We start from the raw sequence: 71,780 nt of genomic DNA, 5'->3' as shown, positions 1-71,780 counted from the left end.
GCCCTGCGCAGTTCTATGCACTCCTACCTAAGAGTAAGTCCTATTGAACACAATCAAACTTTTTCCTAAGTACACATGCATAGAATTGTCCTGTAAGGCTACAAACCTATACACACTTACCTAGGAGTAAATGCCATTGAATACAGTGGTACTTACTTCTAAGTAGTCATGTATAGATGCCACCCTGAGATCTTAATGATATAAGGTGGGATACAAATGTTTTAGATAAGTAAGTATAGAGTTGTGCGCCGGAAGATGAGCCCCTCAGGTCGGAAGGTGTCCAATATGCTACTGGGGAAGAGCAGAGGGTATTTCCAAGTAGCGCCAGAAAGAGTGAAGCGGCTGGGCCAAAGCCGAAAGGACACTCAGCTGTGGATGTGTCTGGTGGTGAAAAGAAAATCCGATGCTGTAAAGAACAATATTGTTTAGGAACCTGGAATGTCAGATCAATGAATCAAGGTAAGCTGGAGGTGGTCAAACATGAGATGGCAAGATTGAACATCGACATCTTGGGAATCAGCGAACTAAAATGGACAGGCATGGGCGAATTTAATTCAGGTGACTATCATATCTACTATTGTGGGCAAGAATCCCTTAGAAGAAATGGAGTAGCACTCATAGTCAACAAAAGGGTGGGAAAAGCAGTACTGGGGTACAATCTTAAAAATGATAGAATGATCTCAGTACGAATCCAAGGCAAACCATTCAACATCACAGTAATTCAAGTCTATGCCCCAACCACTGAGGCCGAAGAAGCTGAGGTTGATCGGTTCTATGAAGACCTACAACACCTTCTAGAACTAACACCAAAAAAAGATGTCCTCTTCATTATAGGGGATTGGAATGCTAAAGTAGGAAGTCAAGAAATCACCGGGATAACAGGCAGGCATGGCCTTGGTGTACAAAATGAAGCAGGACAAAAGCTAATAGAGTTTTGCCAAGAGAACATGCTGATCATAGCAAACACTCTTTTCCAACAGCACAAGAGGCGACTCTACACATGGACATCACCAGATGGTCAATATCGAAATCAGATTGATTATGTCCTTTGCAGCCAAAGATGGAGAAGCTCCATACAGTCAGTCAAAACAAGACCTGGAGCTGACTGTGGCTCAGATCATGAGCTGCTTCTTGCAAAATTTCGGCTTAAATTGAAGAACGTCGGGAAAACCACTAAACCGTTCAGGTATGACCTAAATCATATCCCTGATGAATATACAGTGGAGGTGAGGAATAGATTTCAGGGATTAGACCTGATAGACAGAGTGCCTGAGGAACTATGGACGGAGGTCCGTAACATTGTTCAGGAGGCAGCAACGAAATCCATCCCAAAGAAAAAGAAATGCAAGAAAGCAAAGTGGCTGTCTGATGAGGCTTTACAAGTAGCTCACGAAAGAAGGGAAGCAAAAAGCAAGGGAGAAAGGGGAAGATATACCCAACTGAATGCAGAGTTCCAGAGAATAGCAAGGAGAGACAAGAAGGCCTTCTTAAATGAACAATGCAAAGAAATCGAGGAAAACAACAGAATGGGAAAGACTAGAGATCTCTTCAAGAAAATTGGAGATCTCAAGGGAATGTTTTGTGCAAAGACGGGCATGATAAAGGACAAAGAAGGCAGGGACCTAACGGAAGCAGATGAGATTAAGAAGAGGTGGCAAGAATACACAGAAGAACTATACAGGAAAGATCTGAATGTCCCTGATAGCCATGATAGTGCGGTCACTGAACTTGAGCCGGACATCCTCGAGAGTGAAGTCAAGTGGGCCTTAGGAAGCATTAGTAACAACAAAGCTAGCGGAGATGACAGTATTCCAGCCGAGCTATTTAAAATCCTAAAAGATGATGCTGTTAAAGTGCTGCATTCAATATGCCAACAAATCTGGAACACTCAACAGTGGCCACAAGACTGGAAAAGGTCAGTTTACATTCCAATTCCAAAGAAGGGCAACGCCAAAGAGTGTTCAAACTACCGCACAATTGCGCTCATTTCACATGCCAGCAAGGTGATGCTCAAAATCCTACAAGCTAGGCTTCAGCAGTATGCGAACCGAGAACTACCGGAAGTACAAGCTGGGTTTCGAAGAGGCAGAGGAACTAGAGATCAAATCGCCAACATTCGCTGCATCATGGAGAAAGCAAGAGAATTCCAGAAAAACGTCTATTTCTGCTTCATTGACTACGCTAAAGCCTTTGATTGTGTGGATCACAACAAACTGTGGCAAATTCTTAAAGGGATGGGAGTACCAGACCACCTTACCTGTCTCCTGAGAAACCTGTACAAGGGTCAAGAAGCAACAGTAAGAACCAGACATGGAACAACCGATTGGTTCAAAATTGGGGAAGGAGTACGACAAGGCTGCATATTGTCACCCTGCTTATTTAACTTATATGCAGAGTACATCATGAGAAATGCCGGGTTGGATGAATCAGAGGTCGGAATTAAGATTGCTGGGAGAATTATCAACAACCTCCGATATGCAGACGATACCACCCTAATGGCAGAAAGCGAAGAGGATCTAAAGAGCCTCTTGTTGAGGGTGAAAGAGGAGAGTGCAAAAGCTGGTTTGAAACTCAACATTAAAAAAACTAAGATCATGGCATCTGGCCCCATCACTTCCTGGCATATAGAAGGGGAAGAAATGGAAGCAGTGACAGATTTTACTTTCTTGGGTTCCAAGATCACCGCAGACGGTGACTGTAGCCATGAAATTAAAAGACGCTTGCTCCTTGGGAGGAAAGCTATGGCCAACCTAGACAGCATAGTAAGAAGCAGAGACATCACCTTGCCGACAAAGGTCCGTCTAATCAAAGCTGTGGTTTTCCCAGTAGTAATGTATGGCTGTGAGAGCTGGACTATAAGGAAGGCTGAGCGCCGAAGAATTGATGCTTTCGAACTGTGGTGCTGGAGAAGACTCTTACGAGTCCCCTGGACTGCAAGGAGGTCAAATCAGTCCATCCTAAAGGAAATCAACCCTGAGTGCTCATTGGAAGGACAGATACTGAAGCTGAAGCTCCAATATTTTGGCCACCTAATGCGAAGAGAAAACTCCCTGGAAAAGACCCTGATGCTGGGAAAGACTGAAGGCAAAAGGAGAAGGGGACGGCAGAGGATGAGATGGCTAGATAGCATCACGGATGCAATGAATATGAACTTGAGCACGCTCCGGGAGAGAGCGCAGGACAGGAAGGCCTGGCGTGCTATGGTCCATGGGGTCACGAAGAGTCGGACACGACTGAACGACTGAACAACAACAAGAGTTGTGCTATTCATGAAGTTTCTTTGAGCTGATGCTCGTAGAGATGATGAAAGCATATGGGTGAGACATATGAGAAACTAGATGATGTTTTTTCCTAATTTTGAATGTTTGATATGAGTCAGTTTTCAGGCACCCTCCTGAATTTCCAAGTGGAGTACAGAATGTTTCTCATCTCTAGTTCACATGCATGTAAATATGTGCACACAGTAATGCAATGCACAGATGTCCATTTTACATGCTAGGAAGGTTTATTATGAAAAAAGTGTTAGACAGTTACGCTTTTCTGTTATTATATTTATATCCCACCTTTTTCCCAATACTGGGACTCAAGGCAGCTTTACAACATTAAAAACTTTTACAGTTAAAACATAGAAATAGAAATATACAAAAGTTAAAAATATAATTAAATCAAGAATACTATTAAAACTGTATAAAAGATCAAAATTTTAAAAGACAGCAACAACACAAACAATAGTATCAATCCATCATATTCTCACAGGTCCAGACTATCTATCCCCAAAGGCCTGCCAGAACAAAAAAGTTTTTGCCTGCCTGCGGAAACATACCTACTTTTATATACTTTTCTAGCATATAATTATTTACTTTTTTTATTACATTTATGTTCTGCCTTTACTCCAGGAGCTAAATATCTCCCAACACTCCTGTGAGTTAGGTTATGCCCAGTGAGGAGAGGTGACTGGGCAAAAATCATGCAATGAAAAATGGGAGGCATTTGCTGGTCTTCCACAGGCAGCAAAATGCTTTGCGCCAGCTGTGTGCGTGCGTGTGCATGCACGCTGTTTGGCTCTTATGTGTCTGAAGGAGACAGTGAGTTGCTGTTGTGAGTCACTTCAATGTGTCTTTATGTTTTCTGTGTCTGTGTGTTCTATACTGCAAAGGGAGAAGCTTGTGTTTACATTTGAGTATCATGGATTATTAGTCTTTTGCCTTCAGAAAAGCATGGAAGCCAGTTTCTGCTAAAATATGTAGTAAAAATGTTTTCTTGCTATTGTTGTACATAAAATAGCTTTCTGACTGTGTGGATGTGTATTGATTACATTTCTCTACCACCCAATATCTCAAGCTCTCTGGGCAATTTACAACAAATAAAACCATAAAATTTATTGTTTATTCGTTCAGTCGCTTCCGACTCTTTGTGACTTCATGGACCAGCCCACGCCAGAGCTTCCTGTCGGCCGTTGCCACCCCCAGCTCCCCCAAGGTCGAGTCCGTCACCTCCAGAATATCATCCATCCATCTTGCCCTTGGTCAGCCCCTCTTCCTTTTGCTTTCCATTTACAATAAAAAAGTTTAAAACGGCAGTCTAAAATAAAAAAGAACCAAAATAAAACCCAGCAGCAATGCAAAGATTAAAAATGCAGTGACATATTTAGAACAGAAACGTGTACACACAAATGTTGTGTGTGAATTCAACATCTGAGGCAGAGCAGCAGGGCCACGAGAGATGGCTAAACCCAGGACCTACCAGGGCCTTGATCTGGCTCTGAAAAGGTGTGGTGAGGGTGACCCAAGGGGCCTGGACAAGCCATGGAGAACAGTGAAGGGAAAGATTCACATAACCATGGCTCAAAGGTGGGTGGTTACTGTCTTACCCTCCCACCCTGAAATCAAGTATGAACAGGAACACCTCTGTAGGAAGGATGGAATGTGTCTTTTCAATCAGGGCAGTTACATTTTTCTGGAGTATTGAGGACTTCCCTCATGGACCCAGTGGGGGAAGGAACTAAGCAGAAGATTGTTGCTTTATCATGAAAGGGCACTGGAGGAACTACGCTAAGTAAGTCATCATTGTTCAGTTCCCAAAGGTGCATTTATGGTGAGAGGGGTTTTCCAAGAATTGTCTTTTGAAGCTGTGAGACCCAGGGAACAGAGAAGGGATCCCTTTGGACCCTCATCCAGAAAACACACGTCATGGGAGGAGGGGCTAGTGAGTCAGGATGGCCTCCCTCAAACTGGAGGGGTCAGCAGGAAAGTGTAAAATTCAGTTTATGCCAAGCTCAGGAGTAAGCTCAACATTAAAAATGCAGGGGGGAGGGGGAGTTCACACCACCCCTGCCTCAACTGACTTCTATGCAGCTACTCAGCTTGCTACAGAATTCCTTTGTCAAATTAAATGTTGTGGCCCTCCTTTACCCAGCACGTATAACCAACTCTTTATTCCAGGTGTGTGCAAGATAGGATGTTCCTCTTCATTCTGTGGCTGAAAAGCATTTAACAATAAAATGAAAACCATTCCACATCTAGAGTTGCCCGACGTTATGGGCTTGGCCAACTTTATGGTGCATCAACATCTAGGTTCTCCTTACAAACCCATCTGTAAAGTTCTTGGCAGTTGACGTCATTCCAGTTATGTCCACTAGATGACATGGGCTTTATAGAAGTGCAGTCGTTGTCCATTTCTCCATAGTTGTAGCCCTCTGAGTGGCTGGGATTGCCAAGCGCCCAGAACCTGCCGGGGCGGGGGGGGGGAAGGAAAGCTCCCATTACACAGAAAAGATATATTAGCTCAACACCTGCAGCAAAATGAGGAGGGAGTGAGAGGTGGTGAGGCCTTAGGGGATAGACTAGTTTATACCACTTTGGGCTGTAGGTAGAGAGAAGGTCACATTATACATAAACACACACACACACACATCTCTGCACAGAAATACAGGAGGACAGGCTTTTTAGCCCCATCAAGAGCATCTGGGTTAAAATAAATGCAACAAAGAATAAAAGGAACATGGTGGTCAGAGTCTACTACCGGCCACCCAATCAAGGAGAAGACAAGGATGAAACTTTTGAAAAGCATATTGCCAATGTTTCAAGGAAGCATGATGTGGTAGCAACGGGGGACTTCAATTTCCCTGATATTCGTTGGGAGACAAATTCTGCAAACCACGGCCCCTCCGGGAAATTCCTGACTTGTATTGCTGATAACTTCCTCCTACAGAAAATGGAGGAAGGAACTAGAGGATCGGCTATCCTTGACTTCATCCTAACCAACAGAGATGACTTTGTGGATAAAGTAGCAGTTATGGGAACTCTCTGGGAAAGTGACCATGTTACACCTGAAATCTTGGTTCTAAAGGAAGCAAAAGCTGAGTGTAGCCAAACATGTACCCTGGATTTTAGGAAAGCTGATTTTAATAAACTCAGAACAATGATCAGTAAGGTCCCATGGCAAGCGACTCTAACAAGAAAAGGAGTCCAAGATGGGTGAGAGCTTTTAAAAAAGGAAATTCTCAAGGCACAATTACAAACAATTCCAACAAGAAGAAAAGGTGGAAGACAACAGAAGAAGCCAATGTGGCTTCACAAAAAGCTTAGAGATGACCTGAAAACAAAAAAGGACACATATAGGAAATGGAAAGAAGGCCAAGCAACAAAGGAAGAGTACAGGCTGGTAGCACAGAATTGCAGGGATGGTGTCAGGAAGGCTAAAGCTGAGAATGAGCTGAGGTTAGCAAGGGATGCTAAAAGCAACAAAAAGGCTTTCTTCAGCTACGTGCATAGTAAAAGACAGGGGAAAGAAATGGTGGTTCAGCTATTAAATAAGGATGGCAAAATGATAACAGATGACAAGGAAAAGGCAGAAGTGCTCAATTCCTACTTTGCCTCAATCTTCTCCCGAAAGAGGGTTTATGACCCCCCTGGCAAAGGCGAAGTACAGGCTGAAGGGGCAGGATTGCAGCTTGAGATTGAGAGGCATATGATCAAGGAACACCTAATTACTTTGAATGAGTTCAAATCTCCAGGGCCAGAGTAATAAAGGAACTGGCAGAAGAACTCTCAGAACCACTGGCTATTATCTTTGAGAAATCATGGAGGATGGGTGAAGTGCCAGATGACTGGAGGAGGGCTAATGTTGTCCCTATCTTCAAAAAGGGTAAAAAGAAGGAACCTGGGAACTACAGACCAGTCAGTCAGACATCAATCCCTGGGAAAAGTCTGGAGCAGATTATAAAGCAATCCATCTGGAAGCACCTTGAAAACAATGCAGTGATTACTTGAAGCCGACATGGATTTGTCAAGAACAAATCCTGCCAGACGAATCTGATCTCATTTTTGGATCAAGTCACCTCCCTTGTGGACTGTGGGAATGCTGTGGACATAATATACCTCACCTTCAGCAAAGCTTTTGACAAAGTGCCCCATGATATCCAGATTAGGAAAGTAGCTCAAAATGGGCTAGATGAAACAACTATCAGGTAGATCCACAGCTGGCTACAGAATCGGATTCAAAGAGTGCTTATCAATGGGATCTTCTCAAACTGGAGAGAGGTAATGAATGGCGTACCACAGGGCTCAGTCCTGGGCCTAATGCTCTGCAACAGTTTTATTAATGACTTGGATGAGGAGGTGCAGGGAATGCTGATCAGATTTGCAGATGACATAAAATTGGGTGGAATAGCTAATAACCTGGAAGACAGAAACAAAATTCAAAGTGGGCTGGAGTGCTGGGCAGCGCTGGGCAGAAAACAATAGAATGAAATTTAATAGCGATAAATGCCAAGTTCTGCACCTAGGAAAAAGAAACCGAATGCACAGTAACAAGATGGGCGATACTTGGATCAACAATACTACAAGCGAGAAGGATCTTGGAATTGTGGTAGATCACAAGCTGAATATGAGCCAACAGTGTGTTGTGGCTGCAAAAAAGGCAAATGCTCTTTTGGGCTGCATTAATAGAAGCATAGCTTCCAAATCATGTGAAATTCTAATTCCCCTCTACTCAGCACTGGTTAGGCCTAATCTGGAGCACTGTGTCCAGTTCTGGGCACCACACTTTAAGAAGGATGCAGACAAGCTGGAGAGGGTTCAGAGGAGGGCAACAAAGATGATCAGGGGACTGGAAACAAAGCCCTGTGAAGAGAGACTGAAAGAACTGGACATGTTTAGCCTTGAGAAGAGAAGACTGGGGGGAGATAGGATAGCGCTCTTCGAGTCCTTGAAAGGCTGTCACAGAGAGAAAGGCCAGGATCTCTTCTCGATCATCCCGGAGTGCAGGACATGGAATAATGGGCTCAAGTTACAGGAAGCCAGATTCTGGCTGAACATCAGGAAAAACATCCTGACTGTTAGAGCAATACGACAATGGAACAATACACAAAGCAATACAAGGCTGTCCTACGCTGGAGGCATTCAAGACAAGGCTGGACAGCCGTCTGTCAGGGATGCTCTGACTTTTGAGCAGGGGGTTGGACTCGATGGCCTTGTAGGCCCCTTCCAACCCTACTATGCTATGATTCTATGATATGATTCTATGACCCCTCACACACAAAGCTGAGATAGTTAATATACTGGAAGAAAAATTAACTTCTCTTCATTTCAATAGTGTTTGTGCAGGAGAACCCCCTGAGAGAGTGTGCCCCCCTGGTTCAGGTCTGCCTGCCTGCCTGCCCGCCCACCCCTCTGCTGCCCTAAAGGCACCCCAAATGTTGCCTCATGGTAGAACAGCTTCAGTTTCTCCTGTCCACAGGAAGATGAGAGTCTGCAGCAAGTTCAACCTGCCTCCATCCCTTTCCATGTTTCCCAGCAGTCCACATATTTGGGGGGAAATTGGAGGAGACACACCGTTGGGCAAGTGTGCACATTTTCTCTGCCTGAGCTTTGTCCTCAGTCCTCCCCAGGGAGAAGCCATGTGCACAGCAGAACGGGGCCACAGTGTGGCACACCTTTGAGACTGGATGGGAAGTGCCCAGAGATCTGCTCTGTCCTGTAGCCCAGCCCACCTTGGCCCAGAAATTGTACATGTTGTGTCTGTGGGGCCTTATACCAAATGCTACATGGCAACTTGACTTTTGCTTGAGGAATGGGAACTGGAGGGGTATTTCCCAAAGGGCGGAGATTCTAGGTTCTGCACCAGATTTTGCAAGAAATGACAGAGGCACTGACATTCAGAAGCATCTCCTCCCGGATTACTGCTTTGCAGACTCACTCTGCCAGTAATCTGGAGCCGTCCGTCCATTCCCAGTTGCCTTCCTCGTTTTCATCTGTAAGGCCAATCCAGGCAGGCTCATCAAGCTGAGAGGTGATGTAGTTCTGCAAAAAAGGAGGAACAGCCTCACATGATGGCATGTCAGAGTCACCTCCCTAGGCATGAACATCACATCAGTAGAGAGACGGCAGCATGACAGGGTGTGCAGATCTCCTGTGCTTAAAAATAACAATAAAGAAGTTCATAATGCTTTGGCAAAATAGCCTCCATTGTGTACTAAGAAAACTTGGGTTCTCTGATCTGAATAAATACTGCGCGCACTCATTTCTACCTGCAAGGAGCACTTTCCACACCAAGGTCTCAGCCAAGGAACCCCTTGCATATCAGTCACAGAGCCCCTCTGGATTGCCGAGGAGCCTGTGGCATTTTCCAGGGTATGCATGCCAGATGTAAAGGGTTTCCTGTTCCTGCCCATGACCCTGATCTAGCATGTCCTGGGAATCCCCTTTCACCTAAAAAGTGCCTCCGGGTGCTCACTGATGCTCGCTTTATGAGTGCCCCACTAACGCTGCCTGCCTTGCTATGTCCAATATGATCTTCTTCTACAGCACCAGCACTAAGCGCCCATTCTTCATCTCTCCCTGGCACTACAGTATGGAGTAGGTGAAAAACCTGAGCACCCCCCGCCATGCCAATCTGAGGTCTGGAGGGGAAATGCTTAGTTGGCCCAACAGGGCCATCACCACCCACGCTGCAACTAACCCAGGGAGGGAGGATGGATGCCAGCAAAGTAGCAAATGCAGAGGAGAGCAGGTGGGACTGGTTTGTATGGGCCTCTCAGCACCATCCCGTACATGATCTAGATGTCACAATGTATGTGAGTGCATCACTTGCGCCCCCATGCACCCTTCCCCTCCTCAGGGCCAGCCAGTAATGTCAGCACACAGCCCAGCAGGTCACGCTGTGCCTGGGGGCGGGGGGGGGAGCATTCTGATTCTGATCTTCACAGTAGAGATAATCCCATATGCTTCCAGTTTAAGACAGAATTTGCAAAGCACTGCATTAATACTAATGGGGGTTGTGTTTAGCAATGTGTATTGGGACGACTGCACATTCGGACCATTACTGGTGCTTCCCTCCAAAGTGACCAGATTCTGCACAAGCCTTATTTTGTGATTCCAGCTTTGGAAAAGCAAATGGCATGTCTCCAAAATTAGCTTCTTTTGCATTCCTTTCTCAAAATACTGGGCAGTTGGGGAGTTGAGTGATGGACAGGTCGGTCTTCTAATCATAGGTCCCATTTTTCCAGGGGAATCACTGTACTTTGAAGGAGGGAAAGGATAGAACCATGAGATGGCCATTCCCACCATGCCACCAGGCTTCAGTATGAGGCTGGGTTTTTTTCCCCCAATGAAAGTCAATCAGAGGCACAAAGACTCAGATTTCTGAATCTCGCCTTGGGTGAAGCAGAACTCATCCATTTTCTGACATGCCAAATTGGGGGTCTGCATCAAATATTATGGTCAGTGCACAACTCTAATTGTTTTCCATGCACTGGGTGCAGCCACAGCATAACTTCCAAGAGATCATGAAATATTTACATGGGAAACTAAAAACCAATATGGACAGGAAAGTGATAGCACCCGAGAGAATGGTGCACTTTGCTGAGAAACCCAAAATAATAAGGGAAAGAAGAAAAATGTAAAACCTGCTCTTTATCAGTTAGGACAGAAGCCAAGTGGGCATCTCGGGACATGCAGAAGTTCTCCGCATCATACCAGGTCTTTTTTTCATTTGAAAAGTAGTAGAGACTTTTCTCAAAAAGCAGCCAGCTACCAGTTGACCTCGCACCTTTCTTGAAAAGCGATTCTAAGAAGAAATGAGTGCAAAGTTACCTCAAAAGCCATTTTCATGGAAGGAAGGCCAGGTACAAGAAAAAAATATATAAGCCAATAAATGTATGAGTATAAATGAATGAATGAGGCAAGACTAGGGAAACAAAAGTTTTATTGAAAAATTATGTATTTTTGTTATGTTTTCGAATACTAAAGTATTATGAAACTCTGTTATGAAGGAACATTGTAATGTTATGTAAAGTAAGAATACAGTATAAGCAATTATTAACTGACTTGGATAATATTGTGATTGGCCGTGCAATTGAAATATGTATTAAAAACTGACTCAGGTCAGGAAAAAATGGGGGGAAAGGATGGCTGTGAACCTCACTCAAAAAGGTAAGTGTACATTGTGCAGAAAGGGGGCCTTCTTGGCTAGCAAACCTCCAAACCCAGGTAAGCTTCTACCATACTCAGTAGTGCACAGCCACCTTTCTTGGTGAACACCCAGCACATGACAAGGAGAGACAATGGTTTCCCTATGGCTGCCCAGTTGCTGAGATCTGAATGCAGAGCTTCCCAGTCCATATGTTCTTCTCTTAACTACTGCTGTTCCCCAGCATTTAATATTTATTCAAAATAGTCTTTAATCTTTATAACAGGTGAAGGAATAGCCTTTTCCCTTTCTTCATCTGTAGCATGATGCATTATCTAATTTAAACTCACATATATCTGTTTACCCTCACGTTCATGGCATCATATATAGAAATGTAAATACTTACGGTACTTTCCTTTCCGCTCCTCAAAGGACTGTTCAGATTGTGCTATGTGGCTTGGCAATTGAATTACTTCATCTGCAACCTTTGGGGCTAAAAACATTCCCAGAAATAGAATTAGACCCCACATACATATTTATTTGTTTAAATATTTAGTCCCCACCTTCCCCTCTCACTGAAGGTAGCTGATGAGTCAAATGTAAAAAAAAAAAAAGCATAATATGATCCCCGCAAAAAAGAAACCCATTAAACTAAAACAATCAAGAACCTAAAGCACTATCAGCAACAAAAAATAATAACATAGAAGCCAGAATCAAAATCAGATAGGGGGAATAAATGAGAAACAGACTCAAATGTGTATTTTGGAGGCGAGAGTTCCACAACCTTGTCCTGTGTACCATCTGCACCTCTGCTGGCAGTGCAAAGGAAAAGAAGATCTCATCAGAGACCCAGGTGGGCAAGTAGGGTCACATCTGGGAGAAGGTACTTTAAATATCCACCCCACTCCTTCTCCTGCTATCTTAAATATTTGCACCTCAGTCTTATACACATCTGCTCAGGTGTAAGTCCCATTCAGTTAAATGGTCCTTACTCCCAGGAAAGTAGGTGTAACATTGCAGCCTTAGAGTCCCTGCTTTTTCTCCCAGGTGAATAGGTATACTACAGCTCCCCCTATTTGCAGTACCATTCCCTGGAGAATCACTCCTATTTTTGCCTTGGGGTTCCCTTGTAACATTTATGTTAGTAAAAGCTGCTGGAATCACCATTTTCCAGGGTTCCGCTCTTTCCCCCAGTATATCTAGAGGCTAGATCTCAAAGCTGGAGATGCCTGCATGCTCCACGGATGCCAAGGGACTAAGCACACAGCCTGCCACTTCACACACCGCGGTTCCAGAGTCCATGTTAAACTCGTCACACAACATTTGCCACCCCAAGTCATTGACTGCATGCTCCAGGGTGCTCACCCCAAGGTCACCTGCAGAGTCGCAGAGAAGGCTGGATCCCAGAATACGCACAAGTGCCTCTTTCAAAACACACATTTTGTTCCTCTCAAAATACAGCCACCTCATACCACTGCTGCATGTCGCTCTTGTCTTAGGCAGTTCAGGCCATCTTGCCAGACATGAACAGATTCTGCTACACTGACTCTGTCTTGATGCCTCAGTATCACAGTTACAACACCTCCTCTTGGACCACCCAATCCTGCTTTTGTCCAGCAGCCATCCACCATGAGGAGGGAGCTGAAGAAGCTGGTGGACATCCCAAAGAAGGTGGCTACCTGCACTTGCTTATAACGGGGACGATGAGGCAGTGAGAACTAAAACCTTGAAGTTCAGCACAGGAAGTAGCCAGTGTTAATAAAGAGTTGGGTTCCACAACCGTTTTGATAGAAGGGAATAATACATCCAGCAGAGGCTTTTGGAAATGTAACTAAGATTTCTTGCAGAAGAGAGATGCATCAGTCCTATTATTCCTGCTTTAGCATTTTGCTCTGTGGGTAACAGAGAAGTGTCATAGTTCCCACACAACCTAACTAAGATGCTGTGGCAAGGTTTTATCTACTGTGCCTTCAAGGGACTATCTCATTTTGTCTTCTGTTTTTTATTTTAACGTGTGTGTGTGTGTGTGTGTGTGTGTGTGTATTGGCCCAGGAGCGTAGCCAAATCATTTATACTGTTAATGGAGCCTAGAGTTCCATAATGCTTGCTTAAGTTCATTATTGGTGCAATTCCCTTGTTAGTAAGCCTCTGAGCATGTGCAGATGAGTCAAAAGGCCAATAACAGCCCCAGCGCATTCTATACTAATGAATGCTAGAAGGCCTTATCAGGCCGTGCCTGGGAAGTGAAGCTATGTGTTTATGCTGAGACACAGGTGGCTGAACTGAGAACCTAGTGCTGTTAGTCTATGCTGGGAATGAACACTGGGGGCACTTGCTGCTGTTATGCTGCCTTATTGTATAACACCTATTCTGCCCAATGGCTCTGGGTTCACAGAAGCTGCCTGATCCAACCATTGGGTACACCTATGCGCTGTAAGTTACCCAATAAAGTCTCCTTGTAAGTAAACCTTTGAATTAGATTTATCACTATCTTGGCACCTCTAAATTAATAGTTCAGAGCCTACTGAAGAGGCAATACAGTGTGTGTGCGCACGCACACGTGCACGCACGCACGCACACACACACACACATACGTGGAGGGGAGTCATAGAATTATAGAATAGTAGGGTTGGAAGGGGCCTACAAGGCCATCGAGTCCAACCCCCTGCTCAATGCAGGAATCCAACTCAGAGCATCCCCGACAGATGGCTGTCCAGCCTCGTCTTGAACGCCCCCAGTGTGGGAGAGCTCACCGCCACCCGAGGGAACTGGGTCCATTGTCGTATTGCTCTAACAGTCAGGAAGCTTTTCCTGATGTTCAGCCGGAATCTGGCTTCCTGTAGTCTGTTTCTAAGCTGATTGAAAATAAATAATTCTCTCCCTCCCACTTACGACTTGCATAATTGAACGGTTTATTTCTGAGCCCATCTGCTAAGGTACTCCTCAGTTTTTTCATAGGTTCCTCAAGAGGGTTCTTCGTTTCCATGGACAACTTAATATCTAAAATGATTGAGAAAGGATAGGTGTTAGTAAATGACCCCTCTATAACTGAAGTCTCACCCTCCCCCACCCCCACCCAGCCCATAAACATATGAAGCTGCCTTATAGAGAGTTTGAACACTGGTAATCTAGATGGGACAGTAAGTTCTGACTGACAATGGCTCTTCAGGGGCTCAAGCAGGGACTTGGGTCTGACGTGGAGATGCCTTGTTTGTTTGTTTGTTTGTTTGTACGGCGCATGTGCTGCCCTTCAGTGGAGCTTCTAGGGTGGTTTACAAAAAGAAGGTAAGACATAAACAGAATATAACAAACAGGTTCTTTGCATGCAAAGCCTGTACTGTATGCATTCACACATGCAAAGCATGAGCTGTGCCACGCAGCTGCAGCCTCTCCTCCCAAGTGCCATCCTCTAGACCTGGCATCTACACTGTGGAGTGCATGGGCACCAATGTGCCTGCAGTCACCTCTCTTGATGCCCAACAAGATCCCTGCCCTCCTGGTTCTTATTTCATAAGAACATAGTAATTATTTTTTGAACTGGCATGGTGCAAAGCCAAGTGCTGCCCCCCAGTGCCACCTTTATCTGGTTTCAGAAGAGCGGTTCTGTGTTTTGGAGCTCAGACCCACCTCTGTTTTGCACTTAGCTAAGTACAGCACCACCTAAAGCAGGGCTGGGCAACATGCGGTCTGCAGGCTGAATGTGGTCCCCCTGGACTTTATTGTGGCCCCCACTCAACCCTGATATGCCACTGCTGAATCTGTGGCTGAAACTGGGCAGCATGGGGGCAGAAGGGGTCTGCCCCAGGGCTGTGGGAGGTGGACCCCAAGGCCTTCAAAGCGGTGGCTACACATGATCAGCTACACATGTGTGGCTACTCCATGCAGTTTGGTCCCCCTGTCATGCAGCGGTCCTGATCACACGGAGAACCAACACATGAGCAGCTCTTGATATGTAGCCACCCATTGCCAAACGCCCATGCTACATGGACAGATATGAGGGGGTGAGGCCAGTGGGGCCGTGAAGTCAGGGGCAGGACCAGATATCCAGCCCTGATTCCCTTCTACACATGAGAGGAGGACTGCAGTTGTGAGGGTTAAGGAAAAAATCCCTCATGCATTAAATGGGCATGTGGTTGGATCACAGCGCCATGGAGGCTAGACCTGTCTCTAACTCCTACCACTGTGCATTACAGCCACTCAGCCATTCCAGCTACAAGAGAAAGGGCCCTACGCACATACCGACATAGGCATCTAGACTTCCTCTGCATGACTCAACAGAACACATGGAATGCCTCTTCTCATGGCCACCAAACACACCAGAAAACACATCAGTGTCAGTGGCTGTGGTCAGCAGGCACAACCAATGGCACAGTGGTCAGTTTTGAAGTGCAAGGGCTCATTATGACAGTCCCCATAGCCATGCCCCTAAGGGGAGTCCAAATATTCAGGCAGCTGTGTTGGTCCATATGAAGAAACCACAGGAGAGGTCTTTGGTAAAGCAATGAGCCTTCATTGCCCATTCAAGACTAAGCCACCCTGAGAGACTTTACATTACAACATGGAACGATATATATTGTTCCTGGGAAAATTCGTCCCCCAACCCCCTGCCCTGGCTGCTGTGAGACTGCAGCTAAGCTCAGGAGAAACAGGGAATTTTGAAGGGGGAGGTGGCAGATGATGACAGCATCCCTGCTAATAAAAAAGTGCAGGCACTGAGTCCCTCTGAGCCCTGACTCCACTACAGCAGTTGATGCAAACACACACCCTGGCTGAACATACATAGGCTGTTTGTATCCAGTTAACACACCAGGGCACAGCAGAGAAGGAAGGCCCGCCGTTCAGCTTATTCGATCGTTGCTTTTGGGAAGGTGTGCATTAGTCTGCAGAGCTGAACTTACAGAAAACGAGTGTTATGATGAAGATGATGAAGGATATGACTCCAAGGGATATAAGAAGCATCCATCTGACCTTTGGAGAAATAGCAGCGATTTTGGATGGAGGAGGTGCACTTTCCTTCTTCGGAGGAGGAGGTGCTTTCCCCTTGGGGGCCATGGCTTGAAGGATGAGAAGAAAGAAGAAGTACCCATGAAGATGACATAGCAAGGGACAAAATCCCCACCATCAGACCTCTGTCCTTGGCCATTTCTGGGACTTTGGGCACTGTACCCAAGACCCAATAGACAGCAGCAAGCACAAACATGGGGTGGTTGTTAAGCAACAGCCAATTGCACCCCTTCCACTAGTCATGCTTAATGCTACATCAAATTCTGTGAATGTCCATTAGGATGCAAAGGGGATCGAGATTGCATAAAAGGTGGCAAACCTTATGAGGGAAACCTCTTTAAACTAGAGAATGTTGAGTAGGGGCAGTTTCTAACACCATTTATATAGTTGTAAAAGCTGAAGAATAAAATTGTTCTGGGGGCAGAACAAGTAGGAAACAATTTGAGCCCCAAAACTGGGAGGCCGAGTTTAAATCTTCAGGGATAGCCTACGTCCTCCTATCCCACCGAGGGTGGCCCACTGCAGCACAGGGGGCAGACTGGATGGCCACGGACCGTACCTGCAGCTTGTGACTCCCCTTAGGAGCCCCGGCTACCACTCGAGTGCCTCCCTGGCTCTCCCTCCAGGTCCGTTTCCCTTGGATCCTGCGCTACTTCTCGCCTGTGTCTCCCATTGCCTCTTGCCACTTCCTCCAGCTGCCCCGCTCACTTCCTCTGTCCTCTCAACATGGCGCCTTCAGGAGCCCCGTGTCTCAAGGGCTTGCCGATTGGCTGCCTGCTCCCCTGGCCAGCCAGCGCTCACAATCACCAGCACACCTGTAGCCAAGGGGGGGTGGATTGTGATGCCACATGAGGGGGGCAGCTGCAGGGTTGGCTCCCCACCTCAGACAAAGCAGCAAAGGAGCACCCCCAGGGGCAGTAAAGGAAAAGCTATTGCGGGCTCTGCACTGGCTTCCTGAGCCCAGCTGTCTCCCGCCTTTGCAGTCACGGAGACGGTTTGAGGCTGAGCTGAGGTTGGAACAGCTCCTAGATTGCAGCTCATCCTCTTAGCCACTACACCGTGGTTATTTGTTTATACGTTCACCTTTCAAATCCACTTTTATTTCCAAAGGAACATTTTAAACTGTTCTAGGCACAGTGCCTTCGAACATTTACAACAAGAGTAAGGAACATTTTTTTGGCCAAAGAGCCACATTGCCCTGTGGCTAATTTTCCGGGGGCCATGTGCCACAGGTGGATGGGTTGTCTACAAAAACTGAGCATGATATCTGCAAAGAGAACCCCACACACTCTCTTTCATCCACACACACATACATCCAAACAGATACATGCATGAAAATCTTCCCGTTTGCACCATAGGAGGCTTTTTATTTTATTTTTTATTTATTATTGCATTTATATCCTGCCTTTATTCCTCTTGCAAGGAACCCAAGGCGGCTTACATTATCCTCCTCCTCTCCATTTTATCCTCACAACAACAACCCTGTGAGGTAGGTTGGGCTGAGAGTGTGTGACTGGCCCAAAGTCACCCAGTGAGCTTCCATGGCCGAGTGGGGACTAGAACCCGGATCTCCCAGCTCCCAGTCCAACACTCTCGCCACTACACCACACTGGCTCTCAAGTCTAATTGCAGCCCCAGGGGGTCATGTTTCCTGGACAGGTCACAACTCATGAGGAAGGGGGGTTAATGCTTTCCTCTTCAACTGCACCCCTGCCCACATCACTCACACGCACACTGACACTGCAATTAGGTTAATCAGAGCCTTCCAATTATGACAATGGAAGGCTTTTTCTGAACTTAATTCTTGTGGTAGGTGGGGGGCGGGGGGGGAAAAGAAGTAAAGCACCATAGTCCAGTTGGACTGGACTATCCCATGGGCAAAGATTCTGCACCCCGATTCACAGGGTGGGCCAGTTTGCAAGACACTGCTGTTATCAAAGGTTAATTAACCGAGGATTAGCCCTGGCATGTGTGGGGCACATGCCGCTGCCATGAATATGTGACCTCTGATCAGGACAATTGGGGGTTGCGATATGGTCTGTGAAACCAGCCATCATGGATTAATCAAGGATTAACCAACCCACACTTAACCCAACTACTGATCGAGGGTTACGTTTTACCCTCAATAACTCACGATGGCTGTATTTGCATGACATGCCTCAACCCTCAATCGCCCCAATCAGAAGTTCCATATTCACAACAGTGGCCACATGTGCTTTGCATGTGCCAGGGCTAATCATGGGTTAATTAACCTATGATAACTGGCCATGTCATGTGAATTGGGTTGGTGTTTTCTCTCCCCGCACATCTGGTTAAGGACCATGGCAGAAGGTGAGACCCCAGCAGCCTCCAATTGATCCAACTGATATTTGTTCTACAAAGTGGCTGTAATTGGTCTTTCCTGTCAAAACATGGGATTTTGTCTCTTGGAGAAGCACAGAACAGGGGCATGTTTGCAAATTCAAGGAAGGCCAGAATGAGAACATCCCTCTTTCTACCATTAGACCGAGTGGGTTGCGCTTTTCTCACCATTCTTTCCTGTCATGGTCCCAGGGGTCATGCTGCCACTGGAGTCATCTACAGAAGTAGAGCTAGAACCGTCAGAGCCAATTGGCCCCTCAGAAGACCTCAGAAGACCCCCAGCCAAGATAGTCCAGGACCCTCCAGGTTGATGCTTTCAAACTTGCCTCCTAGAGAGGCAGAGAGCTCAGCTTCCGAGGCAGAGGGGGATGCAGGGCTACCATCTGGCCTCCAAGAATGCCATCACCTTAATGTCAATGATAGCATGGTAGCCAGGCAAAGGAGTGCTTGCTTACGGAAGAGGACTAAACATGAGTTGGGCTCTCCTCATGAGGAGGACATCTGACAAGCCTCTAATGTGATGCAGCTGAGCACTGGGTGGAGGTCTAGGAGCTCCAGCTACATTAGCTCTCACTTGTACCTTGAGAGCTACTGGAAACAATGTTGGGAATTTCAGTGCTGGTTTCTGTATCTTGTTTTCTCCCTGACCTTGCTGTGTGTGTGGACTTCCATGTGGCTAACCTCTGGGTGTTTATATGACTCTGTTTTTGGACTGTGTTTTTACTGGGTCGCCTGGTGTTTGGTCCTGGCTGCACTTCAGATCTTGCTTTGTATAAAAACCAGCAGCTGGTAAAACTCTGCTTGACCATTTGCCTACTAAACTGGCTACTTTATTGCATATTTCCCTGTATTTCCTTAGCAAAGACCCAGGACTCGTTTAGAGCAAGACAATTTCTTTCCAGCACTTTGGATAAAGACTTTTAACACAGGAAGCAATGCTTTTAAAGATCCAGGTGGCCCAGCTGCCTTCTGATATCACTGCGCTCCAGGCTGAGCTGGGTCAGCCACTGACTGCGCACCCACTTTTGTCTCCACCTCCCAGGCGCAAAGGCCCTGTAGCAATGCCTAAAAAAATTGACGGCTTGCCTGAGTGGTTTCCAGCTGTCTTGGCTCAATGTGTCCTGTATATGCAATTGCATCCTGAGGATTTCTGGGGGCATCTCTACACCAGCCTAAAATCCTGCATTTAAAATGGGGCTTTCTGCTTCCATTTTAAATGCAGGATCACAACTCCCCCTTTCCCCATTCTTCCTTTTCCCCCTTCCCCTTTCCCCCTCCTTCTCCCTGTATCTGAGTCTTCCATATCTTTCATTGATCTCGCTCCTCTTCTTGCCGCTTTTCCTCTTTTCATGGAGGAACGGAAGCGGAACACAATGAGGTAATTTGATAGCTCATTATCTGCGATCGATTTAAAAACGGAACAAAGGGATTTCGTGCAGGAGATGCCTTGGAGAGTCACAGCATCATGTAAAGAGCCCACAAACTTCTGTGAAGAAGCCATCTCAATCGCAGGAGGAAAACTCTGTGTGAACAAAGCCTCAGTGACCAGACCTGGGTGGGCATTGTGATATGCTCACTCACAGGCCCTACTGCCAAATGGGTGACTCTTTATGCCTGCAAACAAGCCTGCTCCTCGCAGATTATGTGCAGTTTTTAGAGCAGATGTGCCTCAGTTTTGAGGCCCCCCAGAAATCTGCTAATCATCAAATCCAGCAATTCCACCAAGGAACAGCATTGGTGTTGAGTTATGCCAGCGCCTTCCAACTGTGCACACAGGACCTTGAGTGGAATGGACCAGTTCCAGGAGGGCATGGCAGACCCTACTTGAGGTAAGTTGGCCTGGCAGGACATCCCTACAAGGTCACCTGAACTGATTGATCAATACCTTTGCACTGAGGGTCATCTGGAGTCTAGAAGGAAGGGACATGTCTGATCCAGTGGATTGCCATCCCACCCAAATCCACCCTGGAAACTGAATCTATGCACTTGAGGCCCTCAAAGGGAATGTCTCTACTGCCTGGTAACCTCACTCCCTCTAGATTGGACTTGCTGTGCCCCATGGAGTTTCCAGCATAGACTCTATTGTTGGACTGATCTCTGCCTGTGTGTGTATTCAAGTTACTTGCTTTTGAGCCATATCTTGAATTGCCTGGAATGTTATCTTGCCTGGATTTATCATGACCCTTAACCTTGCCTTGTATTATGAACCATTTGTTGTGGTTGTTGTTCATTCATGTCCAACTCTTCGTGACCCCATGGACCATAGCATGCCAGGCCTTCCTGTCCTGTGCTCTCTCCCGGAGTGTGCTCAAGTCCATATTCATTGTATCGGTGATGCTATCTAGCCATCTCATCCTCTGTCGTCCCCTTCTCCTTTTGCCTTCAGTCTTTCCCAGCATCAGGGTCTTTTCCAGAGAGTTTTCTCTTCGCATTAGGTGGCCAAAATATTTGAGCTTCAGCTTCAGTATCTGTCCTTCCAATGAGAACTCAGGGTTGATTTCCTTTAGGATTGACTGATTGGACCTCCTTGCAGTCCAGGGCACTCGTAAGAGTCTTCTCCAGCACCACAGTTCGAAAGCATCGATTTTTCGGCGGCGTTCAGCCTTCCTTATAGTCCAGCTCTCACAGCCATACGTTACTACTGGAAAAACCATAGCTTTGATTATGCAGACCTTTATCGGCAAGGTGATGTCTCTGTTTCTTACTATGCTGTCTAGGTTTGCCATAGCTTTCCTCCCAAGGAGCAAGCATCTTTTAATTACATGGCTATAGTCACCGTCTGCGGTGATCTTGGAGCCCAAGAAAATAAAATCTGTCACTGCTTCCATTTCTTCCCCTTCTATATACCAGGAAGTGATGGGGCCAGATGCCATGATCTTAGTTTTGTTAATGTTGAGTTTCAAACCAGCTTTTGCACTCTCCACTTTCACCCTCAACAAGAGGCTCTTGAGATCCTCTTCGCTTTCTGCCATTAGGGTGGTATCGTCAGCGTATCTGAGGTTGTTGATAATTCTCCCGGCAATCTTAATTCCGACCTGTGATTCATCCATCCCGGAGTTTCTCACGATGTACTCTGCATATAAATTAAATAAGCAGGGCGACAATATGCAGCCTTGTCATACTCCTTTCCCAATTTTGAACCAATCGGTTGTTCCATGTCCGGTTCTTACTGTTGCTTCTTGACCCTCATACAGGTTTCTCAGGAGACAGGTAAGGTTGTTCTGGTACTCCCATCACTTTAAGAATTTGCCACAGTTTGTTGTGATCCACACAATCAAAGGCTTTAGCGTAGTCAGTGAAGCAGAAATAGATGTTTTTCTGGAATTCTCTTGCTTTCTCCATGATCCAGCGAAAGTTTGCGATTTGATCTCTAGTTCCTCTGCCTCTTCAAAACCCACCTTGTACTTCCGGTAGTTCTCGGTTCACAAACTGCTGAAGCCTAGCTTGTAGGATTTTGAGCATAACCTTTCTGGCATGTGAAATGAGCGCAATTGTATGGTAGTTTGAACACTCTTTGGCATTGCCCTTCTTTGGAATTGGAATGTAAACTGACCTTTTCCAGTCTTGTGGCCACTGTTGAGTGTTCCAAATGTGTTGGCATATTGAGTGCAGCACTTTAACATCATCATCGTTTAGGATCTTAAATAGCTCAGCTGGAATACTGTCATCTCCGCTAGCTTTGTTGTTACTAATGCTTCCTAAGGCCCACTTGACTTCACTCTCTAGGATGTCTGGCTCATGTTCAGTGACCGCACTATCATGGCTATCAGGGACATTCAGATCTTTCCTGTATAGTGCTTCTGTGTATTGTTGCCACCTCTTCTTAATCTCATTTGCTTCTGTTAAGTCCCTGCCTTCTTTGTCCTTTATCATGCCCGTCTTTGCACAAAACGTTCCCTTGGGATCTCCGATTTTCTTGAAGAGATCTCTAGTCTTTCCCATTCTGTTGTTTTCCTCGATTTCTTTGCATTGTTCATTTAAGAAGGCCTTCTTGTCTCTCCTTGCTATTCTCTGGAACTCTGCATTCAGTTGGATATATCTTCCCCTTTCTCCCTTGCTTTTCTCTTCCCTTCTTTCCTCAGCTACTTGTAAAGCCTCATCAGACAGCCACTTTGCTTTCTTGCATTTCTTTTTTTTGGGGATGGATTTCGTTGCTGCCTCCTGAACAATGTTACGGACCTCCGTCCATAGTTCCTCAGGCACTCTATCTATCAGGTCTAATCCCTGAAATCTATTCCTCACCTCCACTGTATATTCATAAGGGATATGATTTTGGTCATACCTGAATGGTTTAGTGGTTTTCCCTATGTTCTTCAATTTAAGCTGAAATTTTGCAAGAAGAAGCTCATGATCTGAGCCACAGTCAGCTCCAGGTCTTGTTTTTACTGACTGTATAGAGCTTCTTCATCTTTGGCTGCAAAGGACATAATCAATCTGATTTCGATATTGACCATCTGGTGATGTCCATGTGTAGAGTCGCCTCTTGTGCTTAGGGATGTCAGAGAATTCCACCACGGATCTCGGTGAGGCCAAATGCCAGTGCATTCGGCCCCCTGATCTCCCTGGCGGAACAGCCTGCCACCCCCCTGCCCCCCCGTGGATCCCCCCTGGTACGAGACTCACCTGGGGTGGATCTTCCGGGCGGCGGCGGCTCCGGCGGCGGCTCCGGCGGCGGCGGCCGGTCTTCCAACCAGCTGCCACCGCCACCATTTCCAGGCTTGTGTAAAAAATAATAATAATAATAAAAAAGACATGATAGGCTACATAAATCTTTACATAGCCTATCATGGTTGGGTGGGTTTAAAAAAAAAAAACCGCGTACGCAAATGGCAGCGGCTACGGCCGCCACCATTTGCATTCCTTCTTTTTACCGTCTTAATCTACGTAAATATTTACATAGACTATGATGGCGAAAATCAAGGGGAACGCAAATAGCGTAGCGGGCACTATTTGCGTCCCCTTTTGATTCGCCATTTTAGCCTACGTAAAGATTTAAGTAGGCTAAAATGGTGAATGAAAAAGGGACGCAAATAGCGCCCACTACGCTATTTGCATTCCCCTTTATTTTCGTCGTCATAGTCTACGTAAATATTTACGTAGATTAAGACAGCCAAAAAGAAGGAACGCAAATGGCGGTGGCCGTAGCCACCGCCATTTGTGTTCACGGTTGTTTTGTTTGTTTGTTTTACCCAGAGCCCTCTGCGGCCGGAAATCTGGCTGCGGACAGCTCTTGCCTGGCTGGGCCTGGCCGGCTGCTCCGCAGAGCTGCCGTGGAGCACAGCCGGCCGTTCAAGGATTCCGGGGGGAGGGACAGAACGCCTCCCTCCCACCATTAACATAATCCGCGAAAGTTAAGTCACTTTTGTACATCCCTACTTGTGCTGTTGGAAAAGAGTGTTTGCTATGATCAGCATGTTCTCTTGGCAAAACTCTATTAGCCTTTGTCCTGCTTCATTTTGTACACCAAGGCCATGCTTGCCTGTTATCCCGGTGATTTCTTGACTTCCTATTTTAGCATTCCAATCCCCTATGATGAAGAGGACATCTTGTTTTGGTGTTAGTTCTAGAAGGTGTTATAAGTCTTCATAGAACCGATCAACCTCAGCTTCTTTGGCCTCAGTGGTTGGGGCATAGACTTGAATTACTGTGATATTGAATGGTTTGCCTTGGATTCATACTGAGATCATTCTATCATTTTTAAGATTGTACCCCAGTACTGCTTTTCCCACCCTTTTGTTGACTATGAGTGCTACTCCATTTCTTCTAAGGGATTCTTGCCCACAGTAGTAGATATAATGGTCACCTAAATTAAATTCACCCATGCTTGTCCATTTTAGCTCGCTGATTCCCAAGATGTCGATGTTCAATCTTGCCATCTCATGTTTGACCACCTCCAGCTTACCTTGATTCATTGATCTGACATTCCAGATATCTAAACAATATTGTTCTTTACAGCTTCAGACTTTCTTTTCACCACCAGACACATCTACAGCTGAGTGTCCTTTTGGCTTTGGCCCAGCCGCTTCACTCTTTCTGGCGCTACTTGGAAATGCCCTCTGCTCTTCCCAGTTGTATATTAGACACCTTCCGACCTGAGGGGCTTATCTTCCGGCATCATCTCTTTTAGCCTTGTGATACGTTCCATGGGGTTTTCTTGGCAGGAATACTGGAGTGGGTTGCCATTTCCTTCTCCAGTGGACCACATTTTGTCAGAACTCTCTGCCATGACCTGTCCATCTTGGGTGGCCCTGCACGGCATAGCTTATGGCTTCACTGAGTTACGCAAGCCCCTTTGCCACAACAAGGCAGTGATCCATGAAGGGGTTATGAACCATAGAGGTATGTATTATGAACCACTGAATTCAATGGGCCTTACTCCCATGTAAGCATGCACGTGTGTGAGAGAAATGGAGGCTTCCCCCCACCTCCCCTTTGCTTTCAATGTTGGAGAAGCAAGCTCTGCTAGAAATTGCTTTCTCTGTGTTGTTACTCTGAATAAATTTGCAGGGTGGGGGAAGGGGTTAGTGGGTCAAATTGTAGGTAAATTTGAATCAGTTTTTGGCCTCCATTTTCCATGCCTTAACTAATTAATCTCATGGAGGACTATGCTTGGAATCCATTTTGTTTTGTTGTATAGTGTATCCCAGTCACATTGTGAACATGTAGTTTTTAAAATCCTTTCTTTGCTTTTGGGGGTGCAAATTGATGTGTTAGAACACATATTCCTGGCTAAATTCCTCATGTTTAATGCTTGGTGAGCCACACTTTAAAAAACAAACTGATTATGTTACCCAAACTCTCTCTGTCTTGCGGCCATTGACTCTGCCTGCTGCTTTAGTTTGCCTGTGTGTGAAATGAGTTTCTTGCTCTCCCACCTCCCTTTAATTTTAACCTTGGAGAAGTGTCTGCAATGTCTGCAAATTGCTTCTCTCTGTGTTGTTTCATACTCTGGATAAATTGGAGTGTATTTTTAAGACACTTTTTTTAAAAAAAAGCCTGCTTTCTGTTGGTTCTGTGAACTTAGTATGCTGTGTTTATGTAACCCAAACGCGCGCTCTCTCTCTTGCAGTCATTTAGTTTAATTGCCTACTGCCTCAGTTTGCCTTGTGTGAAACAGGATTATTCCTCTCCCACCCACTCCCTTTGCTTTCAATAAGCAGGCTCTACCACAAACTATTTTCTCTATGTTGCTGTCCTGGGGAAATTTCTGAGAGGGTGGGTTGGTGGGTTCAACTGTGTAGCAAAAGGCTTCTGTAGTAAAGCCAGTGAGGCTTGTGTAGCAAAATAGGTGTCCTTGGCTCCACCTCTGGTGACCCCCTTTCTGCCCCAACAGGTAGTTTGGCCATGAGCCTCCACTGGTAACCCAACAAGAAACAAGACCACCAAGTTTCAAGTAACAAAGCTTAAAAGTTAAAATAACCAGAGATAGATGCATCCAGCTAACCTAACTAGACTGTGTCCCTATTTTCTCCAGGTCCTTTCCAAACAATAGTATTGCCCCAGCTCCCTCAATCAGTTCTCCAGTTCCAGCAACTCTGACTCCTTTCTTTCTTTCTTTCTTTCTTTCTTTCCTTCTCTCCCCTCTCCCCCCTCCGTGTTTATCTCTCTCTTTCCCTTCCTCCTCCTCTGCCTCTTAGATAGGAAAAAACTAGGCAAACTCTAACCAATCTGCAGGTTAGTTGCTTCTTCCTTTCTGCAAACTAAGTTTCTATTTCCTGCATTTAAATTTGTTTTTGCTTCCTCTGACCTTCTAATGAACTGTATAATTTCTTGATCTTTTGAGCTCATACCTTTTTCTGTCTGTTCCTCTTACCTTATTGTGAATTTTATAATCTCCTGCTCCTAAGCACAAATTCCTGACTAATATATTCTAACTAAACTTTTAACCTCCAACTTATGCACCATTCGGCTGGAACTGAATAACATGTATGTGTGCGCGTATGCACACATGTGCGTTTGGCTGGAACTGAATAACATGTATGTGTGCACGTACACACACACACACACACAAGATTTGACCCAACAAAATACAAAAACATTTTTCACCCAACAAAATACAAAAATGGCAGACAATTCTGTTCCTTTACTGTGCTTAAAGCAAAAGGGAATACTGAAGAGCTGGGGTAGAAAAGTCTAACTTCACATACATGCTGATGCAGTCTGAATTGGTGATGACTAACCAGGGAAGGGATCTTGGGATTAAAAAGAGCCATGCTGGATCAGACCAAGCGTCCATCTAGTCCAGCATTCTGTTCACACAGTGACCAGCCAGCTGTCAACCAGGAACCCACAAGCAGGGCATGAGCACAACAGCACCCTCCCACCCATGTTCCCCAACAACTGGTGTACGTAGGCTCACTGCCTCTGGTACTGGAGGAAGCACATATAGCCATCAGGACTAGTAGCCACTGATAGCCTTTTCCTCCAGGAATTTGTCCAACCCCGTTTTAAAGCCATCCAAATTGGTGGCCATCACTACTTCCTGTGGTAGTGAATTCCATTGTTTAACTATGTGCTGTGTTAAAAAGTACTTTTATCTGTCCTGAATTTCCCACCAATCAGCTTCATGCGATATTCATTTATACACACACAACCTTTGAATTTTTAAAAAATTAACTTTGGCTTGGGTCTATAGAACTCGCTGCCAGTTTTTAATAAAGTTCTCAATTAGACCTCACCACTACGGAATGCTGCCTGTGCTATAAAACTTTTAAACTGCTGCCACTAGAATAAACCTTCTCTTCCTAAAAGAAACTCAGACTAGGGACTCCTTCACACCGAGCTTTTATCCTGCTATTGAGATTGCTCATTCACGGAAGTTTGTGGGTCCTTTTCAAGATGTTAATCTCCAGGGTACATCCAGAAGTATTTCCTGGTTTTTCCGTCTCAAATAGATCTGGAAATAATGAACCATTTTCTAAACTCAGAATGTAACACCATTAAAACAGCTGCTAGATGGTGCTGTTTCATTGAGGTCAATGGAACATTGAAAATTAAAAGCTTCCCCTCTCACTAATCATGTGGTCGCTGTCTGGGAGCCTGTGATAAACGCAGAAAGGCTCCAGAATGGGAGGACTGCAGGGGGTTTCTTTAGTGTAAAGGCAGCCTAGATCTACACTACTGTCTTACAGCAGTATCAGAGTGCACTGATCACTATTGGGGCACATTACAAAAGCAGTATATCAAATGTGTAGTGATTTCCTGCTTTTTATCCCACATTATCCAATATATTGCACAAATGTCATTGTGTGTCCTACGAGGTATAAATGCGCAAGAAGGATATAGCATTACCATGATGGGAATGTAATGATATGACACAAGGTGTAGATTTGGCCATTGTACCCCGTTTCCGATGGCATAGGCATGGAATTGAAACCACAACTAGAGACAACCTTTCAAAATGAGTAAAAAGAAAAAAGATGTTCCTTATCGGGAATTATTAACAAAAGTGAATAAAATGTCACTTCTCAAACAATAGGTTGAGATTGCTTAAAGGTTTATTCAGACAATAATTACAAATTTACTAACGGAGTTTACTTTTAAAATGTGTTAAATTTGATGATAATTTCATGAGCAACCCAAATTATATATGATATAACTTCAGGAATGTGAAGGCTCTTTTATGTTCCTGAAACAGCCTTCCCCAACCTGGTGCCCTCCTACAATGGACAGTCCATTGTAGGAGGACTACACTGTACTTTCAGACCACATGCCCAGCTTTCCTGACCATTAGCCATCCTGCCCGAGGCTGATGGGAGCAGAAGTCCAAAATATTTGGAGGACACCAGGTTGAGGAAGGCTGTTGTAAAGCAACAAAGTGACTTTAGATTTGTAAAGTGTACTAAACAAATTAATATTGTTTATTTTTCCATTTTTCCCAAAGAAATTCATTCCCCTGACCACCCTGAAAAAAACCCTTTTTTTTCCCATGGCTTCAAAATTTCTGGAAATCTTGCATGTCTACTCCTGACCACCCAGTCTCCAGTAATAGGATGGTACATCATTTATAACATCAGTATCTCTAAGACAATCCATTAACAAATATAGGTATTTAGTAAAAGACATATTTGGATGCAAAGAAAAACCATATATGGCTTATAAAACAGCTAGGAGCATAAGAGACATGTGGTCAGGAGAGATACATCAGAAAAGAAAAACAGCAGGGGCAAACAATTTCTCTTACTAGGATTGAGACCTCCAGCAGGAAATTTTCCTTGTGGACACTGTAGATATTGTGAATATTATTTAAGACTGAAACAGTTTGTGAATCCCATAGATGGGGCAGGGGAAATATGCAGAGAGATTTCACAACATGTAATAGCAAGTTTGTGGTATATGATATACTTTGTCCCTGTAACAAATTGTATATAGGAAAAACTACAAGAAATCTTAAAATCAGAATAGGATAAGATACCAAACATGGAATTGTGGATGCACCATTAGTCAAACATTGGAATGATAAATCCCATAGAATGAGAGACCTTTCATTCTGGGAAATGCAGATGATTTGTTAACGGGAGACAGGATTCTTTTAGAAAGGGAAGCCAGGTGAAGCTTCAGGGTGAAATTGAATACAATTACCCCTTTTGGCCATGATGAGTCTCTCAACCTTGCAACATGCCTTTAAAATACAGCTGTTTCCACTAGTGATGGCAGAGAATTCCGCCACGGATCATGGTGAGGCCAAATGCCAGTGCATTCAGCCCCCCGAACTCTGTGGCAGAACGGCCTGCCCCCCCCGCCCCCCCCGCAGATCCCCCCCAGGACGAGACTCACCTGGGGCGGATCTTCCAGGCAGTGGTGGCTCCGGCAGCGGCGGCCGGTCTTCTGACCGCCTGCCGCCGCCGCCATTTCCACTCTGGTAAAAAAAAAAAAAAGACGTGATAGGCTACGTAAATCTTTACGTAGCCTATCATGGCTGGGTGGGTTAAAAAAAAAAAAACACCACGTACGCAAATGGCGGCAGCTACGGCTGCCGCCATTTGCATTCCTTATTTTTGCCCTCTTAATCTACGTAAATATTTACGTACAATATGATGGCAAAAATCAAGGGGAGCAAATAGCGTAGCAGGCGCTATTTGCGTCCCTTTTTGATTCCCAGTTTTAGCCTACATAAATATTTACGTAGGCTAAAACGGGGAATCAAAAAGGGACGCAAATAGCGCCCGCTACGCTACTTGCATTTCCCTTGATTTTCGCCGTCATAGTCTATGTAAATATTTACGTAGATTAAGAGGGCAAAAATAAGGAACGCAAATGGCAGCAGCCGTAGCCGCCGCCATTTGCGTAGGCAGTTTTTGTTTTGTTTTTTTACCCAGAAATCCAGCTGCAGACAGGCCTGGCCGGCTGCTCCGCGGAGCTGCCATGGAGCACAGCCGGCTGCGGAGGATTCTGGGGGGAGGGACGGAACACCTCCCCAACCACCATCAACATAATCCGCAAACAGGTAAGTGACTTTCGTACATCCCTAGTTTCCACTCAGGTTTTGTGTACTTAAACACCCTAGTTTCTTCTAGGGGTGAACGAAAGTCACTTACCTTTTCTCGCAGCTTTTTCGCGGTGGGGGGGAGCGCTTCGCTGCTCCCCCCGCGAAGTTCAGGCCGGGGGGGGGAGGCTTCCCGCCTCGCCCGGCCGAAATTCAGGCCGGGGGGGGAGGCTTCCCGCCTCGCCCGGCCGAAATTCAGGCCGGGGAGGAGGCTTCCCGCCTTGCCCGGCCGCGAACACGAAAGTAAAAAAAAAAACGTCCCCTGATAGGCTACGTGACGATTCACGTAGCCTATCACGGCTAGATCTGGAAAGTCAGCCGTGATAGGCTACGTGAATCGTCACGTAGCCTATCACGGGTAACTTTAAAAAAAAAAAAAAAAAAAGCGCGTACGCGAATGGCGGCCCCCATAGGGAGCCGCCATTCCCCTTCCTTATTTGGTCGCTGTAGTCTACGTCAATGTTTACGTAGACTACGGCGAAAATAAGGGAAACGCAAATAGCGTTGCCCTTATTTTCGCCGTAGTCTACGTAAACATTGACGTAGACTACAGCGACCAAATAAGGAAGGGGAATGGCGGCTCCCTATGGGGGCCGCCATTATCCGTACACACTTTTTTTTTTTTAAAGTCACCCGTGATAGGCTACGTGACGATTCACGTAGCCTATCACGGCTGACTTTGCAAATCTTGCCGTGATAGGCTACGTGAATCGTCACGTAGCCTATCAGGGGACTTTTTTTTTTTTCTTTCATTGCAATGGCGGGGGCGGCAGCCGGTCGAAAGACCGGCTGCCGCTCCCGCCCCGCTCGAACACCGGACGAACCGCCAGCCGGACCCGCCGCCGGGAGGGACATTCAGGGAAGGTAAGTCCCGTCCCAGGGGGGGAGCGGGGGGCAGGGGGGGCGGAGGATTTCTCCCCGAAACTTGTTCGGGGGGCCGAACACGTTGGCGCTCGGCCCCCCGAAGTTTCGGGGAGAAATTCTCCGCCATCCCTAGTTTCTTCTCCCAAATCTGACATAGCATAGGAGACTGGCATCGGAAGAGCAAACTGCACTTGTTGCATTATAGTAATTAAGTCAGTTTATCCCTTAGAAATGTGAATGTTTGCACATAGTTTGCATATTTTGAGCTTCTCTTTCTTTAGGTTTTCCAGAGTTTTTAAAAAATTTCATATGGTGATGGACCATTGTGTTATTGATGTGGTACAGGGGCGTTGCTAGGTTCTTAAAAGATGCAGGGCACAGGCCATAACAAAAATTTGCACATATATATATATATATATATATATATATATATATGACCCCTTCATGGATCACTGCCTTGTTGTGGTGAAGGGGCTTGCGTAACTCAGTGAAGCCATAAGCTATGCCGTGCAGAGCCACCCAATCCTACAAGCTAGGCTTCAGCAGCATGTGAACAGAGAACTACCAGAAGTACAAGCTGGGTTTCAAAGAGGCAGAGGAACTAGAGATCAAATCACCAACATTTGCTGGATCATGGAGAAAGCAAGAGAATTCCAGAAAAAGTCCATTTCTGCTTCATTGACTACGCTAAAGCCTTTGATTGTGTGGATCACAACAAACTGTGGCAAATTCTTAAAGAGATGGGAGTACCAGACCACCTTACCTGTCTCCTGAGGAACCTGTACGAGGGACAAGAAACAACAGTAAGAACCAGACATGGAACAACCGAGTGGTTCCAAATTGGGAAAGGAGTATGATGAGGCTGTATATTGTCGCCCTGCTTATTTAACTTATATGCAGAGTACATCATGAGAAACGCCAGGTTGGATGAATCACAGGTCGGAATTAAGATTGCCGGGAGAATTATCAACAACCTCAGATACGCAGACGATACCACCCTAATGGCAGAAAGAGAAGAGGATCTCAAGAGCCTCTTGTTGAGGGTGAAAGTGGAGAGTGCAAAAGCTGACTTGAAACTTAACATTAAAAAAACCAAGATCATGGCATCTGGCCCCATCACTTTCTGGCATATGGAAGGGGAAGAAATGGAAGCAGTGACAGATTTTATTTTCTTGGGCTCCAAGATCACCACAGATGGTGACTGTAGCCATGAAATTAAAAGACGGTCACTCCTTGGGAGGAAAGCTATGGCAAACCTAGACAGCATAGTAAGAAGCAGAGACATCACCTTGCCGACAAAGGTTCATATCATCAAAGCTATGGTTTTCCCAGTAGCAACGTATGGCTGTGAGAGCTGGACTATAAGGAAGGCTGAGTGCCGAAGAACTGATGCCTTCGAACTGTGGTGCTGGAGAAGACTCTTACGAGTGCCCTGGACTGCAAGGAGGTCCAATCAGTCAATCCTAAAGGAAATCAACCCTGAGTGCTCATTGGAAGGACAGATACTGAAGCTGAAGCTCAAATATTTTGGCCACCTAATGCGAAGAGAAAACTCTCTGGAAAAGACCCTGATGCTGGGAAAGATTGAAGGCAAAAGGGGAAGGGGACAGCAGAGGATGAGACGGCTAGATAGCATCACCGATGCAATGAACATGAACTTGAGCACACTCCGGGAGAGAGCGGAGGACAGGAAGGCCTGGCGTGCTATGGTCCATGGGGTCACGAAGAGTCGGACATGACTGAACGATTGAACAACAACAACCATGCTCACAACTCAGGACTTATTTCTGAGAAAACATGCAGAACATCCAGGTGCAAACCTCCCTGCAAAAGTAAGTTGTGCTGGAATCCTATGCACACTTTCCTGAGGGTAAGTCTCATTAAACATAATGGGACTTCTCAGTAAGCATACGTAGGATTGCATAAATTAGCAATATTTATCTCCCCTCCACTTAAAAAACAAACCAAAAACTCCTATTTTTTTTTAATCAAAGCTTTCTGTTCATAGGAACATAGGAAGCTGCCTTATACTGAGTCAGACCCTGGGTCCGTCTAGCCCAAAATTGTTGGCACTGACTGGCAGCAGCAGCTCTCCAGGGTTTCAGGCAGGATTCTTTCCTAGCCCTACCTGGACATGCTGGGAATTGAACCTGGGACTTTCTGCATGCCAAGGATGCGCTTTACCACTGAGCCACAGCCCTTCCTATTGCTGGATAATGGCCACTGACCAACAAAACAGCCCCAGATTTGTTTCTCTGCAACCATGTGAACCCACTTTTCTCAAAGACTTGAGTGAGGTGAAGGAGAAAAACCAACCCTCTTGTCTGTTTCTGTAAAGTCAAATACAGTTCAGAACTTCTCTTGCCTACCAAAGAGAATTCTCTTTAAGAATTCCCCAAGATATGCTCTGGGTGGAATAAAGAAGAGAAGAAAAGAAGAATGGTGATTGGAAATGTGCATGGGGGGCGGGGGATAGAGAGAATTCCCTAAGCCAAGTGGCTCCTTTCAGAGAGGTAGTACTTCGGAGGAATTTAGGAGGCTGTGGATGGTTTGTAAGGATTGCACATACTTAAATGAACTTTATGAGGTAAGGTGGCTGAGGGCTTTTTCTAGCTTTTTTTAAAACTGTAGAACCTATTTAAAAGCCCCAGCAGTTTCTCCATCATGACACCACATAGTCCTAACTCTCCCTTTGGGATTATTTGAGTCCTACAGCTATTTAGGAGAAATTAGAGTGGAGGGGGAGAAAGAGGTTTGTGGAGGCTGATTGGATCCTTTGCTGTACTGAAGCAGAATCCAAAAGTTCCAGTTTGGGGCAGTGAAATCAGACACAGTGTGAAATACCGGTATTTCACATGGAGCTCTTTCTTCCCTTCCTTCTCCCTCTTCAAAATTTCATTGCAGGCAAGCTCCCAACAGTGGGCATGTAAGAGCTGAAAACTAGGGGAGAGAGGTTTCTTGCACCTCAAAAAAAACTTACACCAGAGATTAGGGATAGTGACCTCCTAATGGTCACCTTAAACACCTTCTGATTAGGATCTCTTAATCCCCTGGTTGGCTTGACAGTTTTTACTTTTTGTTTTAGACTTCGAGAAAAGGAAACTTTATGCATGGTTAGCACAAAAGCCACTGGACCTAACTGTCTGAAATTTGGTAGGTTCAATCAGCTCCATAGGGCCTGCCAGGTCTCCAAATTCAATGAATTTATGTGGAAGCACAAAAAATTATAGCTCTTTACTTTGACAGATTTTCTTGGAAAAAGCAAATTTTACCTGTGGCTAGCTCAAAAGCCACTAGACCTAACCTTCTGACCTTTGGTGGGCTCAGTCATCTCTATAGGGGCTGCCAGGTCCCCAAATTCCATGCAAATATGTGGAAGCACACAAAAAAAATAGCTCTTTGCTTTGACAGATTTTCTTGAAAATAGCAAATTTTACCTGTGATTAGCACAAAACCCACAAGACCTAACTATCTGAAATTTAGCATATTCACTCAGCTGCATGGGCACTACCAAGCCTTCAAATTTCATGTATTTATCATACAAATTCAAAAAGGTATGGCCGTTTGTGTTTTCCAATGCAAGTCAATGGGAAATGTAAAAAAAGGGGGGGGTGGCAATTAGGACAGCTCAAAAGATCCGGGGCACAGCTCAAAAGATCCAGGGCCTGTGCCCAGGCAGCCCTCTTAACAATGCCCCTGATGTGGTATATACTGTTGAGCACAGGAAATATTTACAGTCTATAAACGTTGCATATTATTTTTACATTTCCCTGATGGATCTGCATGTGGTCCGAAACATGTTGGAAACTTTTTCTTTCACTGAATAAAACATTCTTTCTGCCGACCCCTTTGCTTTTGGCTTTTGACAAAGGATAGCCAGTCCTCCCCTGGGTGGAAAAGCCACTGGGAGGGTGCATCCCATGCTTTGCCCATGACAATGGGGAGATGCGCCTGACCCAATCCATCAGAGTCAGTGACCAAGCGGCTGCTCGAGCTCCTGTTCCCCTCCCCATTCCTTCTGCATCATGTCTAGCATTGAGCAGGGACTGTCTCCTCTTTTGATGTATTTTATGAGCTGCTTCGAGAGGGTTCTATGTCCTAAAAAGCAGCATAGATATGCTGCAAATAATACATGAATGAAATGGCAACCCATCATCCAGATGTCCACAACCTATCGATAACAGCTCAACCCTCCCCTCTGACTTGATTTTAGGGGGTGTAAAGAATAGTGCTTACATGCACTAGTAGATTTCCTGTGGGGTTTGACAATAAAAAAAATCATTCCTTCTTCTCTTCTAGACACTCCAGGTAATGGTTTTGGTCAACTTTATGGCTGTTTGAGATCCACATTCTGTTTACAAACCCATCGGTAAAATTCTTTGCAATTAGCATCATTCCAGTTGTATCCACTAGATGGAGACTCTATGAAGGTGCAATCTTGCTCCATTTCTTCATAGCCCTCCGAGTAGGTGGGATTGCCAGGAGACCAGTACCTGGGGGTGGGATGGGGAGACTTCAGAAAGGCAGCGGATGGATCTGCCCATACAGCAGAATGAGAAGTGAGAAGTAGTGACTCATAAAGGGGTAGAATGGGCTGTACCACTTCAGACTGTAGGTGGGAAAAGGGTAAAATTTTTAAAGCTTTCCCTACCACCAATTTATTTTTTATTTTAAAAAACGACTACTTTCTGCTAGTTAGAAAATCTAACATGGCAGGGAGAAAGGTGAATTTCTCTCCATTTCAGTAGTGTTTGTGCAGGAGAAACCCCTGGGAGGGTGTGTCCCCTGGCTCAGGTCTGCCTGCCGGCCTGCCCCTCTGCTGCCCTTAATTACACCACACAGGTTGCCTCATGGTAGGGCAGCCTCAGTCCCTCCTTTCCCCAGGAAGATGAGTGCCAGCCCCTGGCCCCTCCCATGTTTCCCAGCAGTCCACATATTTGGGGGGGAATTGGAGGAGGCACACTGTTGGGCAAGTGTGCACATTTTCTCTGCCTGAGCTTTGTTCTCGGTCCTCCCCAGGGAGGAGCCATGTGCACAGCAGAACGGGCCACAGGGTGGCACACCTGTGAGGCTGTGGAAGGGAAGTGCCCAGAGATCTGCTCCGTCCTGTAGCCCAGCCCACCTTGGCCCAGAAATTGTACATGTTGTGTCTGTGGGGCCCTATACCAAACGCTACATGGCAACTTGACTTTTGCTTGAGGAATGGGAACTTGAGGGGTATTTCCCAAAGGGCGGAGATTCTAGGTTCTGCACCAGATTTTGCAAGAAATGACAGAGGCACTGACATTCAGAAGCATCTCCTCCCAGATTACTGCTTTGCAGACTCACTCTGCCAGTAATCTGGAGCCGTCCGTCCATTCCCAGTTGCCTTCCTTGTTTTCATCTGTAAGGCCAATCCAGGCAGGCTCATCGAGCTGAGAAGCGATGTAGTTCTGCAAAAAAGAAGGAACAGCCTCACATGATGAAATCTCAGATGGCACTCCCTAAGCATAAACATCACAGCAGTAGAGAGACGGCAGCATGACGGGGCGTGTGGATCCTCTGTGCATAAAAATTAAAAAGAAAATGCTTTGACAAAGTAGCCCCAATTGCATGCTAAGGAAATTTGGGTTCTGTGACCTATATAAATAATGCACACTCCAATTTCTACTTCAAGGAGTACTTTCCACCCAATGTTCCTGCCCCATGTTGCATGACCCTAGGGTAGCATCTCCTCAGAATCCCCTTTGACCTTAAAAGTGTCTCTGGGTGCTTGCTGATGCTCCTTTCATAAGTGCCTTACCCATGCTGCCCACCCTTATTTCTTTTCTATACTGCCCAATAGCCAAAGCGCCCTGGGTCTTTCTGTGGCCAGCACTATCTTCTTGAAAAGCACCAGTGCTGATGGCCAGTTCATCATCTCCCTGTAGGTGAAAAACACCACCACCTTCGCGTGCATAACTCCAACAACACTGTATCTATTTTTCTGAACTTTGGCAGGCATAATCCCTGCACACTTTTAATTTTATAGTGTGGATTGGAAGCAGTCATAGCTTACTTCCAAGAGATCATGAAATATCTACATGAAGACTAAAAAGAATTAACGTGAAAAGAATGATGCAAGCGCTAGACAGAATAGTGAGAATAGAAAGAAGAAAAATGTAAAACCTGCTCTTTATCAGTTAGGACAGAAGCCAAGTGGGCATCTTGGGACATGCAGAAGTTCTCCGCATCATACCAGGTCTTTTTTTCATTTGAAATGTAGTAGAGACTTTTCTCAAAAAGCAGCCAGCTACCAGTTGTCCTCGCACCTTTCTTGAAAAGCGATTCTAAGAAGAAATGAGTGCAAAGTTACCTTGAAAGCCATTTTCGTGGAAGGAAGGCCAGGTACAAGTAAGAAATATATAAGCCAATAAATGTATGAGTATAAATGAATGAATGAGGCAAGGCTATGTGTAGCAGGTCTTATGCCAAGAGTGGACTGGGAACCGCTGGGTTCAAATACGTAATCGGTGACCTGGAGTGTCGTTCCCTCTAGCCAAGCCCAAAGCATTGCGGGGCCAAATTGTGGGATCCGAGAAATACGGTCCTCAGTCCCTGGGTGGAAGGGCGGGGTACCCAAGGTAATACACATAGCCCCACAGTGTTTCCAGTTGGGCTGTTATACTGGAAGGCTGCTGCAGATCACCCCCTCGCATCCGTGGGAGGGGGGCAGGACGTGTCCCCAGTTGCTGACTTGGAGCCCCCTGCATTGGGAGAGGATGTCTGGAACACCAAGGTAGCTGGGGGTGGCGAGGATACTCTCCCTGGAAGATTGCTCAGAACCCTCCTCTGTGGGGCAGTGGGATAAGAGAGGACACCCCATAAGGGCCATGCTTCCTTCATCCTCTGCCCTGGGCACTGTGTTCCCAGGTGTTCCCTGCTCACATCTTTGTCATGGATGGTCCTCCCCAGAAACTCCCTCAGCTCCTGGCATTCTGCCTCCACCCTCATGCTGCTCCAGCTGTCCCTGCAGTGCCTCAGGGATGCAGCTAACTGTTGGAATTAAGGAGTCTGGTCTATGACCTCCACCAGTCTGGGCCTTCTGGGCTGCTTGTAAGCTGAGATCCAGCCTCCCTGAAGTTCAGGTCCAGCTCATTGCTAGCACGAGTCCTCCCTGCTGCTCCCACCCCTTCCCACTAAAGACAGTAGGGCTGGGGGAAATGCAACAATTGCATCACTGGAAATGCAACAAGGCTTGGAGCTTGGAATGGGCCCAAGCACAAAAGGAGCCAATTAGGGTGTTATTAGGAGTTGTTATTAGGAGTGTTATTCCGTGCACTGTGGATACAGTTAGTGAGCAAGAGGTGGTCTGTGGCAAACCAGTTTTGTGGGATCGGTTCCAGCTTCTTCCTCCTGATGAAGTGGACAAGGTGCTTTCATCTGTACGGCCGACCACCTGCTTACTTGATCCTTGCCCATCTTGGCTCATTATGGGCTGCAGAGAGAGGCTGGGTGAGGGGAACGGGGCGGTGGTGAATGCCTCCCTTGAGGAGGGAGTGATGCCGTCAGCCCTCAAGGAGGCAGTGATAAGACCGCTCTTAAAGAAGCCCTCCTTGGATCCCCAAATTCTGAACAACTTTCGCCCAGTCTCTAATCTGCCATTTTGGGGCAAGGTGATTGATCGGGTGGTGGCGATGCAATTGAGGGCACACTTGGAAGAAGCCAATTATCTAGATCCATTTCAGTCGGGCTTCAGGCTTGGGCATGGGACAGAAACAGCCTTGGTCACCTTGGTGGATGATATGAGGAGGGCTCTGGATAGGGGTGAATGCCCCTTCCTTGTTCTCCTCGACCTCTCAGCAGCTTTTGATACCATTGACCACGGTATCCTCCTGGACCGCCTGGAGAGGCTGGGCATTGGAGACACCGTATTGCAGTGGTTCCGGTCCTTCCTCTCCGGCAGGTACCAGAGCAGGGTAGCACTGGGAGAGGAGGTTTCAGACCCGTGGCCACTTACTTGTGGGGTGCCACAGGGTTCCATCCTCTCCCCGATGCTATTTAACATCTATGTGAAGCCGCTGGGGGCTATCATCAGGAGGTTTGGGGTGTGGTGTCACCAATATGCGGATGACACACAGCTCTACGTCTCATTCAAATCTTCACCAAGGTTGGCCATAGAATCCCTGCCCAAATTTCTGGAGACGGTGAGTGGCTGGATGGAGAGGAATAAGCTGAAGCTGAACCCTGACAAGACCGAGGTACTTTTGGTGGGAGACAAGAGTAGGCTGGGGGATGTTGACCTGGTGTTGAATGGGGTACAGCTACCCTTGAAAGACCAGGTCCGCAGCCTGGGGGTCATTTTAGACTCCCAGCTGTCCATGGAGGCTCAGGTGTCAGCTGTGAGCCGGACAGCACTGTACCAACTCCATCTGATATGGCGGCTGTGCCCCTACCTTCCCGACCATCTGCTCCCATCATTAGTACATGCCCTGGTCTCCTCTTGTTTAGACTACGGTAATGCGCTCTACATGGGGTTACCCTTGAAGACAGTTCGGAAGCTGCAGCTGGTACAGAACGCGGCGGCTCGCCTGTTTACAGGCAGCTGCTGGCGAGATCACATCACTCCAGTGCTGAAGGAGTTGCACTGGTTACCAGTTATTTTTCGGGCCAAATTCAAGGTGTTGGTTTTGAGTCGACCTTTAAAACCCTATATGGTTCCGGCCCAGCCTATCTTAAGGAGCACCTCCAGCAGCACCAGACAGGCTGCTTAACAAGATCAGCCTCGGATGGCCTTCTGTCTGTCCCATCAGCCAGGACAGCTAGGTTGGTGAGGACGAGGGAGAGGGCCTTCTCTGTGGTGGCCCCCACTCTGTGGAACTCCCTACCTAGGGAACTCCGCCATGCCCCCTCTTTAATGAGCTTCCGCCGCGCATTAAAAATGTAGTCGTTCAGACAGGCATTCTGGGTGGGTTAGGGTATTTTTTATGACGTTTTTAATGTAGAATTTTATTGTTTTAACTGTTTTGTTGTACATTGCCCAGAGTGGCTGGGTGACCAGCCAGATGGGCAATTAATAAATTTAATAAATAAATAAATATTAGGGCCCAATATGAGCTGAGCCCAGTTAGGACATTTTTGTGCTAGATACGTTGTTATCTTTTCGGGGCCAGGCAAGAACCTTTCTTTTCATCCTGTGCACCCACTTCCTTTTTCTTTCCTTTCCTTTTTTTCTTTTGAAGGGGACAGTTGGAATGACTGAAAGAGCTAGATTGGCAGGGCAGGGAGGGGGCATGAATAGCTGCTCCCTGCTTGCAGGACCGTAGCTCTGCCTCCATTTCCACCGTGCTCTCTCCAGGGTCCTGATGACTTCCATTCCAGCCCAGACTCCTCATCCACATCCACAGAGATCACCTGCTTTAGGAGCCTACGAACACCCAGTTGTACTTGCACTTTACATAAAATTGCAATGAAACAATGAAAATATAAATACAATGAGCATAATAGACTAAAAGCCAACAAGTTCTCAAAATCAGCTGAAGAACAACGGGCAAGATCAACTCCACCTGTGCAACTGGGGCTGTTAAGATGAGTTCCCCAGACAAGGAACCCAGCAAGACCTCTGTCCTTCCAGTCTCTCTCTTCCCAAGCAACATCAGTGAAATGATGCATAAAATCTTATGACCCATTCATTGTGCTTTTTGGATATGTGAAGAATCAGGTACCACAAGAAAAGCAGAAAATGATCATTAATTTACTAACAGCTGCTAGAATTGCTGTCAGTTATAAACGGAAGCAAAAAGATATCTCATCAATAAGAGAATGGATAAAGAGTTTGGAAGTTGGTGTTTATGCTGAAACTCATGAATGTTATTAGTATTAGGATAGACAGAAAACAAAAATTTTATTGAAAAATAGTGGTTTTTTGTTATGTTTTAGAATAATAAAGTACAAGACAAAGTGCAACTCAATTAGGAACAGTGTGAAGGAACGTTGTAAAGTTATGTCAAGTAATAATTCAGTATAAGCGATTACTAACTGACTAGAATAGCATTGTGAATGGCTGTGCAAAGGAAATATGTATTAGAAGGTGACACAGTTCAGAAAGAAAGAGACAGACAGACAGACAGACAGACAGACAGACAGACAGAGGGCCATGAACCTCACTCAATAGGTAAACATGCATTGTGCAGAAAGGGGGCTTGAGGGGAATGAGGCGTGGGGGTAGGTCACAGCCATAAGAGCAGCCTTTGCTGGTGGAATGGGGTACTGGGAGGATGTGTTTTGGCGATGGAGTACATGGTGCAGGGCGGATGTGGATTGGCTAGGAGCTGGGGGGTTGTTGTTTGGTGTTCTAGTTAGGGGCTTTGGTTCTTTCCCTGGAAGATTGGTGAGGGGCAGCATAGGGTATTGTTTGGCATGGCTGAGGAAGAGGAAAATGTCTTGGTAGCTTGGGGAAAGACAAGGGAGGGCATTCACTGGCGGAGACTGAGGAGTTAGGCAGAAGAAGATGAAAGAGGGCTCTTTGGGAGGTGGGGTGGGAAAGAGGGCTCTTTGGGAGGTGGGGTGGGAAAGAGGGCTCTTTGGGAGGTGGGGTGGGAATGAGTTCCCCAACATGGAGACTGAGAGGAGATTACCTTCTGAATTGAAAAGCTGTGGTGAAGGGTGTTAACGTTGGAGCTATTTGCCCTTTGAAGCTTGGCTGAACGGATTAAGAAGGCGGTTGGAGACAGGGCGTGGGCTACGCATATGCAAGGGGGAGGATTTCTTAGTCCAATGTGATGGTAAAGAGCAGAATGAGAAGGACTTCAGCTTAACGCTCTGGGAAAGAACAAGATCACCAGGCAGCTACCATGTTTCATGGAGGAGAAGAAGGGGGTCGTTCCTTGGAACGCTCTGGAAGCGATACTGTGAAAGCTCTGGGGGAGGATTGGCTTTGGCGGCCAAGTGTTCAGCTTTTAAGCATGGTGGAGAACCCGCCCATGTGCCCTGTTCTGGACTGAGCAGAGCCCCGTGGGGCTCAGTGCCAGGCTGCGGGGACAACGAGGCAGGAGACAAGGCAAGGCAGGCTGGCCTGGAAGTCGCAGCACCAGGTAGAGCTAGCGAGCAGCTTGCTCCCATGAGGCCCGAGTCCAAACTGAAGCCTCTTCTGACACAGTCCCAGACGACACCCTTTCCTGCAGAATTGGAGCCTTAAAGGGAGCGGCCCCTGGCCTGTAGCCTAGCACTCCTCTGTCTCTCCAAGAGCTCATGCCTGGCACACTGTCAGCATTGGCACATCGGTTCCATGGAATGAGGGGCTCTTGTAGAAAGGGGTGCTGGTCCAGTGACAGAGCTAGGCTCAGGCATCTCTGGCAGCTCAGGCTCAGGGGTTTCTGTCAGCTCTGCCGTGGTGCTCAGGCCTGTTGGCACCACTGGTTCTTAAGCCTCAGAGTCCATGTCACTCCTGGACTCCTGGTTTTCTTTTGCTTTCGGGGACAAGAGCTTCCTGAGTGTGTGGTTATTGGTTTTCAATTATTTAGAGTTCAATTATTCTTACACTTTTGTTAATATTTCTGTTCCCCTAGGAGCTCACCATATTATTTACTGACTTACTGACTGACTTATGGACTGACTTACAATATTTATATACCACTCCGCATCAAAGATTTTCGAGCAGTGAACAGCAAGATAAAATAATAAAATCCCATAATTAAAACAATTAAAACATTTTAAAAGAACAAATTCTGAACATAATAAACTGCAGCTGGTCACTCAGGGAAAGCCTCTCGGAATAACAACATCTTCAGGAGGCGCTGAAAGCAACACAACATTGGCACCTGCTTGACCTCCAAAGGCAGGGAGTTCCACAGGAAGAGGGCCGCTACACTGAATGCTGTTTTCCTGGTGGACTCCAACCAGGCCTTAGGTCCATGTGGAACCACCAGGAGCAAGCCCTCCGATGACCTCAGGGACCGGGCAGGTTGATAAAGAAGGAGGCACCCTCTCAGGTATCCTGGTCCCAAGTTGCTTAGGGCTTTGTACACTAGTGCTAATACCTTAAACCTGGCCCAGTAGCAAGTAGGCAGCCAGTGCAGTTCCCTCAGCAGAGGAGTTACATGCTGAAAAGGGGCAGCTCCTGACAACAGCTGAGCTGCTGCATTCTGCACTAGCTCCAGCTTCCAGACCAGCCTCAAGGGCGGCCCCGCATGGAGCACGTTGCAGTAATCCAGTCTTGAGGTTACTAACACCTCAAGAGGTGTTAAAGTACAAGCTGGGTTTCGAAGAGGCAGAGGAACTAGAGATCAAATCGCCAACATTCGCTGGATCATGGAGAAAGCAAGAGAATTCCAGAAAAACATCTATTTCTGCTTCACTGACTACGCTAAAGCCTTTGATTGTGTGGATCACAACAAACTGCAGCAAAATCTGAAAGAGATGGGAGTACCAGACCACCTTACCTGTCTCCTGAGAAATCTATACAAGGGTCAAGAAGCAACAGTAAGAACCAGACATGGAACAACCGAGTGGTTCAAAATTGGAAAAGGAGTATGACAAGGCTGCATATTGTCACCCTGCTTATTTAACTTATATGCAGAGTACATCATGAGAAATGCCAGGTTGGATGAATCACAGGTCGGAATTAAGATTGCCGGGAGAATTATCAACAACCTCAGATACGCAGACGATACCACCCTAATGGCAGAAAGAGAAGAGGATCTCAAGAGCCTCTTGTTGAGGGTGAAAGTGGAGAGTGCAAAAGCTGGTTTGAAACTCAACATTAACAAAACAAAGATCATGGCATCTGGCCCCATCACTTCCTGGCATATAGAAGGGGAAGAAATGGAAGCAGTGACAGATTTTATTTTCTTGGGCTCCAAGATCACCGCAGACAGTGACTGCAGCCATGAAATTAAAAGACGCTTGCTCCTTGGGAGGAAAGCTATGGCAAACCTAGACAGCATAGTAAGAAGCAGAAACTTCACCTTGCCAACAAAGATTCGTATAAGCAAAGCTATGGTTTTCCCAGTACCAACGTATGGCTGTGAGAGCTGGACTATAAGGAAGGCTGAGCACCGAAGTAGTGATGCCTTCGAACTGTGGTGCTGGAGAAGACTCTTACGAGTGCCCTGGACTGCAAGGAGGTCCAATCAGTCCATCCTAAAGAAAATCAACCCTGAGTGCTCATTGGAAGGACAGATACTGAAGCTGAAGCTCCAATATTTTGGCCACCTAATGCGAAGAGAAAACTCCCTGGAAAAGACCCTGATGCTGGGAAAGATTGAAGGCAAAAGGAGAAGGGGACGGCAGAGGATGAGATGGCTAGATAGCATCACGGATGCAATGAATATGGACTTGAGCACACTCCAGGAGAGAGCGCAGGACAGGAAGGCCTGGCGTGCTATGGTCCATGGGGTCACGAAGAGTCAGACACGACTTAACGACTGAACAACAACAAGGGTATTTACTTGCCCCACTCCTTTTCAATTTATTTATAAATGATGTAGTAGAGTTCTTAAGGGATGGCCATTATTTTCCAGTCAAAGTGGGAAATTGGAAATATTCAATCCTCCTTTATGCGGATGATGCAATCCTGATTTCTCACACCTGGTTGGGCTTATGTAGATTGTTGAACTGGTTTAGTTTATATTGTAGGAATGAGCTTCTTTCAATGAATTACGAAAAAACAGAAACTATATTTGGTAAATCCAAACAAATTCTTAATTGGTCACTCGATGGGAATAGACTGGAGCAAGTGTTCTCTTTTAAGTATCTTGGAGAGGTCTTCCAGTGGACAGGTGTACGGTCTTTCCAGGTTCAGTCAAGCACTTTACTATCTGGTAGAACATTAAATGGATTATTATGGTTTTATCATACAAAAGGGGGCAATCTGGTTCAGTCCATCCTAAAATTGTGTAAGACTAGGGTTCTGCCAAAATTGCTATATGGAGCTGCACTATGGGCTATGGCCAATTTAGATCCATTAGAAAGAGCTCAAAATACATTTCTGCATAGACTTCTGGCAGTTCCCATTTCTACAAAACTAGAATTGGTTCATGCAGAACTGGGTGTAATGATTATCAAAGCTAAAGCTCTTAGATTAGCCCTGCTTTTTTGGTTAAAAATCATCTTTAAGCGGGTATCAGCATTTATTCTGATGATATTGGAAGATATGGGCCCAAACCCTTGGAAGCAAAAAATGCATCTAGCTGTCATGAGTTTAGGATTCTCTTCAATAAACTCTTTTGGATTTGATTTGTATTCAGGAAATATGGCTTGTAAATCAACTGAATATTGTGATCCCAGGTTATGTTGCTATTCGTAAAGATAGAGATGCTGGAAGGGGTGGAGGTGTTGCAATTTTCATGAGAGTGCTTTTAAACTTTGTGGAGTTGGAGGAACAGGAACTCCTTTTGAATATCTCTCAGTAGATTGTGAGATGAAGTTTCCTCCAGCCCCCACCCCCACCCTACCCAGAAGTATGTTCTGTGAAGCAACTTTTACTGGTGTGATACTTTTGCTCGTGGAGCCCTGTGCGGAGCAAAGCCAGCTCCTTGGAAAATCCAGGTAAGACACAATTGGCTTCTCCTTCCGTCTCCTTCCGTTGTCATGAAGGCCCCCCACCCCAGGTGCTTTACCAAAATTCTGGAAATGTGAATTGCTGGCCCCATAAGAAAGCCTGGGGAAAAATTATATGCTCCTTTCTATAGGCTAATCACATTGACATCTTGCATTTGTAAATTTAAAGAATGAATGTTGAATGCATGCCTGGTTATTTCTCTAGAGAAAAATCAGCTTCCTGTGTCCATGCAGAGTGGATTTCATAGAGGGTGAGCACACTTGATCATATTTTATGTTTGGAGACTGTTGTGTGGAAGAGTTTTTCTTTGAAGGAATATTTTGTTTCTCTGTTCCTCAATATTGGGAAGGCTTATGATATGGTATGGAAGGAAGGAAGGATTGTTATATAAGTTGCATCAGCTAAGTGTACTGTTTCTTATATGTGATTTGTATTTATTCAAGGTACACTTTAATCTTTATAACAACTGACGGAATGACTTTTTCCTTTTCTGCAGCTGAAGCATGACACATTATCAAATTTAAACTCACATATATCCATCTACCCTCGCACTGATGGCGCCATATATAGAAATGTGGATACGTACGGTATTTGGATTTCCGCTCATTGAAGGCATTTTCAGAAACTGTTATGGCATCCGGCAATTTCGTTGTTTCTTCTGCAACCTGTGTGGCTAAACCCAGAATTAGAAAATGTCTTCACCCTCCATATACATACACATTTCTTTGTTTAGATATGTATACCCCACCTTCCTCTCTCACCCAAGGTAGCTGATGAGTCAAAAGTAACGAGAGATTCTCATGCTGTCAAAGTGGCTAACAAGTGCTGCGCTTGCAAGTGTCGCCCTTCAGTCATAGCTGGCAAGTCGTATTTGGCACGTGGGGTCGACAACGACAAAAACTTATAATTGGCACACACTGGTCGATCCAAAGTAAAAATCGCCTTGCTCACCCATGTCAGCCACAAAATCATTTTCTTACCCATTTTTAGATCAGAATGGCCTCATAAAGTCAATTTAGCGTGAGAAAATGGATCGAGCGTAATTGGTATATCTAGCAATACGACAAGAGGGAGAAAGGGCACGAACTTCAGAATTGCTGCGCATTTTGAGACATGGCCGTGAGGCTGATCAGCTTTGGGACTTGGAGACTGGCCATTTGCTATTGTAACAAACCAGGGCAAGTCCATTTTGCTATTAGGCATTGATTTTCTGTACTCTCTGGAGCTAGTTCATCTTGTGAGAGGCCCCGGGGAGAAGCGCAGTCATGAAGGCATTTGACCACCTGAAGGGGTGGGTGGGATCTGGCTTGTCTCTTGTCATTCTGGCTGTCTCCGGCCTAAAGGTCATAACATGCCAATTCCGTAGGAGCTTTCCTGGGGAACCAGCAAAAGAAGGTAGTTACCTATACTCAGTGGTGCATCTTGGTACTTTTAGACCCTGGACTTCCTGGTCTTATGCAGAGAGGGGTGTGGCTTTAGATGGCCGCATAAGCACTGCTTCAGTTCTGAGCACACGACTATTATTTCTCTTCCCCCCGAACTGCCATTCCATGCTTTTCACTTGTTTTTAAATTCTTATTACATGAGAACAACAACAAAACTGTTTGCCAACCCTGATTTTTAAAAAATAAATCTGAGCGTGTGCAGTTCTGCATTTTAAACTCACTTCAATCACAGCTTCATCATGACTGCAGGAAGAAAATGGGCTTTGCTTCTGCTGCCCTGATGACCTCATCACCAGGGGGAAAGCAGGATTCTGGGGCTCTGGACTTTGGCCCCCAGGTCTAGCCCTACCTTCATCGTTGCCTGTACCTGCCAATAAGAGAACTAGAACCTTGAAACAGAGGAAGGTGCCAATATAAGGACTTCACAAAGGGTTAGATTCATTTTGATGGAAGGGAATAATACATCCAGCAGAGGCTTTTGGAAATGGAAGCAAGATTTCTTGCAGAGGAGAGATGCATCAGTCCTATTATTCCTGTTTTAGTATTGCGCTGGGAACTGTGGGGAACGGAGAAGTGTCATAGTTTCCACACAACCTAATGGTGAAGCCATGGCAAAGTCTTATCTGTCGTGCCTTTGAGGGAATCTCTCATTTTCTCCACTGTCTTTTTTTATTTTAAAGTGGGGGGGTCCTAAACGTCTTAAAAATAACCAATTCTTTCTCTTCCACTTACGACTGTAATAATTAATCTTTTGTGCTCTGTGCCCCTCTGCGATTGTGCTCCTCAGTTTATTCATTTCATCCTGAAGAGGCTCCTTCCCTTGCAAGCGCAACTTAATATCTAAAACAATTGAGATAGGGTGGGGGTTAGGAAATGACCCCTGTATAACCGAGGTTTTGCCTTCCCTACACACACACACACACACACACACATCATAATAGTTGGCTTTTCCCAACCATTAACTTGTCTAAATGCTTTTAATGATGTATTGTTTTGTAATATGCTGTGAACCACTTCAGGATTTTTAAAATGGGAAGTGGTATATAAACATTCTTAAATGTTCTTAAACAGTTCAGAAACTGCAGCTCGTGCAAAATGCAGTGGCCAGATTGATAATGGGGACCAGAAGGTCTGAACATATAAGACCAACTCTAGCCCACTTGCACTGGCTGCTTATATGCTTCCGAGCCCAATTCAAGGTGCTGATTTTAACCCATAAAGCTTTACACTGCTTAGGACCACAATACCTGACAGAGTGCCTCTCTCTACATGAACCTACCCATATACTATGCTCAACATCTAAGACCCTCCTCCAGCTGCCTATACCGAGGGAAGCTCAGAAGACGGCAACAAGAGAGGGCCTTTTCAGTGGTGGCCCCCAAATTATGGAATGATCTTCCTGACAAGGCCCACCTGGCACCAACATTGTTGTCTTTTTGGCACCAGGTTAAAACCTTTCTCTTCTCCCAGGCATTCAGCAGCATATGATAAGTTTTAATCGATCCTGGAATGTCTTATGGTTATAGTTGTTTGCTTTTGAGATTGTTTGTTTGAAGTTGTTTTAGATATATGTTTCTTTTGTGTATACTGTCTGTTCATGTGGTTTTTTTATGTAAATGGTTTTTAATCTTTGTATATTGTATTTTTAGTGTTTTTAATCTTTGTAAACTGCCCAGAGAGCTCCGGCTATTGGACAGAATAGAAATGTAAAAAATAATAATTTTAAAAAATATTTAAGTTTTAGGAAGGGTCCTCAAGAGGGTTCTTCTTTTGCAAGGCCTACCTAATATCTAAAATGATTGAGATAGGATGGGTATTAGAAAATGTCCCCTATATAATTGAAGCCTTTTCATCCATCCTTCCAGTAGTTAGAAGAGGGATAGAAAGGGAAAGAAAAATACTCTGGGTGAATGACTTGCTACGAAGGTGGTGCCGATGAGAGAGATTTGGATTCTGGGACCACGGGCTATACTTCCTGGAAGATGGGCTGTTGGCAAGGGACGGGTTGCAACTCACAAAGCCTGGGAAGAATGTGTTTGGCCACAGCATGAAGAACTTCATCAGGAGGGCTTTAAACTGAATCCTACAGGGAAGGGAGATGTAAAGATGGGGGTAACAATGGATGAAGGCTCATGCACCGCAATGGAGAGAACAGCTCTAATAGCACCCAATAATAGTCTTCAGACACATGTAGGAAGAAAGCCAGACTATAAAGCACATGATTTTGAATGTCTATACACTAATGCGCAGAGTATGGGAAACAAACAGAACAAACTTGAACTCTTAATACAGGAGGCAAATTATGACTTGATAGGTGTAACTGAAACTTGGTGGGATGACTCTCATGAATGACTCTCATGACTGGAATACAGCAATTGAAGGATATAACTTGTTCAAAAAGAACACAAGGAACAGAAAGGGAGGTGGGATTGCACTGTATGTGAAAAATACATATCTCTGCACAGAAATACAGGAGGAGGAGCTTGGTAGCCCCATCGAGAGCATCTAGGTTAAAATAAATGTAGCAAAGAATAAAAGGAACATGGTAGTCAGAGTCTACTACAGGCCACCCAATCAAGGAGAAGACGAGGATGACACTTTTGAAAAGCAAATAGCCAATGTTTCAAGGAAGCATGATGTAGTAGCAATGGGGGACTTCAATTTCCCTGATATTTGTTGGGAGACAAATTCTGCAAAACATGGCCCCTCTGGGAAATTCGTGACTTGTGTGGCGGATAACTTCCTCCTACAGAAAGTAGAGGAAGGAACTAGAGGATCGGCTATCCTTGACTTCATCCTAAACAACAAAGATGACTTAGTGGATAAAGTAGCAGTTACAGGAACTCTCGGGGAAAGTGACCATGTTATACTTGAGTTCTTAGTTCTAAAGGAAGCAAAAGCCAAGTGTAGCCAGATGCGTACCCTGGATTTTAGGAAAGCCAGTTTTAATAAACTCAGAGCAATGATCAGTAAGGTCCCATGGCAAGTGAGTCCAAGAAGGGTGGGAGCTTTTAAAAAAGAAAATTCTCAAGGCACAATTACAAACAATTCCAACAAGAAAAAAAGGTGGAAGACAACAGAAGAAGCCAATGTGGCTTCACAAAAAGCTTAGAGATGACCTGAAAACAAAAAAGGACACATATAGGAAATGGAAAGAAGGCCAAGCAACAAAGGAAGAGTACAGGCTGGTAGCACAGAATTGCAGGGATGGCGTCAGGAAAGCTAAAGCTGAGAATGAGCTGAGGTTAGTGAGGGATGCTAAAAGCAACAAAAAGGCTTTCTTCAGCTACTTGCATAGTAAGAGACAAAGGAAAGAAATGGTGGTTCAGCTATTAAATAAGGATGGCAAAATGATAACAGATGACAAAGAAAAGGCAGAAGTGCTCAATTCCTACTTTGGCTCAGCCTTCTCCCAAAAGAGGGTCTATGACTCCTCAGCAAAGGCGAAGTACAGGCCGACGGAGCAGGATTGCAGCTTGAGATCGATAGGCATATGGTCAAAGAACACCTAATTACTTCGAATGAGTTCAAATCTCCAGGGCCAGATGAACTGCATCCTAGAGTAAGAAAGGAACTGGCAGAAGAACTCTCAGAACTACTGTCTGTTATCTTTGAGAAATCATGGAGAACGGGGGAAGTGCCAGATGACTGGAGAAGGGCTAATGTTGTCCTTCTCTTCCAAAAGGGTAAAAAGGAGAAACCTGGGAAATACAAATGAGTCAGTCTGACATTAATCCCTGGGAAAAGTCTGGAGCAGATTATAAAGCAATCCATCTGTAAGCACCTTGAAAACAATGCAGTGATTACTCAAAGCCAACATAGATTTGTCAAGAACAAATCCTGCCAGACAAATCTGATCTCATTTTTTGATCAAGTAACCTCCCTTTTGAACTGTGGGAGTGCTGTGGACATAATATACCTCGAGCAAAGTTTCGACAAAGTGCCCCATGATCTCCTGATGAGCAAACTAGCTCAAAGTGGGCTAGATGAAACAATGATCATGTGGATCCACAGTTGGCTACAGAACTGGACTCAAAGAGTGCTTATCAATGGGATCTTCACAAACTGGGGAAAGGTAATGAGTGGGGTACCGCAGGGCTCAGTCCTGGGCCCAGTGCTCTTCAACATCTGTATTAATGACTTGGAGGAGGAGGTGCAGGGAATGCTGATCACATTTGCAGATGACACAAAATTGGGTGGGATAGCTAATACACTGGAAGACAGAAACAAAATTCAAAGTGATCTTGATAGACTGGAGCACTGGGCAGAAAATAACAGAATGACATTTAATAGGGATAAATGCCAAGTTGTGCACCTAGGAAAAAGAAACCAAATGCACAGTTACAAGATGGGGGATATGTGGCTCAACAACAAGCGAGAAGGATCTTGGAACTGTTGTCGATCACAAGCTGAATATGAGCCAACAATGTGATGTGGCTGCAAAAAAGGCAAATGCTGTTTTGGGCTGCATTAATAGAGGCATAGCTTCCAAATCCTGGGAAGTACTAGTTCCCCTCTACTCAGCACTGGTTAGGCCTCAACTGGAGTACTGTGTCCAGTTCTAGGCACCGCACTTTGAGAAGGTTGCAGACAAACTGGAGAGGGTTCAGAGGAGGGCAACAAAGATGATCAAGGGACTGGAAACAAAGCCTTATGAGGATAGACTGAAAGAACTGGGCATGTTTAGCCTTGAGAAGAGAAGATTGAGGGGAGATATGACAGTGCTCTTCAAGTACTTGAAAGGTTGTCCCAGAGGGGAAGGCCAGGATCTCTTCTTGATCATCCCAGAATGCAGGACACGGAATAATGGGCTCAAGTTACAGGAACCCAAATTCTGGCTGAACATCAGGAAAACTTCCTGACTGTTAGAGCAATATGACAATGGAACCAATTTGCTAGGGAGGTGGTGGTCTCTCCCATACTGGAGGCATTCAAGATGAGGCTGGGCAGCCATCTGTCAGGGATGCTCTGACTTGGATTCCTGCTTTGAGCAGGGGGGTTGGACTCGATGGTCTTGTAGGCCCCTTCCAACCCTACTGTTCTATGATTCTATGATCCCCACACCACCACCACATACACACCCCATAAACATAAGAAGCTGCCTTATAGAGACCAGGTTTACATAGGTTGTTTTTTTGATACCCCCTTTTAACACCCTTGGGTATGGCAGAAGAAAGCAGGCAGTATAGATTTGGGAGATGTGCATTAGCTGGCAGAGCTGAACTTACACAAAGTGAGCATTACGACAAAGATGACAAATAACACAGCTACACCGGTTCTTACAATCCTCCACAGGACCTTTGGAGACTTCAAAGGATTTGAAGAAGGAGGTGCCTCTTTCTTAGGAGCCATAACTTGAAGGATGAGAAGAAAGAAGTATTCATGAAGATGACATAGCAACGCACAAATTCATCACTTTCAGGACTCCATCCTTTGCCACTTCTGGGACTTTTGGCACCATACCCAATAGGCAGCAGGAAGTGTACACATTGGGTAGTTGCTGAGCAACAGCCAATTGCCCCCCTTCTGTTTTTCATGCGTAATGCTGCATCTAATTCTGTGGATGTCCATGATGTCCATTAGGATGCAAAAGGGATCAAGGTGGCATAAAAGGTGGCAAACCATATGAGAAACTCAGAAACCTCTTTAAACTGGGGGATATTGACAAAGGGAAGTTGCTAACACCGTTTAAATATTTTTTAAAGCTGAAGAATAAAATTGTTCATGGAGAGCAGGGCAAGATGAAAACAAGTTAAACTCCAAAATATTCAGTCTAAGAATATAAATAGCCTACGTCAGCCTATCACACCAAGGGTGGCCCGCTGCAGCACAGGGGGCAGACTGGATGGCCACGGACCGTACCTGCAGCTTGTGACTCCCCTTAGGAGCCCCGGCTACCACTCGAGTGCCTCCCTGGCTCTCCCTCCAGGTCCGTTTCCCTTGGATCCTGCGCTACTTCTCGCCTGTGTCTCCCATTGCCTCTTGCCACTTCCTCCAGCTGCCCCGCTCACTTCCTCTGTCCTCTCAACATGGCGCCTTCAGGAGCCCCGTGTCTCAAGGGCTTGCCGATTGGCTGCCTGCTCCCCTGGCCAGCCAGCGCTCACAATCACCAGCACACCTGTAGCCAAGGGGGGGTGGATTGTGATGCCACATGAGGGGGGCAGCTGCAGGGTTGGCTCCCCACCTCAGACAAAGCAGCAAAGGAGCACCCCCAGGGGCAGTAAAGGAAAAGCCATCGCGGGCTCTACACTGGCTTCCTGAGCTTGGCTCTCCCCCACCAAGAGTGTTTGCAGCTTAGAAGTGGTTGGAACCAGCACAGCTCTTAGATGATGGTTCATCCCCGACGTAAGAACATCAGAAGAGCCCTGCTGGAGCCGACCAAAGTTCCATCTAGTCCAGCATTCTGTTCACACAGTGGCCAAGCAGCTGTCGACCAGGAACCCTGTGTGCTTTTTGGTTTTAATTTTTGTGAACTGCCCAGAGAGCTATGGCTATTGGGTGGTATAGAAATTAATTAATTAATTAATTAAAAACCCACAAGCAGGACACGAGTGCAAGAGAAATGGTGCACATAGGATACTGCCTCTGATACTGGAGGTAGAGGCATCAGGACTAGTAGCCACTGATAGCCTTCTCCTCCAGGAATTTGCCCAACCCCCTTTTAAAGCCATCCAAATTGGTGGCCATCACTGCATCTTGTGGTAATGAATTCCATAGTGTAACTCTGCGGTGTTTGAAGAAGTCCCTCCTTTTATCTGTCCTGAATCTTCCACCAATCAGCTTCATGGGATATTCATTTATATGCCCCCTTTTGAAATGCAGTGATTTGTTTTAAAAAATAGAAACATTTTCACAACTTTTCTATGCATTGTGGGGAGGTGTCTCAGTGACACATGGGCACTAGCATTGTCCACAGCATTGCCCACAGTTGCCTTTGCTGCAAACCTTTAAGCCACATTCAGCATTTTCATGGCCCATTTCTCTGAAGATGTATAGCAGGGCCGTTTCTCTTACTGCAGAGGAACCACAACCCAGCCCCATGCATCTGGTGAAGGACTATGGGGTTTGAGGGCAGAAGGTGAGGCCTAGGCAGGTTTGAACAACAGCATCCTTCAAGGTGAACCTTCAAGCCCACATATTGTAGCCTTGTTCCCTACAAAACTATATAAAAAGGTAAAGGTGTCCCCAACCAGACTCTAGGGTGCGGTGCTCATCCCCGTTTCTAAGCCGAAGAGCCAGCGCTGTCCGAAGACGCTTCAGTGGTCATGTGGCCGGCATGACTGAACACCGAGGTGCACGGAACGCTGTCACCTTTCCTGCCAAGGCGGTACCTATTTATCTACTTGCCATTTCTTGCTTTCGAACTGCTAGGTTGGCAGGAGCTGGGACTGAAGATGGGAGCTCACTCCGTCACGTGGCACTCGGGTCTCGAACTGCTGACCTGCCAACCTTCCAGTCTGCAGTTCAGCGTCTTAACCACTAAGCCACCACAGCCCCTACAAAACTATATAGATTAAGACAAAAAAGCAGAAAGCAAAGATGACAAGAAGGTCCAACTGATTTTTGTTAGACAGAGTCATTGCAGTTGGTCTTTCCTGTCAAAACATGAGATTTCATCTCTTGGAGAAATACAGAGCAGGGGCATTTTTGCAATTTGAGACTGGCCAGATTGGGAACATCTCTCTTTCTACGACTAGACTGAGTGGGCTGCATGTTTCTCACCACTGTTTCTAATAGCAGCTGTTTGGATCTGCATCTGCTGGCTTTCTGCAGAGCTCTTGATTAATTGTTAATTGGCTGTCAAATGCCACAATCACTGTTAAACAAATAAATTAATGTGGCAAGCCTTCCTGCAGACCTTACTTGAGACAGATGTCAACAATTTATGGCTAATCCCAATGGAAGTGCCTCCGCTTCAGACAAAACCCAAATACCAAACTGAAGTAGGTCACTTTGGAGGTGTTCAGACCTTGTCCAAGGTGAAGTGGGGCTTCGTGGAGAAGGTCCCAGTTTCGATCTCTGGCAGCATCTTCAGGTAGAGCTCGAAAAACTCCTGCCTGAAACCCTGGAGAGCCATTGCTGCAAGTCAGCGTTGACAATACTGGGCCAGATGGACCAGCAGTCTCTCAGTATCAGGCAGCCTCCTCTGTTCCTATGATGTACCCACATGGCAGCTGGAATCAAACAGGCCATGAACCAAATGGTGGAAGGGCAACTGGCAGTGGGTCCAGCAGCCTTAAGGCAATGCAGAAGGAGCAATTTGTCAGTATCCGCTGCCTTGCTCACACGTTCTGCCTCATAGTGTGGGAACGCCCTTCGCTTGGGAACTGAGGGTAATGCAGCCTGAAGTGGCACCCACAATCTGATCCACTTGTGCGGGGTGATTGTTGGGAGTTTCTCCCTGCAGCGTGAAGGGAGGAAGCTGCTGTGGGACAAGCCAGCAGAGTTGGGCATCTCACAGCACAAGATGACGTGCGAAGTGGGGACACAACAGAACCCCACATGCATGCACGATGCTCAATTGGCTGGCTGAGCCACAGAGAGCCATCTGTGGAATGTCTAGGGCTAGGGAGGCTGGTGTACAAAGCCCACTGATCAGGCAGCAGGACCACCAAGATCCTGAGCAGGAGCACTGCCCTCCTCAGTCAGGTGATCCCCATGGCTAAACATCTGGAAAGCATCTGGAAAATTGTGGGAGTTTTCCCAGCTTCTCAATGCTGGGGATACTGAGTCTTCAGCCAGGGGTATGGGTAATGGTCAAGAGGCTGAGGGATGGCAAAATATTATCAGTGGACCTGTTCTGCCAGGACAGGGCATACATGTTTGCCACCATGTGTGACCAAAGGTTCAAGGGCAGCCTTTCTGGCAGCAGCCTTAGCAAAGTACTCAGACAGGTTGTTGAGAAAGTGTGGGAGGCCCAGGAGGAGAGGCAGAGGCCAAATCAGGAGGTCGATGAGGGTGGTCACCCCCTTCTGCTCCAGCCGCTCTGCCCAGTCACACAGACCCTTCTTAGGCAACAGCTCAGGAGGGGATGGGAATGTGGGCCAAGGCTCATGGGGCACTGGTTGGGCCCAGAGGCACTGAACCACACCATCAGGATTGAGGGCATTTTAGAAAATGAGGTGGCATATAAATATTAATGATAAATGTTAATGATAAGGATGTCACAGAGAATGTGGCAGCACATTATCTGGTGGAGCAGGCGGAGGATGTCTCTGTGATCCCTTAACCTGTGGAGATGTCTGCAGACAAATGTAGCAGGACCTGACCCAAGTTGCCTAGGAACGTCTTGTCGTCTGTCACACCTTGGACACCTTGTTGTGTGTGTGGAAGGGAATCCAGCCAAAATAGCATGCTCTGCTCACTCCTTTTTGCTCTTCCCTTTCTCTGGTCTTTTCTGCTGCCACCAGATGGAAGTATTTTCCCTCTCTGGCTCCCTCCACCAAACCAGTCTTAAAACTCCTTGGGTCTCAAGTATCCACCTTTAGGTAGTGTGGGAGTTGGCTACTAGAAGTGGGGTGGGCAACCTAACAAGAAAAGAGACCACAAAGTTTCAAGAAACAAAGTTTAAAAGTTAAAATAACCAGAGATAAATGCAGCCAGCTAACCTAACTAGACTGTGTCCCTATTTTCTCCAGGTCCCTTCCAAACAATATCATTGCTCCAGCTCTCTCAATCACTTATCCAGTTGCATCAACTCTGCCTCAGTATTCCCTCTAGGATTTGGGGCGGGCTGGCTGGCTGGCCTGCCTCCTCCTCCTATGCCTTTATCGCTTGCAATTAGTTTTTTTCTTACCTAACTCCAGCCAATCCAGAGGTTACTTCTTCCTTCCTGCAAACTAAGTTTCTATTTCCTGCATTTAAAACCCTTTTTTCTCTCCCTCTGACCTTCTGTTGAACTTTATACTTTCTTAGCCTCCTGAACCAATACCTTTTTCTGTCTCTTCCTCTGACCTTTTGTTGAACTTTATAATCCCTTGCTCCTAAGCACAACTTCCTGACCACTATATTCTAACTAAACTTTTGACTTCTAACCTATTAACCTTTTGGGCTGAAACTGACTAATACACACACAAAAGATTTGACCCCATAATATCCTAAAATCAACAAAATACAAAAATGGGGGACACATCTGTTCCTTTACAGTGATTAAAACAAAAAGGAATAGTAACAGCTGGGCAGAAAATTCTAACTTCACAGATATGCTGATGCAGTCTGAGCTTGTGATGACTAACCAAGGAAGGGATCTTGGGGTTATGGTGAATATCTCAATGAAATCATCAACATAGTGCTCAACAGCTGTGAACAAGGCAAATTCCATGTCGGGTGTCATTAGGAAAGAAATTGGAAATTAATCTGCTAATATCACTTTAAAGGTTCTTTGCACTGCCCAGAATGGTAACTGCCTCAATGTTCAGTCCCATTGCCTTTGCATATTTACTTGCTACCCAATTCTTCCCAAGTTCTGCACCATAGAAATGAATACACACCTGTACTTCCCTCTGCAGCCTCATGCATATACTATTTTCCCTAAGTGGCTTAACCGTGTATAATTGTTCCAGAGCCATGTTAATCTCCTGCAGAACAACCAAGGGTCTTGTGGTACCCTAAAGACCAAGAGAATTATTAAGAAACATTGTTAGTCTCCAAGAAACCACAAGACTGCTCTTTTCATGGACACTGTCCATACAGTATATTTATTAGGGCTGTAACCCAAAGACCTTTCAATGGATTAATCATCTTGAGTTTTTTAATATATCAGTTAAATCTGCATATATATACATATAGAACAACACAATGTTTCTGAAGCAAGACGCACACTCACTTTTGGAGCAGGCCTCAGATTAGAACAGGAATTCTCACCTGTGGGGGATGAGGAATGTCTCTCTTAAGATGGTGCCTCTTGCTATCTGCAGTTTTTATAAGTACTTTTATTACAAACAGTATATACTGTATGTTTTAACCTTTTAACAAGGGCAACATTGTAGTCAATTAAAATGGAATTGATTAATCTAACTAATTAATCAATTCAACATTGCAGTCCTACATTCTAGCCATGAGTCAGTGACAGAGCAGCTCCTCCGATACCTGTTTTCCTCTCTCCTTCCCATTCCTTTTTTCCTTTTGCATCATGTCTAACAGATTCTGAGCAAGGACCATCTTATCCTTTGATATGCCCTCATGTCCTGTTTGTGGGTTTCCTGTGGGCAGCTGGTTGGCCAGTGTGTGAGCAGAATGCTGGACTGGATGGGCCTTGGTCTGCTGCAGCATGGGTCACCTACGTTCTGCTTAGGTTCAGCATTCTGCTCACACAGTGGCCAACTAGATACCTGTAGGGAAGTCACAAGCAGGTCCTGACAGCACCCTCCTGCCCATGTTCCCCAGCAACTGGTGTACATAGGCACACTGCCTCTGATACTGGAGGCAGCATAGAGCCTTCAGGACTAGTAGCCATCGACAGCCTTCTCCTCCAGTAATTTGTCCAACCCCCTTTTAAAGCCATCCAAAGTGGTGGCCCTCACTGCACATTGTGGAAGTGAATCCCGTAGTTGAACTCTGTTCTGTGTGAAGAAGGACTCCCTTTTCTCTGCCCTGAATCTCCCACCAATCAGCTTCATGGGAGGTTAAGACGCTGAACTGCAGACTGGAAGGTCGGCAGGTCAGCAGTTCGAGACCCGAGTGCTGCGTGACGGAGTGAGCTCCCGTCTTCAGTCCCAGCTCCTGCCAACCGAGCAGTTCGGAAGCAAGAAATTGCAAGTAGATAAATAGGTACCGCCTCGGCGGGAAAGGTAACAGCGTTCCGTGCACCTCGGTGTTCAGTCATGCCGGCCGCATGACCACGGAAGCGTCTTTGGACAGCGCTGGCTCTTCGGCTTAGAAACGGGGATGAGCACCGCACCCTAGAGTCGGACACGACTGGTTGGGGACACCTTTACCTTTTTACTTAAGGCTGGAATCATTTCCAAAGAGCCAGAAGCCCTGAAATACATCAGCACATTGTTTTTATAGACATTGTGACACATATGAAACGGCTCCTCCTCTCCATCCCGCGTGGGGTTGCAGTCCTCAACATTTCTTTTCCCAGCACCATTGTTTATAATACAAGAACTGGGTTATAGGGTAGCCATGATAAGGAGAGAACAGAAGAGAACAGCAGAGAACAAGATATACAATTGTATGACCTTTGACAAGATAAGGAATTCCTGTGTCTCGTCAGCTTACAACAATATATTCAAGGGAGAAAGAGCTCAGCAAGAACATGAAGCATGAGACTGCATGAGGCTACTTAGTCTGACCCCCGATATGGCTGCTACATTCCCCCCTTAAATGCATAATTTCATTACAGTTATAGCATTTCTGATAACTATACAAAGCTTTTTGTGACATAAATATTACTTAGCCTCTTGTTGGGCTATTAGAGCATAGAGGGCAGCAGTTTTATTAGCTGAGACATAAAACAGATTGGTTAAACAGCGCATAAGACAAGGAACGCAGAGACATAACAGAACTTTTATGAACAACACTGGTAGAATTAGGATGAACAATGCTTCAAGCCAGCTAAGATCTGGAAGCCAAGGGGTTAACTAATTGAGCTAATTGTTTTGTCTTATTGTTTTGTTAGCTACTATATTGTGCAGCTTGTTGATCTGTTCATCTACAGCATTGCCATTATCAGTTAAGTTAAAACAACAGAGCTTTTGGTGTGTCTTACAACTTAAATGATGAAGAAGGAAGAGGTAATCTATACCAGCTCTATTTTCTAGAACTGCACCTCTTAGATCACACAACTCTTTATTTAACAATGACAATGCTCGTGAGGTGGCATTTATGCTTTTGGCTAAGCTGCAAGCTAACCGGTTGATCTCCAGACCATCAGCCAAGGCTAAACCTGGAACCCCAACCAGTGACATTGCTAAGGCCAATTTTTCTGAGTCAGAATATAACTGCACATGACTATTACAATTTTTAGTTAGTTGGAGTGCTCGAGGCTGCCGTCGACGGATTTTCTCGGGCCACAGGGGAAGAATTGGCACCAGTTCAATTGGCGGCTGAGGCAACATGGGTGGTTATTAGACAAGTTAGCAGGAATGAATGACCAAGTGCGGGAACTACATGTCTAAAACCATTCATGAGGCAAAAGTATGTGGGCATCATTAAAATATATGTTTTGAATTTTATTACAGTGGAAGGGGGCCAGGGATAGCTTTATATTTTCTGGAAAATTTTTGACAATTACGCATTCGTGCACACGTAGTATTTGTTTCAGCAACGATGGGGGTGCGTAGAGTGAACTCTGTAGGGGGTAGGATCTTTGCAACCATGCCCCAATTAGCATTTTGGGAATAAGTTAAACTTACACTATACACTTTTAACATGGTATCTTTTTGAATTTTCCCAGGATGTCTACAGACAGGTATTAGGCAAGAGCTAATAAGCCTGTTTACAGGTATATCTCTTGGCAAACAAAAATGTTTTACTCTCGTGATGTTAGCCAGGTGAAGCCAGTAATTATCAGCAAATTACTGGGACAAACTTCTCCTTCCAGGGGCAGACCCCCCTTTTTGCACCTTATTAAGGAAACACAATGCAACACTACTAACACTACAACACGCATGTTTGATCTTCTTTGGGATCTGACCGTACGCTGGGCAGCTATTCACCTGGCAAGCTGCAGTAGGGTCTAGTCCCCTTCTTCAATTCTCCAGTTGCAGGTCTGACCGTACGCAGGGGGACAGTCTCCCGGTGTGACTACAGTAAGGTCTAGCCTGAGTCTTCTTACTGCTTTTTCAGAATGATTTTTAAAGGATTTTCAGGATTTCTGTTTACAGTCTACTCTCCCCCTCTCGCTCTCTTGACTCGTGTCCAATGTATCCAGGGTTTAACTCCAGCTGCTTTCATAGCTGCAGGGGTGGAAAGTATGACAGTTCTCAGTCCCCTCCATCTGGGAGTCAAAGGGTTATTTTTCTCTCTTTAACTCATACTTTAACTCTTGGTTGGAAAGGATGAACTTCTGTGATGGGAATGGCTTATTTTTTAAGACAAAGCGACGCTAGGCTTGAAGAACTTCGCTCAGTGTTTGGACTTCTTGTTTAAGGCTAACGTTTGCTTGCTCTTGATGCCACTCCAGTGTCAATCATGAAGTCAATGTCATGGCCCCTCTCAAGCTGTCTCTCTTTTCGCCCATTCTGGCCCCTTTGGTTTTCTTCTTTGTGTATTTGATTTACTTTATTTGGGCATTCATGCCACTAATGTCTGTCTTGTCCACACTGGGCACACTGGTTCTTTTTTAAGAATCTTCTGCCTCTGCCGGGTCTTCTTCTTTTCTTCTTTCGTCCATGTCTTCTTGGGCCTCTGGGTCGAGGGGGGTGTACTGGCGATAGGCATCTGAAAGACGCTCCAAGTACGCTCTGGGGCCTCGGTGGCACCTTGCAGCACTTTAGACACTTTGGTCATATTAACTGATTTCTTTATACCTGCCTTTACGGCTTTTAACAGCAGGGTTTGATACTGGGTGAGGCGCTCTAGCCCCACTTGTGTTTTGGGATTCCAGCGGGGGGGGGGGGTTACTTACAAGGAGACTTTATTGGGTAACTTACAGCACACAGGTGTACTTAATGGTTGGATCAGACAGCTTCTCTGAACCACGAGCTATGAGGCAACACAACACTAGCAAGCATTTTCAGCATAGGCTAGAAGTGTTTGGTTCTCAGGCACAGCTTCTTGTAAACAACTTCGCTCCTTAAAGTGCTTGATAACACTTTTATTCATTAGTATGGGAAGACAAATTTTTTCTCTTTCTTTTGCTTTCTTTTTCTTTGCTGATCTGCCTGTATTGCAGATCATGTTTCAAACTTTTTACATAAAACTTCCTGCTCCATGCACCAGCCTTGTCTCTTTATTTGTCTTTTTCAAGTTAAACTTACTTAAACCTTTCTGCCTTACACTAGTCCCAATGACACACATTTGGGATAGGCTCTTCTTCTCTTTTTAGTTACATTTTCTTCATTTTAAAGAACTATTACATTATTGTGGCTACTTTACCCAGGTAATAAGCTCTAGGCACAATCAGCTGCTTTTAATTTACCCTGGGGGCAACTATGGCCACACTTCTTCTCTACAAATTTTTTTTTCTTTGCCTCTTGCCTTTTCTTTCTTTTTTTTTCTCTTCTCTATCTGTCTGCTACTTTCTCTATTCCTTCTTTTCTACTTGCTTCTGTCTTTCTCGACTTGCCTTTGTCTTTTTTCCTTGTCATCCATTGGGAACCACACACTCAGTATCATCTGGAGTTGCAACTAACACTAATCTGCAAATATCACATATATTTTATGATATTTAAGAAATCATAAAATATACACAACAAACTTTTTCCCGCAATTTAACACAATGAATGGAAAGCACTTCTAGCATGGTAAGGCATGATGGAGCAGATCCAGCAATTATACTGCTCTTCTGGCATGCTCAGGGCCCATTAAAATCAAGGGATGGGCGTACCCACACACGCAAAGAGTTCTAGGTCACCATTTTTGCATCGGCAACTCTATGCTGCATGAGTTCTGGCAGAAGGAAATCTAAAAGTCATAGATCAAACTCAGCCTGCTGTACACTGAGCTGACTACAAACACAGACACACGGTCCACAGCGATGAGAGTTTAAGTTTATCCAAAGCTTCACAGCACTGTCCATGGCAAGTCTTTGACAATTTAAAATTTTAGTTCATGTGCAGAGTGTCTCTAAAAAGCCCAGACAATGATGGAGGCAAACAGAGAAGGCTCTGGGCAATGAAGATGCGATGTTTCCAGCAAAGGCTCTCCACTTTTGCATCAGTTTAAAAGGGGGAAGTGTGGCCCTACACCCCTTCTGACAGACAAGGGCCTTTAACTTTTTAGCAAGGCCTCTGTCTAAACAGAGCGGCACAGCTCAGCTCTCTAGCCGTGACGCTTTAACCTGGGCAACTCCTCTGTAAATTCTATTTTACTTCTGTCAGGTTCTCACAGACATTCTAAAAACTTACTTCTTTTTTTCTTCTTTTAACCTGGTACACGAAAGCACTGAAACACTGAGTGCCGAAACTCAGGACACTGGGGGGTGATGGGCATCACCTTATACTTGCATTTTTCAGGCAGCCATTAATCTTCGGGGAGGCGGTGGGGTGATTTGCAGGACTTCAAAGGCAAGCTTCTCAGTTTGTCTGTATTTGTAAATCCCAAGCTTAAAACAGGACACGATGAGGTACAGGGCAGCCAAATTCTTGCTTTGGCACGGGCAACAAATAACTCGGGTCAGCTTTCTTCGCTGGGGTCTCAAACAGGAAAACAGTCTTAATTTAAAGTTGTAACATCACTGACAGTGTCAGCCAGCCAGCTACACAGATCTCATTGTTTTTTAAGACAGTTGCTCCAATATCTCCTTTTCTTCTCAATCAGGTTGGGTCTCCCAGCTTACACAGTTTATTGCAGCTTTCAGGAGCATGGTAGTAGCGTGATTTTGGCTTGGCCAGGAACATGCTTTCTGGTTTCTCGGTCTCTTCAGCACACACACTCAGGCAGTCCAACACTGGACACTTAAATCAGTGAGATTTCTTCATTGCAGGGAATCCCACGGCAAAAGCTTAATGGTTACACTCTTCAGAAATCATACAGCCGATGGTCAGTAGCTACAGGCTCTATGCAATTCTAACACAGTTCAAAGCTAAACACGGCTACCTTGACAGAGATCTTCATCATGGTCTTTCCGCTTCATTCTGCTTTGGGACAGTCTTATGGCACACTTTTCACTCGAAGAGGGGTCTAGCCTGTGCTCTGGGGGCTGATTCTTCACCTTTATTTTCTATTTTGCCTTCATCTTCTGGGTCTTCATTTTCAGTTTCCATTTCTTAGGGATTTCATCTCAATTAGGCGAGGTGATGATGTTCCACAACTCAGAACGTTGTGGGCAATTTTCCTGCCCCCCCCTCTCGGCGCGCTAGGCTAACAGTTACTTCTTCGGCCTTACACTCTCACGCTCCCACGCTTTGTTAAAAGCCAGACTGTCCTGCAACAACATTTTTCTAATTAACAGCCTCAGATCTTGTTCTTTTTTTTCTCTCAGCTCGACCTTGAGCTTTTTGCTGTTTTCTCTCTCTATTCTGAATCTTTTTAAAAAAACCTTTTTCCTTTTTTGTTTGACATACATCTTAAGGGGGTGCAAGTCTTGAGCAGTAGACGAGCTCGCCTCCTCTTTTTTGTGAGAACACATCTTTTTAAGGGTCACCGCCAATTTTATTAAATCTTCTGCCCAACACTTCAATTCTTCAGTTTCTTTTATTAACGCTGATTGAGGTGTAAGAGGGGAACCTCCCGATCCCGTAGAGATGGAAGTCTCGGCAGACAATATCTGGGAGTTGAGGACCGTAGCTGAAATCGGCGAATTACTGCCGGTGGGGCTTGAAACTGATGGCGACAGTTCTAAGTCAAAGCGAGGGGCAATGCCTCTGTAGGGGGGGATGGCAGGGGCTCAGGAGCCACAGGATCTGGATCTCGACGGGGCGGTCTCACAGTAACATGGGCCCGTGGTGGAAGCAGGGCATAAGCAGGTGGAAACGCCGTTAGCTCTGCCAGATCTTCACATGGGGCTTCTAACACTGGTTGTAATTTCTTGGCCAATTTTTCTTTTCTGAGCACCAAAACTTTTGCCTGGGATTCTAGGCATTTCTTTAGCCATGGAGGAGAAGCGCGGACTATGGAATCTCACGAGTTTATGTAGGGAAATTGGTCGGGGTGCCCAGGTCTCCCAACCACAATGGCATATACACGGCTGATTTTGCTGGGCTCTAAAGAGCCTTTAGTAGGCCATCCTACACCAAAAGACGGCCACTCTATTTCATACAAAGTCTGCAACTGTTGAGGATTCATGGGGGGGTCCCCATAATCTCCACTAAAACCTTTCTTAAAATTTGCTAGCATACATCCCAAGGGGGTGCAAGGTTTGCTTCCCCCACCACCCATAGCCTCCCTCCTAAATTGAAGACAGACACAATTAGGGAATGGGAATTGGTCAGTGAGTAAGAGGTCTCACTGGCCGACACAAGAGGATTTTACACACCACGCACTTTGCTACTGGCCTGGGCACCCGGACGGTCAACGGTATGCATCAGAAACCGCAGTAGCCACTCACACAATCATCAATCTCTCCACTGCATCCATATGTCCCTGCCACCCACTTTTCCCACTTTTTACCAGAGCGGAAAGCGGCTTCCCCAGCTTCCTCAGCTTCCTACTGAGTACTGGCATGCTGGGTACTGGCGCCCACTCGGGGGTGTGATCAGGCCCCCCTTCTACCCACAAGGAGTAGGTTCTTTTTGTATACGTATACCACCAACACTGACCTTCTTCATAAGGCGGGGCCCTCTTTTTTTCTGCCCAGTGGCCTTTCTCCCTAAAGGCGGGGCCCTCTTTTTCCCATATACTTGCCTTTCTCCTGAAGGCTTCCAATGTGGGTTTCAACTCAATTGCAGCTGCGGTAGAGGCAGGGCTCAAGTTCCTTCCTCCGCTTCCCAAGGTTCTCTTGCCACTCGCTGCTGTTCAGGCGGTCCCAGAGCAGGCTTTCTCCCGTTCACCCGACAAAAAGGTCGGTGGCGCCAAGAAAGGGAGGCGTGCACTGAGCTCGTCTTCCCGGTGCGGCGATTAAGAGCAGGCAAATGCCACCTGTCTGGCTCAGAGCCTGCCACATCCGAGTCACGGCACCATTTATGTTGCAGAACCCAGAGTCAGAGAGACCACGGAAAATAAATAAATAAATAAATAAATAAATATTTTTTAAACAATCAACCAAAGTTAATCCAGGACCTGATTAAGTACTCATATGCTACCAAATGCCTGAGTGAAGAGGACAGTTGTAACGTGATGCTGAAATGATAAGTGTTGGTGCCAAGCGGGCATCGTAAGGGAGATCATTCCATAGTTGAGGGCCACCACCAAGAAGGCCCTCTCCCTTGTTGCCACCCTTCAAGCCTCCCTCAAAGGAGGCACCAGGAGGAGTGCCTTAGATGCTGAAAGTAGCATATGGGCCTGTTCATGCCAGGAGAGGTGCTCCATCAGATATTGTGGTCCCAAGTCATGTAAGGCTTTATAGGTCGAAACCAACACCTTGAATTGGGCTAGGAAACATACAGACAGCCAGTGCAAGTGGACCAGAACTGGTGTTGTATGTTTGGACTGTCTTCAAAGGCAGCCCCACACAGAGTGCATTGCAGTAATCTAACGTGGAGGTTACCAGAGCATAAGCTACTGAAGCCAGCTTATCTCTGTCCAGATAGGGGCATAGCTGGGTCACCAGACAAAGCTTGTAGGAGGCACTCCATGCCACTGAGGCCACCTGAACTTCAAGTGACAAAGATGGCTCCAGGAGAGCGCCCAAGCTACAAACCTCCTCCTTCAAGGGGAGTGCAACCCTGTCCAGAACAGGTTGAGTACCCTCCATCCAGTCAGAAGAACCAACCACTAACAGTGTCCCAGTTTTGTCTGGACTGAGTTTCAGTTTATTAGCCCTCATCCAGTCCATTGTTGCAGCCAGGCACTGATGTAGCACATCTACAGCCTCACCTGAAGAAGATGAAAAGGAGAAAGAGCTGCACATCATCAGCATACTCTGGATGACCGCACTCAACAGTTTCATGCAGGTGTTGAATAGCATGGGGAACAAAACTGACCCCTGAGGATCCCCATGCTGGAGAATCCGCAGGGCCAAGGAATGTTCCCAAGCATCACCTTCTGGAGCTGGTCATCCAAGTAGGAGCAGAGCAACTACAATGTATACCCCCAGCTGAGACAGTCACCCCAGAAGGATACCATGGTCAATGGTATCGAAAGCTTCTGAGATCAAGGAGAATCAACAAGGCCACACTTCCCCCATCTCCTCTGATATAGGTCATCATACAGGGTGACCAAGGCTCTTTCTATTCCCAAACCTGGCCTGAACCCCAACTGAAATGGATCTAGATAATTAGTCTCATCCAAGAGCATCTGGAGCTGGTTGGTAACCACCCATTCAAGAACCCTGCCCAGGAAAGGAACATTTGCCACTGGCCTAAAATTATTAAGATTTTCCAGGGCCAGGGAGGGTTTCTTCAGGAGTGGTCTCACCACTCCCTCTTTCAGGTGGCCCGCGATCACTAGATGTTGTAACTTTCCCTCATAGGGGAGTTGCTCCAGCCCCTTGATTATTTGAGTTGCCCTTTTCTGCAACTCTACAATGTCCTTTTTTTATGTGCAGTGACCAGAACTGTAATACAATATTCCAAGTGTGGCTGCAACATAGATTTGCATAAGGGCAGTATGATTTTGGCAGTTTTATTTTCAATTCCTTTCCTAATTATGCCTAAGATAAAATTTACCTTTCTCACAGCAGCCGCACACTGAGTGGACATTTTCATTGAGCTGTCCACCACAACCCCAAGATCTCTTTCTTGGTCACTGTCCACAGACCCTAGCACTGGCTCTGTACACAGTATTTCTTGGGTAGGGGTGGGGGGATGTTATGTCGCCCCTGCAGTGGGTGTTGAACTCTTAGGTTAGAAGTGCCAAGATAGTGATAAATCAGACTCAGAGGTTTGCTTACAAGGAGTACTTTATTGGGTAACTTACAGCACACAGGCATACCCAATGGTTGGATCAGACAGCTTCTCTGAACCCCGAGCCACTGGGTACAATGGGTCTTATACTCTACAGCTTAGCAGTAAGCAGCGTTTCAGCAGCACGCGCCCCCAGCATTCATTCCCAGAATAGGCTAGCAGTGTTTGGTTCTCAGGCACAGCCACCTGTAAACAGACTTTGCTTCCCAGGCACATCGGAGATAAAGATTCTCTTCATTAGCAAGGAATGCACCAAGAAGGCTGATATAGGCCTTTTGACTTATCTGCACATGCTCAGAGGCTTACTAGCATGGGAATTGCACCAGTAATGAACTTAAGCAAGCATTATGGCTCTCTAGGCCCCTCCAGCACCATAAATGACTTGGCTATGGTCCTGGGGCCAATACAGATGCGAACAGGCATAGCACCGGCTTTGCACGCAGAAGGTCCCAGCCAACACTGAGATTTCTGAAAGAGGGGTCAGGCCTAGCAGAAGGCAGTGCCCCGTGCTAATTTGTCACCACCTCGGAGAGCGAGTTTGGGAAGGCAACATATTCGCCACCTTGCCCTAAAGGGCATAAGCAACAGTAGAACCAGTTCAAGGCTTCCACCAGCAGAGAGCCCACAGAGGGGGGAGGCGAATAGGAACCATGACCAGGCGGCACAGGAGCAGGACTGCGATGTGCTGTTGCAAGGCCCAATGTGGGTGCTGCCCCTGCTTTAATGAGTTCATTGAGCAGATGGGGGAGAGCCAGTGAGGGGTAAGAGACAGAGATTTGGACTGGGACTTAGGAGATCCAGGTTCTGGGCCCCACTCAGTTGTGGAGTTCACTTTGGACCAGTTGCTGACATTCAGCCTAACCAACCTAGCAGAGTTGTTGTGAGAATAAATAAATGAAATACTCTTTCTTCTATGACATCTTCTACTTCTCTGGCCATCAGCCGACTGAAATAGACCCATTTCAGTCGGGCTTCAGGCCTGGGCATGGGACAGAAACGGCCTTGGTCGCCTTGGTAGATGATATGAGGAGGGCTCTGGATAGGGGTAAATGCTCCTTCCTTGTTCTCCTCGACTTCTCAGTGGCTTTTGATACCGTTGACCACAGTATCCTCCTGGACCGCCTGGAGGGGTTGGGCATTGGGGACACCGTATTGCGGTGGTTCCGGTCCTTCCTCTCCGGCAGGTACCAGAGCAGGGTAGCACTGGGAGAGGAGGTTTCAGACCCGTGGCCACTTACTTGTGGGGTGCCACAGGGTTCCATCCTCTCCCCGATGCTATTTAACATCTATGTGAAGCCGCTGGGGGCTATCATCAGGAGGTTTGGGGTGCAGTGTCATCAATATGCGGATGACACGCAGCTCTACCTCTCGTTCAAATCTTCACCAAGGTTGGCCGTAGAATCCCTGTCCAAATGTCTGGAGACGGTGAGTGGCTGGATGGGGAGGAATAAGCTGAAGCTGAACCCTGACAAGACCAAGGTACTTTTGGTGGGAGACAAGAGGAGGCTGGGGGATGTTGACCTGGTGTTGAATGGGGTACAGTTACCCTTGAAAGACCAGGTCCGCAGCCTGGGGGTCATTTTGGACTCCCAGCTGTCCGTGGAGGCTCAGGTGTCAGCTGTGAGCCGGACAGCACTGTACCAACTCCATCTGATATGGCAGCTGCGCCCCTTCCTTCCCGACCATCTGCTCCCATCGGTAGTACATGCCCTGGTCTCCTCTCGTTTAGACTACTGTAATGCGCTGTACGTGGGGTTACCCTTGAAGACAGTTCGGAAACTGCACCTAGTACAGAACGCGGCGGCTCGCCTGATTAAAGGCAGCTGCCGGCGAGATCACATCACTCCAGTGCTGAAGGAGTTGCACTGGTTACCAGTGGTTTTCCGGGCCAAATTCAAGGTATTGGTTTTGACCTCTAAAATCCTATATGGTTCCGGCCCAGCCTATCTTAAGGAGCGCCTCCAGCAGCACCAGACAGGCCACTTAACAAGATCAGCCTCGGATGGCCTTCTGTCTGTCCCATCAGCCAGGACAGCTAGACTGGTGGGGACGAGGGACAGGGCCTTTTCTGTGGTGGCCCCCACTCTGTGGAACTCCCTCCCTAGGGAACTCCATCATGCCCCCTCTTTAATGAGCTTCCGCTGTGCATTAAAAACGTGGTTGTTCAGGCAGGCATTCGGGGTGGGTTAGGGTATTTTAGGAAATGTTTTTATTGTAGAATTTTATTGTTTTAAACTGTTTTATTGTATGTTGTACATCGCCCAGAGTAGCTGGGTGACCAGCCAGATGGGCGTTTAATAAATTTAATAATAGAAATAATAAATAAATATAGGCAGTACAACTCACTGCACTGTAACAGAATCCCACACATCATCTGGAGAATCAAGCAACTAAGACATGCCCAGAACAGGCAGAGCCCAGTCCAAAAGACCCGGGAAGACCCAGAAAGCCAAGAGATCACCTAAGAAACACAGGCAGGTCACAGAGAGCAGAGGAACATCCGGTGATCCCTCTCACTGAGGAGGGTTCCCTAACTCCAGACAGGGCCTGTTGGGCATTGGGAGCTCACACCCCTGGCCTCCCTGGGTGAGCACTATGCCACAGGGCGAAAACACGCAAGCAGGGAGACAAGCCCAGGGGTAATATGGGCGACAGGAGGGGGAGCTCAGATGAGGAACCAGTCACCTCTATGCACTAGGAACAGGTGAAGCCAAAGTAGCAAAGGGCTGCAAACTAGGGAGGAGGAACGAAGGAGATAGATCATTCTTCAACTGGCTTGTGGATCATGGCTGTTAATCATGGGGCCCCATGTCAGGGACAGGCCAGAGTCCTCCTGATCAATTAGGCCCCAGTCTAGGAGGGATGCTCTGCACAGAGTATGTTGGCAATTCAATCAAGGGAAATGTCCAGGGGCACCCTGCAAATTCTCCCGTGAGTATGAGAGCAGTTTGGGCCCCCACCCTTGGGCTTCATGCCTGCAGGCTTGGGAGGGCAGGGCTCCTTTAGGGGGCCCTGAGTCCAGTGGCCACTATGGGGTAAGGGATTGTACCCAACTCATTACCCATCCCCAACCCAGCCACAATCACTAAAATAACATAATTAACTAATTAATTAGTAGGGAACTAGGGTTGCATGCAAGGGTATTGGGGTTGGCTCACACACCGATTTGCCCAAATGCCTCCACCCTCTCCTGGGCTGCTATCCAGATATATCAGCATGCTAGCTATGGGAGGGCTTGAAGCTAGGGTTCCACATCCATTCCTCAGGGAATGCATAGCCATGGATGCACCATTTCTGAAGTCGGTTAGGGACATGCCTGAGGTGGTGGCAGCCACGATAGAGAAGGAATGCAAGGCTGCCTCAAGATCAAATGGGGGGACTGGCCACAAACTGGCCTACTTAGCTATATACCTAGGCTGGAGGTCTGGTGCTTCACGCTTGCCACTGAACAAGCTACCTGCACTCCAGCGCAAGATCAAGCTAGTGCTGCAGCATCAAACATGCACCTTGAGGAAACTGCGGGGGTTCTCGGGGCCATCTTAATTCTCACGCTCACCTAGCAAGGTCCACAGCCACCATCCCATCCCCATATCATCATTTCAGGATCACAAAGGGCATGAAGGAAGATTTGAGGGTACAGCTAACCTTCTTAACTATATACAATGGTATGTCATTTCTGCAGGATCCTCTTCCACCTGGATCAGATTTAGAAATCCAGTCTGATGCAGCCTGGGGTGTTCTGCAAAAGATGGCCATCTCACTGGCAGGCCATAGGTCTCACATGCGACCTCATCACTCAGACAGAGCCATGAAATTTGTATTGGTGAGTTGTCAGCCAACATAGGATTTTCAGCCCAACACGTTCCAGGTATAGATAATAATATTGCAGAAGCCCTCTCTCACTTCCAGAAGGACAGATTTCTGGACTTGAACCTTAGAAGCGGGAATCAGCCCCGAACCTCGGTCTCAAGACCATGTGCATCTACTGGGCAGCCATTTCCCCATTTAGAAAGGCTCAAAGCAAGCCAGACCCCTGGGCCTCCTTTTGGACTAGAAGGGCAATAGAGGGCTTGCACTGGGAGTGG

The 71,780-nt window shown here is 46.1% G+C and overlaps 2 protein-coding genes across 2 annotated transcripts; both read right to left on the bottom strand.

Moving 5' to 3' along the window:
• Nucleotides 1-5,552: 5,552 nt before the first annotated feature.
• On the bottom strand, nt 5,553-16,461 carry LOC146343536 (uncharacterized). The gene is made up of 6 exons (XM_084859742.1): nt 16,308-16,461; nt 14,302-14,409; nt 11,816-11,902; nt 10,907-11,067; nt 9,199-9,302; nt 5,553-5,727 (listed from the first exon to the last, which is right to left on the bottom strand). The coding sequence occupies exons 1-6, from the start codon at nt 16,459-16,461 to the stop codon at nt 5,553-5,555; spliced, it is 789 nt and encodes a 262-aa protein (XP_084715868.1).
• An 18,989-nt stretch (nt 16,462-35,450) lies between these two features.
• On the bottom strand, nt 35,451-47,441 carry LOC146343535 (CD209 antigen-like protein C). Its single transcript, XM_084859741.1, has 6 exons — nt 47,436-47,441; nt 46,858-46,978; nt 46,228-46,314; nt 37,271-37,431; nt 36,452-36,555; nt 35,451-35,616 (listed from the first exon to the last, which is right to left on the bottom strand). Exons 1-6 carry the CDS (start codon nt 47,439-47,441, stop codon nt 35,451-35,453), a joined length of 645 nt encoding a protein of 214 aa, XP_084715867.1.
• Between the last annotated feature and the right edge of the window lie 24,339 nt (nt 47,442-71,780).

The sequence above is a fragment of the Heloderma suspectum genome, chromosome 5 (genome assembly GCF_057233095.1).
Source record: "Heloderma suspectum isolate Gila_16-S chromosome 5, 16-S_ref, whole genome shotgun sequence".
Lineage (NCBI taxonomy): Eukaryota > Metazoa > Chordata > Lepidosauria > Squamata > Helodermatidae > Heloderma > Heloderma suspectum.
The sequence above is the reverse complement of the archived record's forward strand: the minus strand, read 5'-3'. Positions and strand labels throughout refer to the sequence as shown.

Coding starts and splice junctions, on each gene's coding strand:
- LOC146343535 (XM_084859741.1), bottom strand. Junction 46,315..46,857: donor AGATGAACTAGCTCCAGAGA/GTACAGAAAATC, acceptor TTCTGGGTTTAG/CCACACAGGTTGCAGAAGAA. Junction 37,432..46,227: donor TGAGCGGAAATCCAAATACC/GTACGTATCCAC, acceptor ATTTCTTCTTAG/AATCGCTTTTCAAGAAAGGT.
- LOC146343536 (XM_084859742.1), bottom strand. CDS start 16,461: ATGGCCCCCAAGGGGAAAGCACCTCCTCCTCCGAAGAAGGAAAGTGCA. Junction 9,303..10,906: donor TCCTAACTGATAAAGAGCAG/GTTTTACATTTT, acceptor CCTTTTTTGCAG/AACTACATCACCTCTCAGCT. Junction 5,728..9,198: donor GGCTCCAGATTACTGGCAGA/GTGAGTCTGCAA, acceptor CCGCCCCGGCAG/GTTCTGGGCGCTTGGCAATC.